Raw genomic sequence first — 71,230 nt, 5'->3', positions numbered from 1 at the left:
TGTTCGGTTCGGCTGTCCCTGTTGTCGTCCTCTGCTCTCTGTCAGTCTTCTTTCTTCACAACTCTTCTCTTTCTCCCCTTTTTCACTTCTCTCTGATTCGGTCCGGCTCTCTCCGTCCTCCTCCTCCTCCTCCTCCTCCTCCTCCTCCTTCTCTCGCTCGCTCGCTTTCTTTCACGCTCTGTCTCACTGTTTCTGCCTCTCATCCCCCTTTCCCAGAGACACCTTTCTGTTCCTCTTCCTCTTCCTCTTCCTCCACGGATCAGCGTCAGGAGGGGGAAGAGAAGGGGAGGAGGCATGAAAAGAAAGAAACAGAGAGAGCGAGAAAGACAGAGAGAGAGAGAGAGAGAGAGAGAAAAACAGAAAAGATCAACTGTTCAAAAAAGAAAAAGCTGAAGCACAAATTGTGCTGAAACAAAATGAAAGAAGGGGCCTCAAAGAGGACGCCAGCTGTCAACCCAGCCACCGATACTGGAACAGCGCGAGACACAGCAAGAGAAAAGACAGAGAGAGACGGAGAAAGAGAGACAGAGAGAGAGCGAGAGAGAGAGAGAGGGAGAGAGAGAGAGAGAGAGAGCAGCACAGAACCGGTTTCTCAGCCAGGAAAACACAAGCACACAGGAGAGAAGAAAAGTCCTGGAGCTATAGCGGTGAGAGAGGAGTGAACGAGGGAGACAGAGAGAGAGAGAGAGAGAGAGAGAGAGAGAGAGAGAGAGGAGTGAACGAGTGAGAGAGAGAGAGAGAAGGAGAGAGAGAGCGGGGGAGAGCGAGCGGTAATATGTGTTTCTAAGTGTAGGCTAGGAATGGTTGGCAGGGAGAGGAAAGAAGAGGGAGGGAGGGAGGGAGAGAGGGAGGGAGAGAGGGAGGGGTGTTGGGACTGGGACGGAATATCTTAGTGGGAGGGAAAGAGGAGGAGTGTGTGAGTGGAGCGAGGCAAAAGGGGGTGGGGGTGACGTCTGCTGTTACCGGTCATTTTTTAAATTTTCCCTGCGAGTGCAGCCCTTTATCAAACACAGCTCTTTTGTAGCGGCCGCCGCGGCGGTGGCGGTAGCCGTGGTGGTGGTGTTGGCCGTGGTGGTGGTGTGAGGGGTGTTTCTGTGGCGATAAAAAAACCCGAGCGGTTATTTCTCCCTGCCCGCCTGGCCGTCTCCTCTCGTTTACAGGCACATTTGCACCCGGCTGCTTGAGAGGGAGGATTACTGCCACCCTCCACGGCCCCCTTCCCCACTTCAGCACATATGAGCAGGAGACACTATTTGTTGGGGAGTGAGTGAGCGAGACAGAGAGAGAGAGAGAGAGAGAGAGAGAGAGAGAGACAGAGAGAGAGAGAGAGAGAAAGAGAGAGAGAGAAAGAGAGAGGGAGACAGAGAGCGAAGCAGGACTGGGGGGGGGACAAAAAGGGGGTGAGAAAATGCAGAGAGAGGGGGAGGGGACGGGAAGAGATTGCCAGGGCTGCTTCGAGGCTGAGAGCTCGAGCACGGATATGTTCACCTGTCGCTAGCAACACCAAGATTTCCTCACAAATCACTGCACTACCTCCACAAAAAGACAGAGTTCACCGTTTTAAAGTATATGTTATTTTCAACATTTCTTCCTAGATCTATTTCAATATTATACATAAGAGTATATTCTATTTTCACGACAGAAAACTACAACACATGGTAATTACATTTCTACAGTACCATAATACCTCAAATATCTCTCAAAATCTAAAAACGTCTTATCAGTGCAATAGTCTTTGTGTACGACGAGAACACAACACTGTCCACATGTGCTGAACACAAACTTTCAGACAAATGTTTGAAACAATGCTTTGACTGCAATGAGCGAGCTCACAAGTCCAAGTGTATCCAGCAAGCTGTCTCCCTCCCTTTCTCCCTCTCTCTCTCTCTCTCCCTCTCTCGTTCTCTCTCTCTCTCTCCCTCTCTCTCTCTCCCTCTCTCTCTCTCTCTCTGTCTCTCTCTCAGACAGAGCTCATTAGCACAGGCTTCACGTCGCTCCTGGCTACAAAACTTAGGGTTGTGCAAGGTCAGACAAAACGAGAAGAATGGGGGGGGGGGGGGGGGGGGGGTTGAATGTGTGTATGTGTGTGTGTGTGTGTGTGTGTGTGTGTCTGTCCTTCTGTCTGTGTGTGTGTATGTGTGTGTGTGTGTGTGTCTCTCCCTCTCTCTCTTTCTCTGTGTGTCTGTGTATGTGCAAAGAGCGAGCGAGAGAGAGAGAATGAGTGTGTGAGAGACTGAAAGAATGGTTCTATCGAATAAGGAATGTGGTGCGTCCATGTTGTTTATTCGCACAAACCATAATAGTCGTGTTGTCATTCGAATGCAGTCCCACATATATTACAAACCACATGCTCCACTCAAAAGGAAACTTTTACAGGCTATGATTTGATACCAACTTGAAACATATTTGCAGCACTTCATGTTAAGAAAGTTAATGTCTTCATGTTAATGAAGTTAATGTCTTCAGCCAGAAGGTGTGATGAGCCACAAACAAATGCTGGACAACATATCCAATCACCATGGTAACCGGTGCTTTTGTGGAGAAGCCCAAAGAACTCTTGTGGCCCTCTTGAATCATCTCGTGTGCTCATTTGAAAAAAGAAAACTAAAGACAAAGAGGCTTTCCATGTTGAGAAACATGAACACCAGTTTCACCTTGCCCTACCAGAACACCGGTTCACCGTTTTTTCCTTGTTTCATGCACTTTGTGTGGTGGCAAAAATAAAACAGTGCTGCTGTTATTTAGACTGGAGCCTTTAGTCGGGCCCAGAACAAATTCCAGCCCATAATGCACTAACAAGAAGAAGAGGCGCTCGTGCTGCCAACTTCATTGAGGTCAAGGACAACATCCTAATCAGGTCTGGCAAAAGAAACAACAACCTGCGTCCCTTTGGAATCTACCGCAGGCGAGAGTCGAGCAAACATGGTCCCTTTTCTCTCTTTCTCTTTACCTCCCTCCCTCTCTCCCTCTCTCTCTCTCGCTCTCTCTCCCTCTCTCTCTCTCTATCTCTCTCTCTCTCTCTCTCTCTCTCTCTCTCTCCCTCATTTGCTCTCCTGCTTCAGAATAAACAGGGATGCTGCACCCCCGGTGCATTGCAAATACAAACAGGCATCGATCTGCCATGGGTGTGGGAGGGGAGGCAGAGGGGGTGTTGTGGAGAACGCAGCTGGATAATAAAGGTCAGAGAAAAGGTGTGCTGCAATCTCGCTCACCTTCGTTAAGGCCTCCTGGCCACATAACCACATTACCAGAACAATCCCATTAGAAACACTTCACTCCTAATGCAGACAAACTATTCTCCTATCCAAGGACAATCATTACCTGAGGGAGGAGGAGGCTGCAGGAGCGCGGGTGTATGTGTGTGTGTGTGTGTGTGTGTGTGTGTGTGTGTGTGTGTGTGTGTGTGTGTGTGTGTGTGTGTATGTGTGTGTATGACAGAGAAGGAGTAAGTGTGTGTGTGTGTGTGTGTGTGTATGAGAGAGAAGGAGTAAGTGTGTCTGTGTGTGAGGCTTATGCGGGTGCTGATCTTGAAAGGCCATGGGTATTGATTGCATTAAAGCTTGCTGCGAAAGTGAGAAATCAATATGTTTTTAAAGGCAAAGAGGGTTGCATGTGGTGTGTGAGCTTCATTGATACCTGGTGGCTGATTCTATGAGAGAAAGGGCTAACAAATGGTCAAGATTTTGTGCTATGGGTTTAACTGTAGGTTTACAATATTCATATACTGAATATTCAGTTCATATTACTGTTAATGTGTTGTTAAGGCACGAGATCCATTCTTACCGCCATATGCTGTGCAGTGGAAACCTGGAGAACCGGCCATGACACTTGGGTATACTTGACATAATTAACTGTTCAAAGGATTGTAGAAAAAAATCATCAGGCTTGCATATCATCATGACAGACAAAACGCATGAGGTACAAATTAAACAAGGCACAAAAATGCATAAACAGAGAGAGAAAGAGAGAGAGAGAGAGAGAGAGAGAGAAAGTTGGCAAGAGCTTAATTCATTCTCATGCAATTTTCACTTGTTTTTTCTCAATCTTCCACCTTTCTAACAATCTCTCCTTGCACAGCCACCCCAGCACATCACACACACACACACACACACACACACACACACACACACACACACACACACACACACACACACACACACACACACACACACACACACACACACACACACACACACACACACACACACACAAACTCCTGACGCCTTTGCTGGACAAGAAAGGCCAGTGAAGAGGCATTTGGTTTTGTTTAGGTACAAAAATCATGAATAGTATCAAAAGGGTCTACAAGAACGAGAGAGGGGGGAGAGACAGAAGAGAAGAATAGAGAGATATTGGGAAAGGCGCCAAAAATGTGGACAAGGACAAATATGCTGTGTGTGTGTATGTGTATGTATGAGAGAGAGAGATGCAATTCAAATTTAGCGTGGATGGAGGAGAAGAACAGATGAAAAAGATGAATGAGGGGACTAATCTGCCCTCTGCTGGTGACTGGGCTATTTGCACCCTCCTGCAAAAATGAGTTTCCACTTTGGGTCCACGATAACCATCAGTTCCCAGACAGTGGAAACCGTTTGTACAAATCTATTCCCAAAATAAACATTCATGTATGAATGTATGTATGAGTTTTCAGAGTTATTTGCAAAAAAAATCCTTAGCATAGTGTAGCCCGTAAATAGTGAGGAAAACCAGAAGAAATAGTTGTTGTTGTTGACATGTGTAGACATGACGCAATTTTAATTTGTCCCTAATTCCAGAATAAAAACACGAAGAATTCGTTAATTAACGACAACAGATATCAAACGTACTTTTTCTAGCAAATATATAAGAAATGTAGGCTATTGCCTGATTAGTGCCATACAACAACTTAATCCTTTGAACTCTTGACATAAGGTGCTCTCAAGTCAGGTCAGTGTTATGCATAGGTTTGATGATCTTACATATAATTGACATAATTAACTGGTTCTGAATTTTCTGGAAAGCTAAATCAACAGATCTAGCAATGCAGACAGTGATCTGTTGCAGTGTAAACAGCAGAACTTTGTGTGGATAAAGTGACCTATTCATTTTGTCCATACATCAGTGTACGATTTTAAACATATATGTGTATTTTAGGACACCAAACGGCGAAATTAACATGCAAGAGTCAAAACATAAATTGTTCTGACGTGCTGTCATTCTGTAAATGAATAGTTGCGTGTCGACTGAATCTTGCGTGATGGCGTATGGCGGTACTGCCCATTTAAGGACTTTAGTAATGTGTCGTCATCACAGTAGTAGGATGGGCTGCGGGTCACTGTCTGAATAAGGAAGTGAGTCATATGTTAGTCATTGACGGTAATGCAACGACTCGCCAATACCAACGCAAAAAAGCAGAACGTGGATCACTTTGACTGAACAAGGAAGCAACATGCTCATATAGACACAAAATAATTTGATCAGCAATATTTAAGGGAAATAGCCAGAAACAAGTGTGTTGACGCTATTTGTGGATTCTGTTTATATCACCTGGGATAGTATTGGTAAGTCCCCTAATCTTAACTGTCATAATTATAACCACTTTAATTTGTTAGCTTATATTTCACTAACGTTAATTAGTTTAAATATAACTTGTTTAAATAGTTGGAAGCTAACGTTATCAACAACTACTGAAGCGTTTGGTTGTCTATCGTTGCCTATTAAGGCATTGACTTAACTTGTAAGTAAGTTTTTGCCCTAACTTGTAAGTAAGTTTTTGCCCTTATGTGGATCTTAATGCGACGTAACATGTGTTGATGGCTATTTACAATTAATTTACGAAAAAAATAAGAAATACAATTTATTGAATAGTGCCTTCTGATATGGACACAATATGAACTTTGTTTAGGGACCAAAGACCAACGTATGTTGTTAAATCTTCGGGGCTACTTAAAACAAAAAAAAGTCTGTCTGGTAATATAAAAGTTACGCCAAATTCTCTACTTTCGGGTAGACAATTGTGTGCCTTTTTTAGCATGGGGATTTCCGCTACCCAAATTTCTCTCAAAACAGCAGTAGGTTAGCCAACAAGAACAAGCAACTGCCGTCACCACGCGGAAATAGCCACGCTGCTGAGAACCCAGTGGAAAATCTCTAATCTTTTATCTTGAACAAGTAGGTTAACTTTTGCTTCCGTGCGTCCGAAATGTCATTGCGGCCCAACTGTATTTTCCTTTTGCTAAGTGAAAACTAAATTATGAACTGAAAACATAGTTTCGAACTTCACTGAGCACGTGACCATGTGGTGTTGGCTACTTTGTTATCGCCTCGTGCGTGCTCCTCTTTGTTTGTCTGTCAGGCCTCTGCAGCCGAACCAGCGTGGCCCAACTTGTCTAACTGGTCTGTAACTTTGGTGGGGGGTAGTGGAAGTCGCCTTGCCTATTCAAGTCGTAAAGTGAGCTTATTGACACACCTGGTTTGGCACAAACAAAGTTACAGGTGACCGCAACTCTAATTTAGAAATGTCAGGTTGTTGTGTCAGGTCACTTAACTTTGGCTGAAGAACAAATGTTGACCATGCCAGGGCTGAGACTTTTGGCATTGTCTTTATAATCAGAGATATCCCACAAGGTTTATTAGTATTAAAAGTCTGATGCACTCAAATTGAAACAGCATTGTTCTTGATAAAGCCATGATTTATTTAAGATAAGTACGTGGTGAAGTTCTCCCTCAATTGGAAGTAATCATCTTTTGCTTTTGTGCTTAAAAAGTTCACCCCACATCCACCCCATCTGTGCACATTTTAATGTGCCTATTTAAGAGTGGCATTCATAGTCCATATAAGCCTTTCGTCATCTGAACAGTACACACCTCCTAAAGCGGTTCCTAAGTTTGTCACCAACAAAACATTCATGAGTTTATGCTGGTTATATATTATATAGGCGATAACTATGGTAACTAGCACCATAAAACACTCAAGTTGACATTAGGCCACCCTACATTATATATGTATCAATGCCATTGACCTGAATTGTTGAACAGCTGGTTTGACAAAGACTCTTCAGATTATCCAGCCTAGACCACATCCTTAGTGGTTGTAAATTAGAGGGTCTGGCCTCAGTCTGCTGAAGCGGTCTGATATTTTGGATTCATCAAAGGTGTGTCACCCAGAACAAAGTGATGACTCAGCCTTGAGTAGCAGTTTTGCCGTTACTGCAAGTGTTTCATCACTTCAAGGCTCCTTGTTGAATTAGTGTCAGAACTCTGTCAGTCCAAGTGAATTTGTTATATTATTTATGAAAAGTTCCAATATTTCAGTAACTGTATTGTAATATTGTGCTTCTCTGAACTGGAAAGTTTTCGTAGACTGATACAAAGTAAGCTCATGGTGGCTACACTCCACCATGTTTTGAAGATAGCGGCACTATCTTGAAATTGTTTCTCTATTATGTCAAAAACAAGATAGTGCTGCTACCTTCAAAACAAGAAAAACATGGCCAGAGATGAAGGCCTTGTCTCAAGGCTGATGTTTTTCAACTGTCTCGTGGACAGATGGACTCCCGAAAACAAAGCAAAGCACAGATCGTTCTCGGGGGAGAAAGGACCTTGTAGGCCTGTTCTGGGTATGGTTTGTGGTCTGTGTCTAAGTTGGAAGTGATGGGGAAACGTTTCACTTAGTCTGCACAAAGAACAGTGATTGTCAAGTTCCACTCAAATACAGAGATAGGAGCAGAAAAAAAGTCATAGCAGTCATACTAAAAGAAGAAAAGAAACTGCAAATGAGCATATGGCCAAGAATGTGACAATATAATCATAACATGTATTGATATTAATGTGCTTAAATAGAACTAGTTACAGTAATCTCACTTTTATTTACTCACTCTGCAGGTTCTTTCCAAGTTGTTCTGAGTGGAGCCAGTATTTGTCATTTACTAAAAAAAAATAACTCACAAGATCAGGAACAGGTCATGCCTTGTGGCTTTTGTCTGGCATCTTGCAGTCTTGCCAAATATCGGCAGTCACTGCAGTTGTGATATTTTTCACAGTAAGCAAACAGAATCCCACGTATAGAGTAGGGTATTCTACCAGCTCCCATGACTTGAGACCCAACTCCCAGTTTTATACAAACGTCACACATGTGTTCTGCAACATCAGCACGAAAAGAGCTCACAATGTAAGAACAAATGTAAATCAATAAAGAGATTTTTACTTCAAATGTGGCCGGGCGGCGTTCAATCTTTTTGATAATAAGTATGTTTATACTTGTTTCAATCTTCTTGATAATTAGTATGTTTATACTTGTTTCAATCTTTTTGATAATTTCTATGATTTATACTTGTTTCGGATAGGCACCTTTTATTAGCCACCTGGTATTCACAGAACCTGTTAAAAAAAAAAAAAAAAAAAACCTTTAATTCAAAATCAAAGAAAGCCCCTTCCTCTTCCTCACTAAAACCATGGGAGGAAATAGCTTCTCGATATGCAAACGACTTTCCTTTTATGTAAATATGTCCCCAGGCTCAACCTTTGGTCCCTACAACACTGCATACATCTCTGAGCTTACAAAGGATCAAATCTGATGCCAACTCCTAGCAGTGGACATTTGCAACCTGCAAGTGTGTTCGCCACCCAGCAGAAGGTGTTATCTGTGCTCATCACAGCTCTTTTGCCAGTGTTTTTGCATACAGGCGAAACCACCCCGCACTAGGCCTCCAGGCAGAAAACAGCAGGGCCCCAGATGTGGAGCCTCACGGGAGGGATACTGATTTAGGAGAGCATCCAGTGACCACATTCAAATTGCCCATACACACAGGGTGCGATGGGATGGGGGGATTTACCCCCCCCCCCCCCTCTGGTTTTTACAACAAAAAAAAAAAATGTATTTTATATATTTTAGTTTGCATTAAATGTTCAACTGTTCAAAATGTAATCTAATAGGGCCTATCGTTAACTTGAAAATAATTAGGCCTATTTATTGATTGTTTTTTCATAATAATAAAAAAAAAAAGAACATCCCCCCCTCTTTTTTTGACATCGCACCCTGCATACACATACATACATGCCTGTCTTTCTTAAAAAGGCAAAACCATAATTTATTGGACAAAATATTGATTTAGGAATGTCCTTCAGTGTTGTATGAATAGTCTTGGACAAAAGTGCGCGATTAAAATAACTGAACTAAAGTCCATTCCCCAGCATTTAGGCCTTTGGTGGGACCTTACATTTTAAAACCCATTATGTATATGAAACGCATCCTTTTACGTATCCATTCCATAACATATCCATTTCCTTTTGCCGTTTAGGAAATGAAGAGAGAGGTGAATGCTGCGGTGAACTTCCTGAAGCGGCTCGCTTTAGAGCGAGGCCGTGTGGACAAGGTGAAAGCCGAGCTCTTCGGAGATAAACTCCAAAAGATGCTGTGTGAGAAATACACAGACCACTGGTACCCCGACAACCCCAGCAAAGGCCAAGCATTCAGGTAATGTCTGAGATCAGGCCGGTAAGGACGCTTGTGACTGGCATGGCTCTTAATATCTGAAGTGCACTTCACTGTAGAAGCTTTAGACGAGTGGTGGAAGAATGTGGAATTGCTGTGAAGAGTGAGGTCACATAAAGCTTCATTTTTTGTATCTGACTCCTGCGGGTTGCTTTTAAATCTTAAGTACCAAATGGCAGAAACATTAGTCCTGGCTTGGTTGGAATTTTAGCATTTTGACATCCTTTCATATGTCACTCGCTGTTAAATATATAATCCACACCGATAAATTAAGACACAGCTCCACCACTTGAGGTATCATTCTCACGGCGTCGATTGGTTGGACTAACTGTCTGTCTGTGTCTACTCCTGTCAGGTGCATCAGGATGAATGTGGGATCGCCCTGCGATGACTGCGTTCAGCGGGCCTGCGAGGAGAGCCAGATCCGTCCATCCGAGCTGGGCTTACCCCGTGAGATCACACTCTGGATCGACCCCCTGGAGGTGTGCGTACGGTGAGTCTCCCTCTCCACTGGGACACACACACACACACACACACTCGGGGCGTGTGCTTACAGTAAATGTATGCTCAGACACGTGCATACATGTCCACACCACACACACACACACACACATGTAGGTGTTTTCGTCACACCTGACTCACAGCTTGACTCACTGTAAGACAAAATAACACCAGTGTTGTGTCTTGCATGTCCACAGGGTAATGACTCGCTCTTTGAGTGAGTAATACGACAGTCACCCAACCAGAAATCACTGGTGGGTAGTAACAGAGTGTGTGATTGGTTCAGAGGGAGGAAGCTGTGCCCTTCTCCGTTGGTGAACACCCCCTCTTCAGTTTCATCGGCTTGTGTTTTGTACTATTGGCAACTTGGGTTACAGTCAAAAACAATTATTTATTTCTGAATCTCTTGGGCCTAAAACTTCTAATGAAATTTGCACTCTGAAACTCAGATTGGTGCAGAGAGAGTTTGGCTGCCATATGCTCATGAAATCTCAGACTACAGTATGCTACAGGAGCTATTTGATTGCTCAGCATTTTGCCACAGCAAGTTTAAGCTTGTCTTGTCACGTGGGAAACTGCCTACAGTGCACAAGCCAACAGCTACATGACATTTTACTTGTAGGTGATGGATGCTGTGATTATGGTTATGACAGTCCACTTGTTTTTGGTTAATTACGGCTTGTGGCTGTATATATAAATATTTTATAAATAAAACGTTATTCTGTCCTTGCTGAAGTGCATACTGGCAGGTCCACCCACAAAAAAATGATTGTTATAGGTAGTGTATGTAGATGGCCCGATAAAGTTTTCTATCCATTTCCATTGTGCGTGTCTACGCTGTTTGAATCCCAGTGAGGCCAACTATGATTTTTCTATGTGGAATTATAAAAAGGAGAACCTGAGAACGGTGAAATGCAGTTGAACCTGCTCCAGTTACGTCAATAACTCGGATGAACCTTTGTGTGTTGTTGCTGCCGTTGATGGTTGTTCAACACCATTTATTTTCTTCTAGGACCCTAATAGTCTTTCAGTGGGGGACCGGTGTCGTTTGTCAGTGTGGTTTCCTCTATTTTTAATCTCTCTTTCTTTACCCTTTAGGTCGGGAGAGAACTGCCGATATTTCACCGTGGGCAGTTTCAGCAAGGGCGAGGAGAACGAGGAAGAACAAAGGGTCAAAGGTGACAAAGATGGCGGCATGGCCCCCTCAGATCTCGGAAACCTAGACACCTCAGATTACCACTCGGCCAGCTCGTCCGACTGCGGGTCCGAGGCCTCCAGCGACGCAGAGGAGGAAGGGAAGGAGAGAGAGAGGAAGCAGGCGGAAAAGAAGGTGAAGGCTGAAGAGAAGGTTGCCGTCACTATGAGGCCCAGGCTACGTGTGCCACGCAGGATGCCAAAATCTCAGGTATATAAAAGGCACACTATACAGCAGTTGACATGTCACCCTTTGAATGGAACAGAACTGAGCTAAACTGGTCTGCATTTCCTGAAAGTGTTGTTAAGCCACCATCTTGGGAGACTGTGTTCAAAATAATGGTCTCTATATCATTAAACGGTGGCAGTCTCTCTAACATTTAACACTGGTTGAATGACACTTTTGGGAAATGCACCCCTGAACAGCAACATGGAGGTGAATCATGTTCACATCTGAACCTCATATTTAAATGACTGATGTCCAAGACCTTCACTTCCGTTAAAGCTTTCCCGTTTGTTGACTGTACCCTGGCTCTCATCTCTTCCAGCCGGAGGTTCCTGCACTGCAGTACTTCTACCACCCGGCTCCCATGTGGCCTCAGTACAAAAAGAAGGGTCCCGTGTTCCTGACGACGGTGTGTGGGCCCCCGCCAACCCCCATGCTGGGCTACTATATGCTGCCCAAGCACCCACCCCAGTTCATCGTGCCTCACGCCGCCCTTCAGCCTTGGGGTGCAGTGAAGGGATAAGCACCCGACCCAGCCCCCCCCCCCCCCCCAGTCCTCCCACTCGTAACCCAGGACCTGGTATTTTTTTTTATACGAATACCACTGTACAGTTGTTTTGAAATGAAATAAGTCACAATCGTATATCTGTTTTTTGGGGGGCAGGGGGTTCTAACACGATGCCTGTTTTAAAAAGGGAAGAAGAGAAAAAAATGTCTAACAAAACGCAATAGTTTTTAATATGAAAATATTTATTTTTACACTTTTTTTCTTCCTTTGCTTACACCTTCGGAATTGCGTCTATGGAGGGATTACCAGTTGGCAAGTTGCACACATTTCAGAATACATTCACGTTACACAATGTTTGTAGTAAACTCATCAATATGTCAGTCAGAAGAGCTATTAAAACCAGCTGGTTGACCTTCCAGTCTTGTTACCACAGACTTTAATGTCTAACAGCCACTTAAAGGTCACACAGTGGACAACTGTATCGTGGTTTTCTTTTTAATGAATGTTAAATGTTAAGGTCTTATGTACCCTATCCCACAATGGTAGGAACTTTTAGGGATAAAATTACAAGCATCCAGTATATCAGCGTTGTAAAACAAAGACTGGGTCTATTCTATGCAACCAAACAAGGAATGCAGCTTGTTCTGTAGGACTAACCTTGCACCTAAAAGCCACTCTTGAAGAATGTGATATTAAGGCCTAGAGACGAAGTTGTTGACAGACCAAAGCGAAATGGATGACTTGCATGTCAGAGCGCCCTCCAGTGTCCTGCATAAGTAGTACAAGAGACTGATTGACTGGTGGAACGGTAGAATATCTTTCCTTTTGAGACTTTTTTTTTTTTAGTTTTCCAAAGAAAAGTCTTTGCAGTGCCTATCCTAGTTCTGGCAGCGGTCTCAGGGACACTCAGCCGTAGCCCCTAGGTGTTTCTCCCTCTGTACAAATGAGCTCTGTGCTTCGAGTATTTTTCTTCTATTTCTGAGACTGTTTCAATGTTTAATGCAAAGGATAAAATGGATATAATGTAACACACACACACACACGCACACTTGGATGTACCACACACACACACACACACACACACTTGGCACAATATTTGTTTATACTGTATAAATGCAATTCCTGTCAATGTGATTAACTGCTGTCAGGAGAATAATCACTGTGATTTACATTCAGAATCCGTACATGTTTCCTGGGCATAACTAACCAATATGAATAACCGAAGAACAGTTGTGCTGAAATGCGCTGTGTTGATGAGCTTGGGTGTTTCTGTTTCTATGTAATCTAATGTTGGTGGTGCTATACACACCTCAAAGCCATCCCACTGTATCTATGTATGGCTCTTTTTTTTTTTTTTGGTATTTTTAATGTTCCTCATGGGTTTTTTAATGCAGTTGGTGCTCATGTTTGGAGCTGTGACTTTCTTGGTGTTTTCATAACGGATCATTTCAAGCGGGTGATAAGGGTGCACTTTAATGTAAATAGCTTTTGACTCTGGCCCTGAGATCCAGCCAATGTATTGTCCTGGATTATTAATTTATTGTTAATGTTTCACTGCCACCCTTAAACGTGCTTGGTTTGCTGGATCTTTGATATGTGTGCTTATTTATTTGCAGCTCTCAAAGAAAAAAAAAGTCTGTGACTTCAGTGATCTTAAATGGTTTTTGTAATTTGTTTTTGGAGGGCATTATGCTATCATTCATTCATTCATGTTCTCGATCACTATTAATAATTTTTTTTAAATATAAAAGTAATATGAGATGTTTTATGACTCTTTCATTGGTGCTTCACATACTCATCACAAACTGTCCTACAACCTCAGAAATACACACACAAACTAAAGGAACCTGCTACCTGAGCATGTGAAACGTTGAAGTCGTTGAAATCAGCCAGTCTGTTAAATAATCGATATGCTAAGTTTAATAATAGATAAACATGACAACGCGAACGTGGCCGATAACACATGCATGCCGATATTTAACCCCGTTACGATAGGTCCATAAGTGGACTCCATGGCCTTGTTTGTGTGAGCACTGCGTGAGAGCAGGGTCACTGCCGTCAGTATCAGTCAGACAGGATGCCCTGACGGAAGGATCCGCGGGGGGGCGGGCTGCGTCACATGGCCCAAGGTCATTACGTAGTTCCTCCAGAGTCAACCTGAGACAGCTGGGGGGGGGGGGAGGACGGTTGGTGAATTGGGTAGTCAGGAAGTTAGATACATTGACTAATCTCAAAGATCCCTTTTCAAGAAGTTACACTTTCTTGATTAAATTAAATGCATTTGTTCTGTTACTATTACTTGTCTTCCTCTTTCTTTGAGAAGGAGTTGTGAGGCAGGTGCTACCAAGTGCAAGGCCCCAATCTCTATGATGTTCAATAACTAGGGACTTTGTGGCTTGACTTTGGGCTCTGCATATTCCAGGTATCTAAAGCGGCTTCTTATAGGATACCACTTCTTTCTCTTGTTGACACGCATGATCAATGATTTTGATTATCAGTCAGTGCCATGCTGCTGTCATTATAGACAAAAGTGATGTGTCTTGTTGGTTTTGACTGGCAGATTTAATAGTGTAGTCTTTTTTTCTATTTTATTATAGTAAAACTAGACATGCACACTGCACTGCCACTTTCATCCATAAGAGGTCCTTCTTGAGATGGCTAATGGTTGTACATGGTCCACACAAGTTGAGTTAGCATAGTTAATCTCATCATGACCTTACAGTCAAAAATACATTTATGGGAGTATACTCAGTGACAAATAGGTTATCATTATCATCAGGCAGACGATGTATTGGTTAAATCTAAGCTAACAGTAATTCCTAATGACTTGGTCTATAATGATCAGGTCTCATCCTCTGATCTTTGATTTTGAGATTTGTGACTAGTGGTGTCTCATAGAAAATGTTTCGACTTCTGGTGGAAACAAGCACACTGACATGTTACCTTGAGGTAGCGTTAATTTAATCAATATGAAACAGCACTCAATGTGACTGTTCAAAGGACTAAATACGGACTGATAATTGGGCCCTCAAAATTAGCCTCTATAAATTATGGAACTTCATCAATTTGATGACAATGGCAATCTCATATTTTTGTAATGTATTATCAGCAGGTTTGTGGTTCAGTGTATACATCATGTCGTATCATATTTGAAACGGCATGATGCAATTTATTATTTTTATTAAGATATTGCTCTACATTAACTTCTAACTATTAAACTGAATATCTCTACTTGTGTTTGATGACACATGGTCCGTTGTGATAACAACCCGGACAGCCCTCGACATCTGTTAAGAGGGAAATGAAAATAACCTAGTTCTGCGAGCAGTAAAAGCCAGATTGGTATCTCCATCTCTTCAGCAGAATGACGGACACACGCTGTGACTTCCTCCTCCTTGTGGTTGTCCCTCCATTTAAACGAAGGAGAAAACAGACGCACCAGGGAGAAGTGTGTGACATATCTGTCAAGCTTCTTCTGAAAGCAAACTTACATACCTAGCAAATAGGCGCAAGCGCCTGTAAAACGCACAGGCAAGTTGTACGCGTCACCGTAGAGCGAGTCACAAACGCACAACTTTGGGAAGGTGCGCACCGCTGGATCTCAGTCCCGCTTTTTTAATGTGTGAAGAACAGCCGGAGAGCTTGACGATCTGTTCGCCACACGTGCAATGCCCTCTCGTAATCGGAGGGAAAGCGCGGCCGGAGGACAAGAGGAAGACGAAGCAACCGAGGAGGACGACAGGGACAGTCTGGTTTGGGCGAGCAATGGAGATGACTGACCGCAACCTGTTCCCAGATTCAAAAGTGGACGAGAGGAATTGCGATGGTCTGATTAAACGCAACGGCGGCGACACAGAGATCACCGTTCCGCTGTCCTACGGTCTCTGTAAGAAAGTTAATCCAATCGAGGGCGAAAATCTGTACAGGTTAAGGAACAGAAAGTTTTTGCTGGAGGACAAAAAGCGCCTGTGTGCATGGGCACTTGCCACCGCGGTGTTTGGAATAACACTTATGATTCTTCACAATGAGCTGTGTCCTGTCGTTTATCAACGGGTAAGTGAGAATGTATATAGTCAACTGTCAATTTTATCTGTCATTTACCTGAGCTTGTAGAGAATATGTAGCCTATGTGTGTGGGTTTTTAAATAAATCGCTAAAACGTTGAAGAGGAAATTATTGCTATATTTTTATTTACACTAGCACTAGCTTGTCACCTCAAAGCAAATACTGTTAGCAGTTATTCCTTGCCCATTCACAATGCCACAAACTGATGCTACTTAAAACAGATAATAGGTGACAAAACACGCATAACTTTTTTAGATGGATTAATTAACTACCAATATCAATTCGTTTCTAAACCATAACAATGCTATAAAGTAGGCCTGTAATCTGCGATCCCATGCCTGGTCAACAGCGTCAACATCAAACACGCCGGCAGAGTTGTCCTTCCTTGGATTGGGGTACTAAAACATAGGAAATCCTTGTCGATGTTATGCGCTATTTTAGGCTGAGTGACCTTGTTTCCCTTAACCTGATGGTTTTTCACCAACAATCGCAGCCCTAAGCAATTAATGTAACCAGATGACCGGCCGGCTACTGTAGAAATTCACTTTATGGTGACTAAGCCAGGAAACCAGATATCTTGTGTACTGTCAAACAGTTCGCTCACACCAGGTCCATGTGGGAGATAACTTTGTTTCTGTTGTATACTCAGGGCAGGGGACTGAATGCATGATTTCTCTGCAGGTGACAAATGCCTTTTCAAACTGCGTGAGAAAAAAATAAAACAACCACTGCACAACTTGGTACACACTGTAGGCCACTAAGTCATAGTAGGCCCAAAAGAATAGCATTTGACGAATCATGCAGAATGCGTGTAACGAACTGACAGGGAAGATTCTTGGAAGCACCAGCAAGTGCATGTCAAATGTTTAGGGCAGTGATAGAAAGTAAAAAAAAAAGTCTGCATATAATGTTATAATGCAACCAACAAAGTGCATTTACTGCTTAGGCTTGTACTGCTTTAATCCTGGTCAGGTAGGCTTGTTGTGGTGTATAGCCGCTGGTTGTGGGCAGACAATCCTCTGCACACATGCACTCCAGAGATGTTTTTCCAGCATCTCAACCACTGGCACCTAATTAGCTTTGCTTGAATTTTCCTATACATTATCTTGATTTAGCAAATTAGTATAAACGTCTTCAGTTTCCATCAATTATTTTAGTAAATGCGTATGTTGTTTCAAACGTTTCTAGGGCAATTTGGAGAAAAATTAATTTGCATGCAAAGGAGTAGCCGCCTTGCGCCCTCAAGGCGTGACCGTGTATTTAAGAATAACATTTCTTGGAAACCAGGTTATGCAGGAAAACTGGCTATTTATGGAAGTTTTTCCACATTTTGCTCCCCCCTCCTGATTTTCAGAGTCCTAGTGTATCTTTCCACATCATTTGGTGCATAATTAGTGCTTGTTTGAACAATGGATTCGTGGGTTGACCTCCAAGGGCACACAAGCACCCGTGTTAATTTTCATGTGTTGTCCCACAAACATACCACAGAAATTTGTCTGGAGTTAATTGCACAACCATTTGTAATCACGGTAGGTAACACACTGTGCTAAGTTATAGCTTCTGACTCAAAAGTGTACCTGTCTAGGTCCATATTTGTCGTTAAGTCAGCAGTTATTTGGATAAAGAGCGTAGCCTTAAAATCAGTCCTGATGAATAGCATGATATACACTTATATATGAAGATATGGGAACAGAGGGGATCAAGTGTGCCTGCAATTTGCTTAGCTAGTGATAGACCTAGTATAGGGGAGAGTGGGGTAAGATGAGCCGTTTTTCACCTAAGTCAACCCATAGCCAAGGGAATATGAGACCATAATAAAACTAATGCAGATGACTCAAGTCCAGGATGAGGGCCATCAATTGAAACCTTAGCAGTCTAACGCAAATAGACAACAAAATATGGGGTCCCAAAAAAAAGTGGCTCAATTTGCCCCATGCTCGGGGTAAGCTGATCCAATTGACAGGGTGAGTTGAGCCATCTGAGAAAACTGTTACTAACCAATGTATACATCAGATTTTTTAAGTATAATTCATAATATAATTATTAATAATTAAGTTCCCCATTCTGCTGATTTAAACTAATGATTCAACTAATTGGTCTGCAGTTCTGAAACCTGAAGATTGTTTGCCAAGTCTTAAGGATTAAGAAATAATGTCTTAGTTAGCCTCACAGCCACTTTTTGGGGAAGAGTGCTTAGTCTAGCAACCCAGAGCTACACTTTTTATAATTCTCTGACATTTTTACACACTGCCAGTTCATCAACATACAGTATCTGGTATAATCGTTTTAAATGTTTGATGCGAGACTATTTATACCTGACACAAAAAAAAAAGAAAAAAAAAACTTTTGTGACAAATGACATGGTTCCTTCTTCCGCTGCAAAATGAAAGTGGAAAATAAAAACTAAACTTGGTCAAATGATAGAAACTGTGTACCCTACTGCGTCCTTATCCAGGTGATGGGTAAACTTACCCACTGGCTCATGTTTCCCCACTCTCCCCTTCATCATGGTTTTCGACTCTCAAGTACGACCCTCGACCGCAACAAGTTTAATGGTTCATCCGCAGAAGCTGCATAGTGTGAATGCTTTCGTCTCATTCAAATCTTGCCTGATCTGTTTGTTATTTAAAGATGGAAGGTCTAGGTAGTCTACAACAATTTAGTCAAGTATCCCGGAGTCTTCTAAAATTAGACACACTGAAAATATTGACAGTGAAACTGCGGAAACCAATGTATGTTGCCAACACACGTCAGAACATACCTTTATGTGTTGAAGTTTCCTGTCGTCAGACTGACGTTTTGCAATTACTAGTATCTTTTACACTGTAAACTTAGTTGTCATTAAACTATCACCCCATTAAACCTTCCATGGACGTTACATCAGGAGTGCAAGTCTACGTCATGGCAACAAACAACACACCTTTCTTCATTTAAATGGCGAGACAGCCATTAGCAAGTCGTTTTTTTTAGGTCAGCAGCTTCCCATCCTCAGCTTAGTGCAGGAGCATTGGTACTCCATTTACAGGAGACTTTAAACTGAACATTTTACCTCAGGACATATTGTTTTGCTTTGCTTACAGTACAACTTTTTGATTGTTGTTATATATTTTTGTATTTAGGGTAACAAATGCATTTAGGGTTGGACAGGTTGCCTCTATCATAAGCTATTATGTTCACAAAGAGACAGCACTTCAGGGTGGCCAGGACCTCAATCATTCTCTCACACACGATACAGCCCCATCCCAAGGCACAAAGCTGAGAGGTTCTCCTTCAATGGGAGTTAATCCATGAGATGCCTTATAACAAATCAAATCAAATCAAACTTTATTTGTACGGCGCATTTCATACAAGGAAGTAACACAATACGCCTCACAGAAGGAAAAAAATGTGTGTGTGTGTGGGGGGGGGGTTACAAACACTTGTAAAGACACACAGATTTTCCAGGGATAAATAAACAGGAAATGACGTACCAACCACACCACCACAACAAGCAAGTGTCTAACCCAATTTGAGATGTATTCCCTAATTAACACTTTCCCACAGTAGTGATTACTGACTCTGCGTGTTGGCACAAGAAGGCCTCACAGAGTAAAGACTGATTAACAATGGTTTCTCAGCAGAAATTGGGATGATTCAGTTATCATGTACTTTTGAACGTCTTTTAAGATCACTATCAGATGCTATGTACCTAATACTTCTGCACTCACTGACAAATGATTTTGTGACAAAGGAAAGACAAACTGGCTTGTTGTGAAAGTGGACACAACTTTCAACACCGCACACAAAGTCAATGACTTTGGCACTGACAACTGGCAGCAAACCCTAATCCCTGATTGTGTTGTAGTTTGAGTATGGTGTTTTTCTGCATACTGCATACTGTGTTTACTGACACGAGAAGAAACTGACACTTCTTGTGGTGTGGTGTTGAACTCCCTTATCTTTAGCCACAGCATGGGAGTGGGCGAATGATGTTCTGTTATCGGCTAGTTTAGACTTAATTACATTAAGACATGCTGTGAAGCAAAATAACTAAGTAAAAATAAGTGCTCAAAAAGCATGATTGCTCCTTTCACTTCTGTTTAAAGTGGAGATCACTTCTGTGAGTATGTTACTACACAGCTAATGATTCACACTTGTCATAATGTGTGTGTGTGTTTGTGCACATGTGTAAGGGATGTAAGGGAGTGGGTTATTTATGTATAACACACACTCATCTATCTCAAGCTGTGTGCACGCGGAATGTACAGAAGGGCCATTAGGGAGCGATGAAATGGGTTGTTACACACGCATCTCCTCAAACTCCGTCCAGATTTTTGGCAGTTTGTGAAGCCCTGGTGAAGGCACAGTCATGTGCGCAGTCAGTGCTTGGCACGGCTCTCTCTCTCTCTCTCTCTCTCTCTCTCTCTCTACCTCTCTCTCTCTCTTTCACTCTCTTTCACTCTCTCTCTCACTCTCTTTCACTCTCTCTCTCTCTCACTCTCTCACTCTCTCTCTCTCTCTCTCTCACTCTCTCTCTCTCTCTCGCTCTCTTTCACTCTCTCTCTCTCTCACTCTCTCACTCTTTCACTCTCTCTCTCTTTCTCACTCTCTCACTCTCTCTCTCTCTCTCTCTCTCTCTCACTCACTCCTCACTCTAGCGTGTGTGCGTGCCTGCGCTCCCATGTTTTCTAGGCGCTCCCATTATTCCCATGCACGGCTCCGGTGAAAGCCGTCGCCCCAAACCGGTGCTGAGGTGCAGATCTTTGCCTCGAAGGTCACAACATTCCGCTATCTGCCCAGCTACTGGAAAACACGGAGCGGAAAGTGCTTTGAAAGCCGAGCGGTGTCTTGTCGGGCCCAGCGAAGCCCTCGCCCCTGTTTTTCTTGACTGGTTTGGTTTATTTTCTCTGTTTTTCTAGTTTCTTTTATATCAGTGTTGTGTTTCTGTGTCTCCCAGGGTTCAGTGTACGCCTTGACTATCGGCAGCGCCATCAGCGTCTCAACTGGCTGTCTGCTCGTCCTCATCGTAGCCTTCCACTATAAGGATGTCAGGGTGAGTGCGGTGCTACACTAACACAAAAACAGCTGATGAATCACACAGGCCTCTCATCGATGGAAGTCAGTATAACACTTGGCATGTTTTAGTAGTAAGTTAAATAGGCTAAACTGCAAATGGCCCTTGCACAGGGTGGCATGAACCGTCTGATGCAAATCACAGAAACGCTTGCTCTTAACTGTAAGCAAGTTAGTGCAAAGCACAATCACTGAATTGGAGAAACCTCACAAAAAAAGCATAATGCCTAAGCAACATCCTATAATTGATCTTTTGTTTTGTACTTTTGTTGGCTAGTGTTTCTACTAATAGTCAAAAGTCTGGTTTGCAAGAGTATAAGTTAAGTCACATATCTCAAAGTTTTCTCAGAGTTTTCTCAGAGTTCACTCTTAACCACCGTGGAGGATTCCAACAATATAATGTTTTGGTTATTCATTTAAACTAATTTAATGTTATGGAGACTTCCTTGCGTTTGCTCAAGCCTGCTGTCAGTGAGCCGTGATGAGACGCGATGAGATGAAATGAGACAAGACGAGATGCGATGCCTAAGGGTTTTTGCAGGGGCGATCTGCTGGGCTTATTTTTGTCCCTGTGCGCGTAATATCTTGTCCATGCACCAAGAGCCAGAGATCGGGAGAAGGTGCTGTAACTCAACACTAAGGACACCCACCCACCGCTCCCATGCCAGCCACCTTCTCTTCATGCCAAACCCAAGGGTTTCAGATCTGTGAATGTCAGATGTTGCGTGTGTGTGTGTGTGCGCGTGAGAGAGTGTGTGTGAGAGAGAGAGAAAGAGAGAGAGAGAGAGAGTGTGTGTGTGTGTGAGAGAGAGAGAGATAGAGAGAGAGAGAGAGAGAAAGAGAGAGAGAGTGTGCGTGAGAGGGAGAGAGAGAGAGAGTGTGTGTGTGAGAGAGAGAGAGAGAGAGAGAGAGTGTGCGTGAGAGAGATAGAGAGAGAGGAAGAGAGAGAGAGAAAGAGAGTATGTGTGAGAGAGAGAGAGAGAGAGAGAGAGAGGGGCAGAGGTGTGTCTGTGACGATACCTTTGGTCCAGCACGGTGCTGTATAAACGCTGAGAAGCCATTCATGAAAGGGAGGACAGGGGCAGTAAAGGCCCCAGCCAGATGAGCGAGGCTCTGCCAGGAACGACCCACCTAGACGGAGAGGACTGATTGTAATGGCTGTTGGGACGGTTCCAGGAGACATACCAGAGGGAGGACGATAGCTGTTGTGAATGCTGCGCGGAGATAAGGCCAGTGCAGTTTCTGGAGGGGCTCGAGGTCATTTCACCTTCTCGTATATATAGCCGGGCTGATTTGGGCTGCTCTATGTGCTGGAGTTTGAGATTTTAATATACTTTGGGCTGGAAAACACATTAGTGCCGTGGTTAATACTGTGACTCTCTAAAACATAAATTGATCTGGAGGCGTTCCTGAGTCGATTTTATGATGTTTCTATTATATTATGGAATTGGAATTGTAGGCTTGTATTTTTTTTTGCTTCTTTGCTCAAAGCAATATGTCTTATCCTAGAGGAGAAGGAGTATGTAAGATGCACCAGAGATGTCACAAGAAAACTATATTGTCTGTGAAGAGGAAAAAAGAATACAAGATATACAAGAAAATTGCAATTTTATTTCAAGTTGTGTGAAGCTTGAGACGCCCTATCATAGTATGCAGCAGCGTGTAGAGTTGGGCCCCCAGCCTGTGGAACTCATGCTGAGTGGCTAAACACATGTTCCCAAAACTGTCTGCCAACACATCACCTGCCTCTACATGATCCCTATCTCACCCCGACCTCCCACAACCCCCCCCCCCCACCCCCCCCCCCCCACAAGCACCCCACCCCACCCCCACCCCAATCCCTTAAGCTCCTCCACCCAGTCCCTCTGCGCCACCTGTCCCATGCTGAATTCCAGCAAGGCGCTTGTGGCGCTCCATGTAGAGAGAGAGGGGCTCTGCGCTCACGCCGGCCTGGTGCAGCGAGGCGCTTGTGGCACTCCATGTAGAGAGAGAGGGGCTCTGCGCTCACGCCGGCCTGGTGCAGCGACGCCTAGAACCACCAGAAGCAGACGTCAACCGCTCCCTCATGACGAGGCAGCCCTGGCACCGCCTGCCGTTTCTGCTAGCGCCCCGTCCTCTTGCGCAGCTGTGCTTTTTCTGGAGCCCTTCATTAACTACCCTAAGGGATGGGTAGCCGCTTCGCCCGTACCCGAGTAACCACGTGCAAGTCATGCCAGAATTCAAAGCATTTGTGCAACCTTTTCTTGACCAATGTTGGGTTTGGTTGAGCATTGCTGCACTTGATTATGTTACACCACTTGAGCTGCACACACGCGTATTAGAACTTGCCCTGCAATGGAGAGTCCATAGACCACAGTGGTGTTGCACACACGCGTATTAGAACTTGCCCTGCAATGGAGAGTCCATAGACCACAGTGGTGTTGCACACACGCGCGTATTAGAACTTGCCCTGCAATGGAGAGTCCATAGACCACAGTAGTGTTACAACATTGGTTGGTCTCACGACATGATTTAAATATTTGCCCTAGATGGCCATCAAGGTTTTAGATATTAAACCATGAACTTTTGAATGCTGACTTTTATTTGGCCAATATGAGGTCAACAGAGATTTTATGTAATATATAATATTTATTTCGTGTTATCTGTGTTGCTCTGTTTGAGTCTCTATGATGCACTGTCCGAGTGTTAACCAACAGCATATATAAGATATTTCAGCGTTGTACGAAAGGAGTTAATCCTGCATACCTATTTGCATTGGGGATCGATGCTGAGTTCATATTTACGGGTTTTCTGAGATAAGGCGTGACCGCCTTTTGATGTCTGTCGGTCCTTATTTCTTTTATCAGGTTGGTTAGCTTGATCTGCATTGGGTCCCTCCCTGTCACCCAGTTATCTCCCTGTTTGAGTTAATCATCGCTACCCGTGGTCAACCAAAGCAGGCATGATGGTGGTCTATATTTCTCTCTTTCTTTGGGCTTACACTTCTCTGTCTCTCTCTCTCTTCCTGGTTTCTGTGAGCTGTTGCCACTATATATTTCCCCCCTGTGTCTCTGTTCTTGGTTCCCTCCATTTTGTTTTGTATCGGTCTCTATCTGTTTCTACCCTATGTCTTCCCTTCTGCTTGTCCTCTTTCTCGCTGTCACTGCCTCACTCATTCTTATCCCCCTCTCCCTGCTCTGTCACTGCCTCACTCGTTCTTATCCCCATCTTCCTGCTCTTTCACAGCTGTTTGTCATCGACCACAATCAGCTGGACTGGCGCATCGCCATGACCAGACCCCGTGTGCTGGGCATCTCCCTGGAGCTGCTGGTCTGCACCATCCACCCGGTGGTCACGTACTGGTGGAGCCCAGCAGAGGAGGAGGTGGTGGAGGAGGAGGTGGACGCCTCCTCGCTGTCCCAGTTGCTGCTTGACGGGGACCCCCCGAAGAACTTCTCCGCCCCGCTGTGCCTCTCGACGAGAAGCTTGGGGCCCCTGCGGGACGTGGAGATCCTGCTGACGGCCATGATGTTCCTGAGGCTGTACCTGGTCCACAGGACCATCCTGCTGCACAGTAAGGTGCTGCTGAACGCCTCGTACAGGACCATCGGCTCGCTGAACAAAATCAACTTCTCCTTCCGCTTCCTGCTCAAGGTGCTCATGAACAAGTACCCTGCACGCACCCTGCTGGCCTTCATCGTGATCTTCTGGATCTTGGCCTCCTGGACACTCACGCTGTGTGAGAGGTAGACACACACGTACACTCCCACACACACACACACACACACACAAACAAACACACTTACATACTCTCTATAACACCCACCCCCAACCCCCGACACATATACATAGACACACACACTGTCACTCATTCACACTTTTACTGACACACACATGCATTCATATATACACATTTGCATATTCCCACCCACCCACACAAACACACACACACACACACACACACACACACACACACACACACACACACACACACACACACACACACACACACACACACACACAGTCACCTTTACATCTGATGATCTGTAAAACAATGACTACAGAAAAACGTTGAGTCGAGCGTTAGGTACTCTACATCAGAACAGAGTTAAGTAAGTTGGAGTAACAGTATGTGTTTTCGCACAAATGTTTAAATCAAACCATTATTCATTATTCTTAAGTGCATGCAGCTTCTTTAATTGAATTGGTTTAGGGAAGGTTATGCATCACTGTAAAGTTATCTTTAGGGATGGTGTTGCTTGCTTGTGAGGATGTCCTAGGGGTTATATTGCGAAAGGCATGGCTTATTATTTGCTAAGTGTGTGGTGTGGTAGCTTCCAGTTTCCTCAGTGTTTCAAAAACCTCATCATGACTGCACTCTGCGGTCAGTAAGGACACAAACGTCTATGCATGCGCAAATCACATCAATTAATGTAACACTATGCAACAATTTGACACTTTTTGAGGTATGGTTTTATAGGCAACTAGTTTTGGTACCATCCTAAAATTAATTTTGATTGCATATTGTCATGTGAAGGACAGATAAACACCTGTGTGTTCCCCACTAGCCATCCAGGATATGCCCTATGTAGTTCTGTGCAAAAATGGAAGAAAAGCTTTCACACGCATGACATTGCCAGCTATACTGCCAAAAGACACCAGTTAGTGTGTTGGCAAGCTTCTATCAGTGTCAGCTGGGCTGTTGGTGGTGTTTGCAAGGTTTTTGCATGCCTTTTAAGTAGTTAGCTTACTAGTTTGTGAAAAGAACTCAGTATTGCTGCTTTAATGTAGACTACTTCGGGGTGACATTTGTTTTTTCTGCATGTTTCACCTTTCCAGGAAAATTGGGTTATGATTGTCTTGAAGCTCATGGTTTAGCTGGGCTAGTGAGGACAGAGACAGAGAGACCCCAGGCTAGCAGACCAAGTTGGTAAATGAAAGCTGCTGGCCACAGCAAGAAGGGGATGACAGCCATGACAGCTTCTTCCTCAGAGAGAACTCGACTTCAGGTTCAGGCCTCCACACCTTTGTCTACATCTAATCAAACAGAACCAAATTCGGCATCTTTCAACATCTTTCAACCTCCTGGATTTCAAACAATAGTTCAGGCATTTTGTTCATGCCATCGCAGGATATATTCACATATGTTCATGCACACACGAAACAGAAACATGTGGAAAAGACTGCACACACTGACAGACGTCGGTGCAGACGTACAGATCTGTACTAATGCATAGGCCGCTCACGGAGGTAGCCAGATCTGGGCACATAGACATTTGCATTCGCTTTCACATCAGCTGATTAGAAACAGCACCTCAGCCCCGGCCAGCTGTGCTCTGCCTCTGATGTTGATGGTCAATTTGAGGCCAGTGCCTGGAAAGGATGTCTAAGAAAAGATTTGTTGTTCATGGGGTCCAGTCAGAACCTCTGTGCCAACTGCTAATAAACTTGCACTGCCTAAAAACCCATGTGTTCAGACATTAGAGATTTAGAGATTTTCCTCATTTGGACAAAACATTTTTTTATGTAAAACTGTCCAAAAGTGTAAATCATATCTGGAATAAGACGTTGACTGTAGCTCTCCAGAGTAGAAAAGGCATTTTCAGAAACACAAGTTGATCAGTTGATCAGTTTGTTTCCAAACCACACCACCACTGAAAAACTTTTGAGGGTGGTACTTCTTCACAGAATAGACATGTGATTTCTTGCTAAAAAGGATTATATAGGTTAATGCTGTAAACCTGATGCTACAAAGCTGATGAAAACATGAACTTGAACCAAATCAAACAATCTGACAAATGAAAAAGCAAGAAAGACATAGCATAATGCATATAAGCATAATGCAAATAAAAGCATAAATAAATAGTCAATAAATCAAATAAAACTAAATAATCAGATAATCAAATAATCAAAATAGGTTAAATACAATGTAGGAAAAGACACAGATATTCAAAGTCAATAACGGATACCCAAGTGAAATGATGAGGGGTAAAAGGGCATAAAAGTTTGAAAATGATCTTTTCATCTTTAAAATAGAGGAAGTGGATTTAATCTCTGAAGGAAGACTGCTCAAGACTGCGGATTTAATCTCTGAAGGAAGACTGCTCACGAATGCGGATTTAATCTCTGAAGGAAGACTGCTCACGAATGCGGATTTAATCTCTGAAGGAAGACTGCTCACGAATGCGGAAGCCACCTGCACAAAAGTTGCCCCTTATTTTCAGAGAATTTAGAACTGCCAAAAAAAATCTTTAATGATAACCCAAGGAAAACCTTGTTTGTTTGTTTGTTCGTTACAATATTTTGACTTCGGTTGAAAAACTAACTTTTGAGGTAATCTTTTGGGAACAAGAAAAAAGCATTCTTTTATGCCCTTTTACCCCTCATCATTTCACTTGGGTATACGTTATTAGCTTTGAATATCCGTGTCTTTTCCTACATTACATTTAGCCTATTTTGATTATTTGGTTATCTGATTATTTAGTTTTATTTGATTTATTGACTATTTATTTATGCTTTTATTTGCATTATGCTTTGCTGTCTTTCTTGCTTTTTCATTTGTCAGATTGGTTTTCGAATGTGTATTCGAATGTGTTTGAATTTGTATTTCCTGTTTTATTACATACATTACAGCATGTGTCTTTGTCTTTGCGTACTCCTTTACCCACATTCAAGCCCCTCTACCTGTTCCCCTCCAGGCAGGTCCAGGAAAGGACAGGCAACATGGACATGGCCCTCTGGCTGACAGCCATCACCTTCCTGACGGTGGGCTACGGCGATGTGTCCCCCGAGACCAGGTGTGGCCGGGTGGTTTGCCTCTTCACAGGCCTCATGGTAAGGGATCTCAGGAGGGACACACAGCACCACTCAGGTCAAGAGTTATGGGTCAGGGTAATGGTTCACCAACCAAGTGCATGCCAGAAATGGGTTGGACAAGGTTGTTCTAGACAGACTGTTACAAGGTCAAAGTTCATGGAGTTTTACCGCTCCGTTCAACCGTATTCCAGGAAGAATGAAGGATTTCCTGGTACAATGTCATTGCAATTCTGCCACCCTTGATTCAAACAAAACGATTAATCTGAATTGGTACAGTGGAGAGAGGAGGAGAGAGCTTTTAGGCTATATGGCAGTGGAGAGAGCAGGAGAGAGAGCTTTTAGGCTATATGGGCAGAATCCGAATGGTTACTTATTCTGTGTAGTCCAATGCATCACTGTTGTTAAGGCGTGTTACCACGACAGCTCAGAGTCCCTTATCTTATACTTAATGCAAATTAGGATGTGCTACAGTAAATGTGGATTTATCAAGTAGTATGACGTTAGATTCAAGTGTGTGTGTGTGTGTGTGTGTGTGTGTGTGTGTGTGTGTGTGTGTGTGTGTGTGTGTGTGTGTGTGTGTGTACATGTGTACATGTACTGAATATTCATGTCATCTTAAAAGTGTAGTTGTTGTGTTTGGTACATATTAAGGTTCAACAGTGGTGCTGGACAACGGTCTGATCTTTTAATAATTTAACCGTGAAATCACGGCAGGTAAACAGCCTGGTGACTAATGGCAGACTGTGCACACAGTGACCAAGCTCTGCGTCACCTTCCTCAGTAATGCATCTGGTCTTAATTGGGTACTTTGAAAAACAAAAGTTCCTCTGTAGCATTACTCATTCTTCCACTGTATCATTTATGTCTTTGTAATTGCAGTGAGCTTGCAAATTCTGTAGTTTTCATCTGATTAGTCAGACAGACTCTCCCCATCTTATCAATATTAGCAGTTAACCTACAGGGTTTAGTTCGTTCTTTCTTTCTTTCTTTCTTTCTTTCTTTCTTTCTCTCTTTCTTTAAGATTAACGTAGAGTGATTGTCGGAGGGTGTCTTCGTCTTCCTTGGGGCCCCTCTTCCTCACATACTAGAGGTTTTACATTCCTGTGATGCTGTGCCTGTGTGTGTGTGTGTGTGTATGTGTGTGTGTGTGATGCTGTGGCTGACAAGTATGATGAGGGATGTTAACCGTGTTACTCAGGGATCTTACTAAAGTCTGTCTGAGTCTGCACTGGAAAATGATGTGATGTGTGTGTGTGTGTGTGTGTGTGTGTGTTTGTGTGTGCTTGTGTGTGTGTGTGTAATGTGTGTGTGTCTGTGTGTGTGATGTGTGTGTGTGTGTGTGTGTGTGTGTGTGTGTGTGTGTGTGTGCGTGCGGAGGGTTGCGTCCCAGTGTCCTCTACTTGCCTGTGAGCTCCACTCTCCTGTGTACATGCTGTAATGGAAGGGTGCGCTGAGTTTAGGTTTGGGTGAGGGGAGAAGTGTGTGTGTGTGTGTGTGTGTGTGTGTGTGTGTGTGTGTGTGTGTGTGTGTGTGTGTGTGTGTGTGTGATGTATGTGTGTGTGTGTGTGATGTATGTGTGTGTGTGTGTGTGTGGCGTGCGTTGAGTTAAGGTTTGGGTGAGGGGAGAAGTGTGTGTGTGTGTGTGTGTGTGTGTGTGTGTGTGTGTGTGTGTGTGATGTATGTGTGTATGTGTGTGTGTGTGTGTGTGTGTGTGACGTGCGCTGAGTTTAGGTTTGGGTGAGGGGAGAAGTATGTCACGCGTACGTACGGTCCTGTTGTTGTGTCTGAATTTGGACTGTTTTGGTTACACCCTTTGGAAGAAAAGGATGACAGTGAGGTAGAGTGGAGCAGGACAGATGTGATAGCTCTGCCTGTGGCCAGGCCAGGCCAGCCCTCCCAACAATACGCTCCTCAACAAAGCACAAAGAGTTGGGTGTCAAATATGGAAATGTGCGGGCTGGCCTAAACAATGAACACCGTGGCCTGTAGCTGAAGCAATATGCAGGAAAGCAAATCATAATAGAGACAAATATTTTCATTTATGTTCACACTGTTTGTGTTCACGCATGGTTTGGCACTGTGGCACTTTAAAATATTCTGCGGTGATTCTTGGGAAGTGGTTGTTTCTTTGCGTTTGTCTCAATTACAGTTACACACTATCGTGTAAGAAGTATATGAAATATAGAATAGACAGTAAACGTTTTGCTCATATTCTTCTCTAATCTATACATTCTGAGCCTGAGTAGTTAAAACTGCATGGAATTTGATATATGCAAAAGGGCTCTACAATGCCACCTTCATGAGAGGTTTCATAGTAGAATCAAAAAACGTATACTGTAGCTTGGACATCTCTTGTTGTCTTTTCAAACCGAACCTGATGGCCAAAATGGAGAATTATTCTTTTTCTTATTTTAACCACAGCTGGTCAGCTAGTTCTCTGCGTTTGTTGCATGACAACTGTGTTTTTGGATATAAAACAACTTAATACAGTGTCATGTAAAGATTACACTGAAACAGATGTACGTCTATTTGTATTCGGTTTTATTCTGTGGAAACTGCAGAACAGTGATACAAAGTTGTATTCTTGTGTCAGACAAATAAATAAAAACAAATAAAATAAAGGCAGCAGCAGCTCCGTGGTATCTTGCTTGATACTCAGTAGCTTAACTGACACAGTGTGACCTACTGTATGCATGGCAAACTCACAGTCAGTTCTGAGAAGTGCAAGCAGTTATCAGGAAGTGCATACAGCCCTGTGCAGCAGAGGACAGACTTTACTAAACTTACAGATGTACTAAATTTGATATCCACTTTGAATATGGAAAACATGTACACACATCGTGCTGGGTGGCTTGATTCTCTTTCTTTGAAGAGAAGAGAAGAGAAGAGAAGAGAAGAGAAGAGAGGAACAGGAGGGTCAGTGATGCATTTCATGGGAACTGAGGGAAGAAAGTGATGATGAAAATGAGTAGGCATTTCTTATTCACCTGTGTATCTATGCACGTGTGCAAGCATGTGTGTGTGTGTGTGTGTGTGTGTGTGTGTGTGTGTGTCTGTGTATGTGTGTGTGCTTGTGCATTGGTTACACTTGTATTTTTTCAGTTGTCTAACTCATTGCGAGTGCAGGTGAGTATATGTGTATGCTGTAAATGTGAAGTCAATGTGAATTCAGGGGTATGTATGTGTGTGCATGTGTGTGTGTGAGTGTGAGTGTGTGCATGCATGTATAAGCGTGTGTACGTGAGTGTGTGCCTGCATGCATAAGCTTGTGTGTGTGAGTGTGTGCATGCATGTATAAGCGTGTGTACGTGACGTGTGTGTGTGTGTGTGAGTGTGTGCCTGCCAGCACGTGGGATGTGGCCGTCCGTCCCCACAGCTGATCGGTGCTGATAAGCCGCCCAAGTCACCGCGCACAGAAACCTCGGCGTGAGCCAGACTGAGACACCTCCCTGACAGAGTGGAAAATAATCCATCACTCCCTCCTCCCTCCCTCTCTCTCTCTCGCTCTCTCTCTCTCTCTCTTTCTCTCTCTCTCTCTCTCTCTCTCTCTCTCTCTCTCTCCTGCTTTCTCTCTTCTCTCGCACTCTCCTTGTTTTTATAAGTTTTCCCCGTTTTTTAAGGGAAAACTTTCCACCATTGCCATTTTTAGGCGGTTTATAGCCTTTGGCAGCACTCGATCAAGAGGGCGGGCCAACCTGTACCCAGGACTTGGAAAAGGAAAGAAAAAGTTTCCTACTGGCTGCGGAGAGACTCCCCATGGGCCAGAGAGGGTGGCACGCGGCTGCTCTCACACCTGTGCTCTTAAAGCCCACTCACACACTCACACATTCACACACTCACACACTCACACACTCACACACACACACTCACACACTCACACACTCACACTCACTCACTCATACACTCACACACTCACACACTCACACACTCACACACTCACTCACACACTCACAGACTCACACACTCACTCACACACTCACACACTCACACACTCACTCACACACTCACACTCACACACTTACACACTCACACAGACAGTGGCAGCCTATGGAAAGAAAACAAATGCTCTAAATCTGTGTTAGAGCAGGGGTTTTACAAATAATGTTTCTCACTGGAATTTCATGCTGTGTAGGTTTGTTGAGTACCGGAGCGCACGGTTGGAGTGAGGTGGTGCAGTAGTTTTATGTGTCATTGTGATGTCATCATGGGACGTGTCTTGCTGCAGTTACTCAGGCAGAAAACAATTCTTAAAGTTCTTCAGCAGGATAGTTTTTGCAGAAGACACATCATGTGATGCTCACTGTTGCTCAATATTTTCCACAGTCAAGAAAACCATACTTGTCACTCAGCTCACACACCACACAAACACTTTGCCCATACATCTTCACCATCTTATCACACCATAGTCTTGATCTGATTATGATGATACGTCTGCCTGTGTACCATCTGGTAAAGGGAGGTAAACACACCCCAGTTAACATCCTCTTCACTGGGGTGTGGACTGATCCAAGGAAGGATGTGCTTCCTGGTTTTCCAAGAACAAGAACATGGCAAGGGGGGATTTGCATGAGATTCCAGCTGGGAATGTGACCTGTCAGAGCCAGGCGGACTAACTGCCATACAGGGATTTGTGTTATGGTGCTGCTGGACAATTGCTTTTGCGTTTTGCAGCTTTGTCATTATTTACTACTGTCTTTTCTATTCTTATCTTTGTCATCTTTTACTACTGTCTTTTCTATTCTTATCTCTGTCAATATTATCCCTCACTTGCATTTAAAAGCAAGGGCTGTGGCTTTTATCTTCTGCCTCATTATACCTGCTATGCTGACTAATCTCCCTCTCTCTCTCTCTCCCTCTCGCTCTCTCTCTCTGCCTCTCTCTCTCTCTCCCTCTCTCTATCTCTCCCTCTCTCTCTCCCTTTCTCTCTCTCTCTCCCCCTCTCTCTCTGTTTCTCTCGCTCACTCTCTCTGCCTCTCGCTCTCTCTCGCTCTCTCTCCCCTCTCTCTCTGTTTCTCTCTCCCTCTGCCTCTCTCTCTCTCTCCCTCTCTCTATCTCTCTCCCTCTGCCTCTCTCTCTCCCCTCTCTCTCTGTTTCTCTCTCCCTCTGCCTCTCTCTCTCTCTCCCTCTCTCTATCTCTCTCCCTCTCCCTCTCTATCTCTCTCTGCCTCTCTATTATTCTACCTCTCTACCTTTATCTCTTCTTGTTTTTGCTTTTCTTTGCAAACGCAAGCGATAGAAGTGGCTGAAACCAAGGTAAAAACCAAACTGCTTGTTATCGAGACAGAACCACTGTTTTTGTAGTGTACACACAGAAAAGTATGGTGCATGCTGCATATTTATGTTAACATCGTCTTTCTAGCCCTTGTGTTGAATTGTTGAATAGTTTGTAATGTGCTTGGAAAGCCTGTTTGAGAGCACAAATGGAAATATGACTGTGCCCTCTTAGTCTGGTTTTCGTTTTACGATATCCCCTGTTGACTTTCTATGTGTGTCTCACTTCCCTATATCGCCTCTATTATTAGGACATGAAAATACGCAGGTTGGGCAATGAAACAGGTTTTTAGATCACAATCATTTATAAGTATGGTGTGGGGCCTCCTACAAATCCTGCACAGTGGGACAGAGGGATTTTGAGCCATTCCTCTCGCAGGACAGCGGCCAGAGCACTACATGACGCTGGCGGAGAGTGGCTCAATAATATTCAGATCTGGTGTCTGCTGACTGTGCAGGCCGTGGGCGATGTTCAACTTCACTTTCATGTTCGTCAAACCACTCTGTCACCAGTCTTGCTGTGTGTATTGGTGCATTGTCTTCCTGATACACCGCACCACCTTCAGGGTACAATGCTTGAACCATTGGGTGGCACATGGCCCTCCAGAATGGGTCAGTAGTCCTTGGCAGTAACACGCCCATCTAGAACAAGTAGTGGGCCTTGGGAATGCCATGATATTGCAGCCCAAACCATCCCTGATCCACCACCGTGCTCCACTCTGGGCACGCAACAGCCCTGATCCACCCCCCGTGCTCCACTCTGGGCACGCAACAGCCCTGATCCACCCCCCGTGCTCCACTCTGGGCACGCAACAGCCCTGATCCACCCCCCGTGCTCCACTCTGGGCACGCAACAGTCTGGGTGGTGACCCTCTTTGGGGCTTCTCCCCCGAGACGTGCGCCAACATTTTTTCCCTTTTTTGAACTCTGATATGTCCCTCATGATGTTGGTTGTGTGGACTGCAGGGTTCTGTGTACAGCTGTGCTATTGCTCTGCTAACGCAGCCTTCACACTCTGCTCTTACTGATGGAGAGTGAACTCAGTGAAGGTTGGCCACCAGGCCACGCAAATTAAGGTGTGAAACCTCAAACACTATATTGGGCAGTGTTTCAGTTTCATTGTCCAACCCCTGTAATAAGTATACAGTCTGCTACATAGGGTTTTATCTCTGGTTCACAACATAATACTCCTCTTCATCTTGAAAAAGGGTGCATTGTTTTTTTAACAATCTATGTGTTACTGTCCTTAGAGAACATCATTGTATTTGGCCATTGTACACCCCATTACTAGCTCAGTATAATCATTCTATCTAAAGCTGGCACTTAAAGTGTATGTTAACCCAATCATTCTATCTAAAGCTGGCACTTAAAGTGTATGTTAACCCAATCATTCTATCTAAAGCTGGCACTTAAAGTGTATGTTAACCCCCAGCGCTGAGTCCAACCACACACTGCAAATGCTAAAAAAGTGGGCAAGGGGCTGACGAGAGTTCCGTAAACTCCAGTGAATGATGAGTCTCGATCAGCAAATGAGAATGAGACTCACACTCACGGGCGAGGGCTGGGGAAAGTGTGCTGCCCATCTCAGGACGTGGACACATCAGCATCGGCTCAGCATTGATGTGATTCAGCACAGTTCAGTCATATCATTGAGTTTACAGCTCATTTTAGGGCACTGTTACACTTTAATCATATAAAATGACCTGTTACAGTTGCTAAAGTTGATGATAAGTTGAACCACAGCAGATGCTATGCAAAGACAGATGGTAACTGTGCCCATGCTTGTGTGTGTGTGTGTGTGTGTGTGTGTGTGTGTGTGTGTGTGTGTGTGTTGCCAGGGCGTGGCCAGTACTGCCATGATGGTAGCTGTCATGACGAGGAAGCTGGCTCTAAATAAAGGAGAGAAGCATGTCCACTTCTTCATGACGGACATCCAGATCACCAAACGGGTAAGGAGACGTAGCTGTCCCTTATGGTGTAGTAGTCCTTGTGTCCCTACAGCATTTCCTGCATACAGAAGAGGTAACATGCATACAACCCTTTTATGATGATATAAGGTTATTATTATATTATATAAGATATTATATCAGTCTGTTATATGAACCTCTTGGATGTGATCTTTACATCATCTTTTAGCTTCAAAGATGCGAAATCTGGAAAAGAGTGAAATTAATCCGATCTACACGGTACTTTCAGCAATGATGGACACTGGACAAATCAATCACTGGACAAATCAATCACTGGACAAATATAATGAATAATTATAACGCAGATTTTGAGGAGTTTAGCCAGACTAACTAAATGATCTGCTTGAAATTCCCGAGAAAGATAGCCGCGATGACAGCAGAGGAGGCACAGTGGGTGGAGGCTGCGATGTTTTCCATGCAGCACGCGTATTATCCTTTCTGAGTCCCTCTATAATATTATTTTTCCTTAAATAGGGCAAAGCAGAGGGCAGGGTAGTGTGGGAAAAGGCATGGGAGCGGGGGGTGGAGGCAGGGCAGAGGGGAGGGGCCCATCTCTTTATAGCCTCCAAAAGGCGTCAAAGGGAGGAAACAATCAGGTCCCAGGCAGGAAACGGACTTGTGTCAGTCCAGGACCGCGAGCAGCACCGACAGGAAACTTGATGCGCTGGTGTGTGTTTCTCTCTTTCTGTGTGTGTGTGTGTTTGCATGTGTGTATCTCTCTGTCTCTCTCTCTCTCTCTCTCTCTCTCTCTCCCTCTCTCTGTCTCTCTCTCTCTCTCTCTCTCTGTGTTTGCATATCTCTCTCTCTCTCTGTGTGTGTGTGGGTGTGTGTGAATATGATTGTAAGGTATTACAATTGTGAGTATTGTAAGGGTACATTATTATGTTTGTAAATTTGTGTGTGTGTGCTTATGTTTGTTAGTTTGTTGCTGCAGTGGTTGACATGGAAAATGTTAGATCTGTGTGAGTGTGTGTGAGTGTGTGTGTGTGTGGGGGGGGGGGGGGTCTTAAAGAGTGCGAATGCATAGGTGTGTGTGTGTATGTGTGTGTGTTCAGGTTGGTAGTGTGTTGCCATTTCTAACAGGATCCATCTGTTTTCTTATCAGAGGGAGGGGGCGCAGGCGACCCGAGGGCCCAAAATAAACATGCGTGGCGGAAGATGCTTTTAAGAGCTTCCATCGGTGAAAAATAGAAATTAGGAAAAAGAAAAAAGAAAAGCCGCATTTCAGGTCCTTCTTAAGCAGCGATCTTACTGTCAAGGTGCCACAGCAGGTCTTTAACTCCCACTGATTGCGTAAGTCCATTTCCCACCATCTTGCCGTAGTGTGAATGGAGGCTTCTGAGTGAGAGCTTGCCATTTCCCTTATGGCAGTGGCAACATCCTGTTGGAGGGTGCATCACTATGTTTGTCAGGGTTTGTGTGTGTGTGTGTGTGTGTGTGTGTGTGTGTGTGTGTGTGTGTGTCTTCCATGGAACTGCCCACCGTTGTCACTGGCTTGCGCTGATGAAAATAAAGGAAAACATCTGGACACAGGCCTCTCATGGATGCCCTAAAAATAGCCAAAAACCTGCACACGCATATAGACACACACACACACACACACACACACACACACACACACACACACACACACACACACACACACACACACACACACAGAAAATAGCGCCTGTGTGTATTTGGGTAGCTCAGTGACATCATTACGAGCAACAAGGGCAATACTGGTGTCTTCAGCAGGAAGAACGGCAGACAATAATAGAATCAAAGAAAGAAGAGGAATGAAATTATTGAGGGAGGAAAAAAAACACTAACCCGCATATGGCTCACTTACAGCTATTCCCAACCGCAGACCTTATCCCCAGGGCAGCGATTACATATTCATCCACTTCTGTCTGAAATGAACCAGCACTGCCCTGTATGGGGCTGAAGTGAAGCTCTTTGCAATGTGTATTTGACAAACCGCTGGGCACATTACTGTGCATCCGACAGAGTGAAAGTCAATGGAGTATGACTTTTTTGACGTATAAACTCACTTCACATATTGATTATGATGCTGATAGGGTGGCTGCTGCTTTCTTCCTGTTTTTTGATAGTGATTTGTTTTTTAACGGGATTTAACCCTCTGTCTCCTATGTCCTCCATTTAACCCTCTGTGTCCTTCAGGTGTTTTAACCCTCTGTGTCCTATGTCCTCCATTTAACCCTCTGTGTCCTGCAGGTGTGGCACCTGATTTAACCCTCTGTGTCCTCCAGGTGATTTAACCCTCTGTGTCCTGCAGGTGATTTAACCCTCTGTGTCCTGCAGTTGTGGCACCTGATTTAACCCTCTGTGTCCTCCAGGTGATTTAACCCTCTGTGTCCTGCAGGTGTTTTAACCCTCTGTGTCCTACAGGTGATTTAACCCTCTGTGTCCTCCAGGTGTCTTAACCCTCTGTGTCCTACAGGTGTTTTAACCCTCTGTGTCCTCCAGGTGATTTAACCCTCTGTGTCCTCCAGGTGATTTAACCCTCTGTGTCCTGCAGGTGATTTAACCCTCTGTGTCCTGCAGGTGATTTAACCCTCTGTGTTCTACAGGTGCGGCATCTGATTTAACCCTCTGTGTCCTACAGGTGTTTTAACCCTCTGTGTCCTCCAGGTGTGGCATCTGATTTAACCCTCTGTGTCCTGCAGGTGTTTTAACCCTCTGTGTCCTCCAGGTGTTTTAACCCTCTGTGTCCTGTGTCCTCCAGGTGCGGCACGCGGCGGCCAACGTGCTGAGGGAGTGCTGGCTGCTGCACCGCACCGACGTGTCCAAGTACAGCAGCGGGCAGCACCGGCACCGCCAGAGATGCCTGCTGGAGGCCATCAGAGTGTGAGTGCACCGCAGATCACAGTCCACCCCAGCATGTGTGTGTTTGTGTGTGTGTGGGTGTACTGTGTGTGTGTGTGTGTGTGTGTGTGTGTGGGTGTAGTGTGTGTGTGTGTGTGTGTGTGTGTGTGTGTGTGTGTGTGTGTGTGTGTGTGTGTGGGTGTAGTGTGTGTGTGTGTGTGTGTGTGTGTGTGTGTGTGTGTGTGTGTGTTTGGGTGTAGTGTGTGTGTGTGCGTGCGTGGGTGTGTGTGGTTGTACTGTGTGGGTGTAGTGTGTGTTTGTGTGTGTGTGCGTGTGTGTATGCGTGGGTGTGTGTGTGCGTGCGCGTGTGGGTGTGGGGGTGTGTGTGTGGGTGTACTGTGTGTGTGTGTGTGCAGGGTGCGAGTTGTGGTTTTTACATCCCTACCTCAGATGGATGAATTTCATCCACGGGGGGGAAAACCCTCAATTATTAAAAAAAACAATGAAAAAACAGGCAGGTTGTGACAGAGTTTTCTTACACTTATAGCCTACATCGCTGGCACTAACGTTCACCTGACCCGAACTGTCGGCAGTCTCGGAATTTGCAAACGTCCCCCATGCACATAAATACATTGTATACATAACAATATTACATACACGGAAATTAGCATAGCCAGCTAAATAGGCTACTGTAAACCGAGGGCAAAATTAAACGAGTCCAGAGCAGCATAGCGTCCTTCTTAACAGGACCCGCACAAAACAAATGTAATCCAATCTCTACACAACATAACTCAGTCTGCACAGTGGAAGAAGTTGAAGTGAATGCCCCACCCCCGGAGAACTCCGGTGACGAAGAGAACTCCGACGTTGATCGCGATGCTGGTAGCGTCTCGCAGCATGTGGTTGGTGGCTGCATCGAGCCGGCGCGATTTGCCCAGAATTAGGCCTATTTATTGCTTGTTTATTCAAAAAAAAAAAAAAAACATCCCCCCCCTCTGTTTTTTTTGACAAATCGCATCCTGTGTGAATGTGGGTGTAGTGTGCGTGTGCGTGTGCGTGTGCGTGTGCGTGTGGGTGTGGGTTTGGGTGTGGGTGTACTGTACATGTGTGTGCATTTGTGTTAATGACCAATTGTCCTCCATGGTCTCTGCATTTGTGTGTGGCTCTTGTATGTGCGGGTGCATGTGTGTGAATATTTTGTCCAGCGACCCTCTTGTAACCACAGTCCCCAGGCCTAAGCAGAGTATACGTTTCCCTCTCTCTCTGTCTGTATACCAATGGCTTTGGGTTCGGCCTTGTCATTACTTACTAATGTCGTGTCTATTCTTATCTTTGTCGATATTATCCCTCACTTGCATTTTCACTTTGCAAAAGGCTGTAGCTTCATCATACCAGCTTTGCTAACTAACCTATGTCACTAGTCAATGATTTATTCTCGGTGAACGTTACTTTGCCTATGTAAATGATCGCATGGTCTCGCATGGTGTTAACATATTATCCGTCACGTTACCCTCACCTTTTGGTAAGCAAAGTAGGATTATAAAGCACAAGGTAGGCTAGAGTTTCCCTAAACCGAGATTATGGGGATTTACACAACATAGTTTGAAAGATTTCCCTAAGCCTGAAAAACAGAGAGAGCGGGAGAGAGGGGGGGCGGGGGGGGGGAGAGAGCACCCATCAGTAGAGAGAACTACATACAAAATACTATATAGCAACATAATGGTAAGAAACTTGTCCTTACTTATTGTTGCTGTTCTTATTGATCATTCAATTAATTTCGCTAATTCATTTTGTCTTTAAATCCTTACGTAACATAAATGTTAATGGTCTAGTTTCATGTATTGAAGCAGTCAAATAACTCAAGCTCTCGCTACTTGGGGCAGTACACACATTCTGCTTGGACTCCATGGCTTCAGCTATATTTAACTTATTATTATAATAGTGCATTCCCCTGTCATGTTATAAATGTCAATACTTGCAGGCCTATATGTAGCATTTACTCTACATTTAGTATTGTTTTCAAACATATTCTTGCCTTCAACTTTTTTTCTAGACAAATAAATAAATGGCAAGTAAAGTTAAACAATGAAGCTCCTATTGTTGCTTATGTACAGCACAAGAATATATCTGTTCGCAAAAGGTTGCAGGTCGCATGTTGCAAAATCGCAGAACAGAACTCACAGGTACTGCTTCCCACCCTGCTTTCGTATACAGCCGTATACATCCACAAGCTGTAGTTCCTAAACTTTTCACTCAGAATAATATAAATAATACGATTATAAAACAAACTTGCCAGGTACATAATCAGTCAAGATAACACTGTTCTTGGAATGGAAAATATTGACTTTTCTATTTTTCTTTTACTTACTTTTTAGGCCTTTTTCATTCACTGTTATCTCTGTTATCGTGGTATATCTGAGGGCACTCAACATGCCGTGGTGCTTTGCATTTCTCACATGCACAGGTAGTGCGTTTGTCACACAATGACGACATCTATGGAGCCAGTTCATTGTGTAGATTGGCCAGAGATCATCTTCCTTGGCTCAGTGGTTTCATACCAAACTTTTGCATAAGAGACTAAGCCACTTATTATCCGTGAAAAGGTGAGCCGCTCAACATACCCATTCCCATAACATCCCTGTAACGTAAACGACCCAGGCTCAGGGAGGACAGTATGGGGTCCATCACAGGCTCCATGTGATACATGTAGCCACTAGATGAGCCGAGGCTCCAAAGCTGGTTTACCACTTATGAATTGCTCACATCCATGCCGGCCATAGTATGGGATCATGCTCTAATCCAACGACAGCCATTCCTGAATTGTGGCGTTATTATTGTGCCCAAAATTATATTTTGTAGAGAATTTATTTCTCCCGCAAAGAGAAAAACTTGGTTTGAGTGAACAAATATGTCTTCCATGTGCGCTCCCTCGCACAGCGTCTTTCTCACTCACTCGCTCGCTGTCTCCTCTCTGTGCTCACGCAAGGCGTTACATTGTGCCCCAACGCATCATGGGAAATGTAGTTGTATCAATCAACCAATCACAGAATAGAGAGAAGACTTAGCCTACAGAAGGCCTACATGCAAAGATGACCATTTTCGTCAGTGTTTTTTATTGTGTTCTCATCATGCCTGTTGCTCAATTTCAATAAAAAAAATAAACATTAAAATCTGTCATCTATATATTTAAAATACTGGTGATATAAAGTGTTTTGCTAACCTAAAGTAGAGTAGTAGTACAACAAAACAACAACCAGCAATTATTACTATAGCGTTATGAAACAAGACAAAATACAAATGTATATATATTCTCATTGCTTTCTATTTTCTATCACTTCTCATTGTCCCTTTGGATAAAAGTTCAGTGTAAAAGTTCACACAATTCTTCCTGGGGAGGAGGACAACTTTAAATCATCACATGACTTTTTGAGGTGCTGTCTGTGTGGCCAGCTGACATCCCTCACGTGTGGATTTGTAGGTCTCCACCAGCTTGGCTTCATGATGACTACCTTTTCATCTGTTTCACTCTCATCACTGGACATAAGGCTTGGAGCTGTTTCCTGTAAAGCTGCAAGATAAGGAAGCATTGTTTAGGAATCAGGCCTTACATGTGAAAATTAACTCATAAGCATGTAAAAACTAGTTTGAGGGGCGCAATCACTGATCTTGCCACTAAAACTGCATCGGAATCTTTCATGTAATTTAAAATATATTTAGAAACCCTGGTTGGAAGGTCATGGCTCCATGATATGAATATTGTTTTTATACCTCTGATGCTATAGTAGACCAGGCATGTGTGGCAAATGGGAACAGCGGAGATGAATATTTAATGATGTTCAATAAAACTAAGTGTTTTATTAAGTCTAGTTAAAATTACGGTTTCTATAAGTAACCACAGGTAAGACCTTAGAAGTGCCAGAAACAAAATAATTGAGAGGCTGTGATTGTGGAATAATGGAGTTTATAAAGTTAGCAAGATTAGTCAACTTAACTGACTAAAAAGGCAAACTGAAACTCCCACAAAACCGCCTTTAACCAACGAATATATGTAGAGGCTGTATTCTACAGTCATTGCCTTGAATGAATATATGTAGAGGCAGTATTCTACAGTCATTGCCTTGAATGTTAACATGCGCTAGGAAGGCGGAGAGCCTCCAACTTAACCGGTAAAAACAAACCTTTAAGTTTCTTCGATTACTCAAAGTGAAAATGCCCTCACAATAGAATTAGGAAGTACGAACTTCTGCACAGAAAACAGAAAATGACTGACCAACAGGCCTTGCTGCTTGAGGATCTGGAGGGGCCACTTCTCTTTCTGTAGCCTCACTGATCGTTGTTTACGCCACGCACCACCACCTTCCTGCCGGATAAGCGGCTGATTGCCAGAGGTGTCGAGCTGGCCGGGGACCAGCAGTCAGCCCTGTAGATGGAAGGGTGGATGTACGAAAGTGTAAAGTAGTTCCTAACATGATTTTGCCACTGCAAGCCACAGGCCTTCCAAACGATACTGTGCGTGTGTGTGTGTGTGTATGTGTGTGTGTGTGTGTGTGTGGAGAAGGATGAGAGGGAGGGAATGAGAAAGCTAGAGAGATAGAGAGAGCAAGAGGCCGTGTGTGAGAGAGTGAAAGAGTCATGAAGATGGATGGAGAAAGAGAAAGCGAGTCATGTAAGGGTGGAGTCTTTTTTTGACTTCCTGTTGTACAGTTAGCCCTAAAAATAAAATGGAAAGGGAGCCCTGGGTAAGCCACCAGCAGCACCTCCGCACTGGCGGCTGCCAAATGGCACCGAAACATTCAGAGGACTTTGTTTTTTCAATCTTATTTAGACTGTTTATGCAATGTCTCGTTTTGCACATGGCCCCATGATGATCTGACGTTTCTGTATGCCTCAGCAGATACAGAAGGTTCCCCTGCAATATTGGTTTCCGCTGTTGCTTTTTTTGGGGACTTTCGGTTCTGTCGAATTTCACTTCTAAGTATAGGATTGGTGCAGCACAGACGGGTTGAAGAAAGTTCTAGTAACAGGCGGCTTTCGCCCCAGCGGATCCCTTTACTCTCTCTATTCTCTGATGGCTAGTTACTTATTTCGTACAACCAAAAGCAAAAGGTCGACTCTTTCTCTGCTCTTTCTCCGAACAGTTTTCGATACCTGCGAATCAAACAGAGGAGGTTGCGGGATCATGCCAGCGAGATGGTGGATCTCCACAAGGTAAATGCCACCATGTATCCACGGTGCATCCCACTCTTCGAGCACTAGCACGGTCTCTCTCACGGTCTCTCTCTCCGGTCTCTCTCCAGCTTGAGGGAGAGACCCCTGTCCAAGTGGAGCGTGTCAGCTTCCTTTATTACATAATCACGTCATTATCCAATCCACTACAGTTATCCTTGTTTTTTTTAGTTTGTTTGTTTGTTTGTTTTTTTACTGTGAGGTGCTGAGACACATAAAACGTCTGTAAATACACACATAAAATGTTTGTCATCGGGCCAAGCATGAGGTGCGTGTCAGGGTTCAGAGGGTTCAATTACCAACACAAACAAGCGCACGTAAACCCCCAGACATGCTAATAAAATCAAATAAATAAATAAAGTAAATGCAGGCTGGCTGGAAAGTAACTGCAACAGTAGATGGCCAAACAGACACACCCGATAGCTACCGATACACATACATTGCGCCTGGATTAATTAATTGGTTGGACAAACTTGAAAAAGGAATTGATAGGCTGGTTAAACAAACTCTTTTGTCCCTCATGCCCCCTCCAGATGCAGATGATCATGCACGATATGAGTGCCAACTGGAACAACTCAAACCGTCAGCTGGAGCAGCGCATCTTATCCATGGAGCAGAAGCTGGAGGACCTGAATCACAGTCTACAGCAGACGTCTCAGCTGCTGACCCAGGTGGTGGGACGACAGAGCCTGGAGCACAGACACCCCCGCCTCTCCGCTCCCCACAGGTGAGCCCCTCACTCAACTAACTAACTAGATTAGATTAGATTAGATTAGATTCAACTTTATTGTCATTGCACAGAGTACAAGTACTGAGGCAACGAAATGCAGTTAGCATCTAACCAGAAGTGCAAAGTAGAAGAGTGCAGAGTATGTGCATATGTATAGTGGTAATATAAAAATAGATAAATAGGGTATACAGTATGATATAAGATATAGGTGGTATGAACAGTAAGAACATGAGCAGCAATAATGGAGATTAGTGCAGATGTGATATAGACATATGTAACTAGCGCACGGGATCTAATTACATGGAAAGAAATTAGGTCTCCCTGAGAGGGGAAACATGGTGATAATATATCAGAGGCATCCCAGTTGGCACAGCATAGTAGTTCAATCACATGAAGACCTTTAGAAAAAGTGCAGTGTGAATGGCCATCGTGGCCTTGCATATTTACTGCCCGACACTCAAAGCTATAATTATAGGTTAGAGGCTTAAGGTTGAACCAACCATTTAACTCAAATCAGCAAAGTGTGGGTGTTGATTCCAACGGATATTGCTGTCTTTGCAGTGTACCGTCAAATCACAAATCTAGATCAGATAACTGGGTATGACTGACTACAAAACTACAAGTAAAGTACCAGAGTGTGTATAGGCCACTGTTAGGTCATTAATAGGAAAAATGTTGAATTTTTTAATTCCTCTAAACATTTTCAAAAGTCTTTAGTTTTTAGCCAGAATACATTTTTATTTGCGGTCATCACAAAAGCACACACACTGTTACTTAACTGTTTGTATGTTTTGTGTATTTAAAGGTCACTGTTCATAATTCATGACGATAATTTTTGCTTCTTGTACTTCTCTCTGTGCTCTCCAGGTGACTTTTTCTGCCTCCATCCCAGTAATGGCTGCTCTTGTTTGTCCAATTCCCTGATGTCTTCCGCAAGCCGCACCATGGACTTCATTTCCCTATAACGGTTTTTTTTCTAAGACCTTAATTGCTCGAGACTTTTTTTATTTTTTGGGGAAATTCCTTTCATTTATATAACAAAGTGTCTTGTGTAGAGAGGATATTGAGTGTATTTATGTCTTTGTTATTTATGCATTGCGGAGAAATGTTCACGTTCACAAACTACGCCAGGCCCTTTATTTGTCCAGGCAGCACCACTAACGAACAACAAAAGTCAAATCTGTGATTGGCTTAAAGGGCTCGTACTCTTTCGAGCGACGCACGGTTGCCTGGGGAACGGGGGCATTCCACGATGCGTTCCCATGTTTCCTGGAGCAATACACAGCAGAGGTTTCACACAGTTACCAGCCGAGGAGAAGCCCCATCTCGGACAAACACACTTTTAAGCCATCTGGTTCTTCCTTCTTTTTCCCCAACCAAATGGTTTGCTTTAAGCTCCATGCGAGAGCTTCTTGTCCATTGTGTGTTGGCTAGAACAAACAAGATACCCATCACATGTTATACTATCAGTTGCCGTGTATACTCAAAGAGTTGCATCTGTTTTGCAAAATATGCTTGTATAGCAGTGATGTTTCAGAGCGCAGGTTGGCACCTTACTCCTATAACCTAATCACAGGAGACTAATCAGATGAAAATAGTATGAGTAACAACTTTATTCGGGTTTAGACACCCAGATGGTCACTTGTGTACTTTGCTTAGTTTCAAAGGTTGTTGAATTTCAAGGCAACAACATAGTTTTCATTTGTCTTCAGAAGTGTCTGACAGACTCCAGTGTCCTTACTGGTAAAGTGAGGAGCCCACTGGTCAGCGACTGCCTTTCACACATGATGATAAACTAACAGGATGCTAGTGTAACTGAAAAGTACATTAACACCCAGAAGTAGTGCAGATAGAGAAGCAGGAGGCCAGTGAAAGGCAATCAGATTCCCTAAAAGGGAGTCGCCATCTAGTGGTCAAAAGTGTGCATTACAAGAAAATCGTGTACTCAATAAAAATGTAAATTATACTGATCGCTGGCACAAATGAAAGCCAGAGGAGGGGTCTCCATACCAACCATACCCACCTAGAAGTGGCTGAGCACATGTATTAAGTCTGTGTCTCATGATTCTGCACAAATGTATACATATCTTGTTGGAATGTGTGTCTACTAAGCTTCAAAAAGGTCTCCAGAGCTCACTGCACTCACTTGACCTCTTGTTGGAATCTTTAATATTCCCATTTCCAACTGGAACATAAACTGGATCTATGCAAGTATGTTGTCAGCTATTGATAATTGACAATGTGTGGCTATGTAATACTTAGATATAATTATGCATGTAGTTTTGTGAGAACAGCAGAAAAGTATGGCTGATTCTTCAAAATATAAACATTTCTAGAAAGACGTTTACAGCATTGTTTTTGCACACGGTATAGGCTATACATTGTAAATATGTCCAAATATTAAAATACATTGATAAGAAGCAGCTTGTGGGACTTTTCATAGATTCACATTTATGATATACTATCCCTTGAAATCTTCTGACAGATCTCACTTCAGATATACACAGGCTTAAGCAGCTTTGGAGGTAGATATTTGGTGTTTCAAATATAAATTTCACAATTGGCTGGTTTCGTGTACAGAAATGAAAGCTAGTTTTAAATTGAAGTGCGGTATAAATTATGAGACCTCTTGCTCAAAACGGGGTTATTATCGTTAACGTAAAATGGTTTGGAGACATTTTCATAAACTGAAATAAAATAATTTTGCTAAAGAAAATGTAAAACCACACAAAACTAATAATGACTGCTAAAACACAAATACAAATTAAATAAGACAAAAAATTGTTATGGTTTCAAGACGGCGGACGGCATATCCATCAAGGCGGCGGGTGTCACATTCTCAAAATTCTGTTTACAGTGTGTTGCTATAGCAATAGCAACCTTGACATGCTAATACAGTGCGTCAGGACCTACACTCTAACCTAACTAATGGAAGAGGTAGTAGTTCATATCTAGTGAAGAGGTCAGATATATCAGAGTGGAAATGTTTGAGTCCTGTATGGGACTATTTCAAATTTACCTTAGTTACTATCGACAGGAACACAAATTATGGAATACAAACCCATGTCCTGATGTGTACCTGAAGTAAATGGGTGAAATATTCAATTGTGTTATTTCTTTTTATGTGTATTAAAGGTTCAGTCGGCAATTATAATCCCATACATTTTTGTCTAATTCAACCAATTGTTCCTCAGGGTCCTCTAGCTGTCCGTTGAGTGTTTGCGCTCAAAAATCAGACACAAACATAGTGGCTGGGACCAAGCTATAAACAATGCCAGCCAATCAATATGGTGCTTCAGGAGCACAGGCGGGAGGGGTGTAATTTGATGGCCACAAATATCAACAACCTTTCGCAAAACTGACACTGAATCACAGGCTGCATCTTTAACAGGCTTTCAGTCTGAAACATATTTAGCCTAATCTTAGTTAAAGGTCCAATGTGTAATTTTTAGTGGCTTCTAGTGGTGAGTTTGCTGAATTGCAACCAGCTGAATACACTTCCCTTGACAAGCATATGCAAATACCTACGGGTGGCCATCAAATGCCACAAAAATGCAAAAATCCCCATCTCAAGCCAGTGTTTTCATTTGTCTGTTCTGAGCTACTGTAGAAACATGGTGCAGCATATCAGACTCTGTGGAAGAGGACCCACTCTCTGTAATACATTTCAATTATACACTAATGAAAACATAATTATGAATACGATATTCCATTTCTACTACTAGATGCTACTAAAAACTACACCTGGTACCTTAACGTTTAGTCTTTAACTGTCGATATCTTTTGTCCTTAACTAAAATGTCTAAATCTAAAATAAAAATGAGTTCATGGATATAATAACCTTGGCTCAAAAGCGAAATTAGTTAAAGTATCTTTAACACTTTAAAAAAAGAGCTTTATGTGTGGAACAACAAATATTGAAACATGAACATTTCTGGTTATGGACATATTGGTGGTCAAAAAGATCTATTTAATAATTCACATCCCACAGTGCTCAGAGTCTTAATAGAAACAGTAAATCAAGTTGCAGGCAGTGCACGTTGCACATCATGGTGATTCTGATGTGACGGTTTAGTGTTCCTAGCCCTGTTTTTGTGCCTGGAATTGTTCAGTTTGTGCCACAGGAGGGCAGACGGCCTGACAAACCTCCGTCCGCAGGTGCAAACAAAGGGCCTCCAGCAATCGACGCGATCGCTGATTTTCCGTGTCCGGCTGCAGTTCGCCTTGTGCCTGACCAGCCGCCGGGCGCCTTCAAAGGAGTCCCCGCACGGTGTGCAGATGTAGCGCGTGGCTTCAGCGTGGAGCAGCTGGTGCCGGAGTAGGTGCAGGCGTGCCTGGAAGCGGCGACCGCACCGGCAACGGTGGAGGCGCGGCGCCTTCCGGTGACGGTAGCGGTGCAGCACGACCAGCGAGGGCTGCCTGGAGACGGCGCCGCACTGGCGGCAGGTGAACACTTCCTTGTAGTGCCACCTGGTTTTCATGCGCAGTGCCAGGGACAGCTCCCTGCTCTGGTTCAAGAACATGAACAAGATCCTCAGCGGACCGGAGGCAGACGTGAGGACCAGAGAGGAACTTGTGCTGGACCGGGAGGCAGTCGCAGGGGGATGGGTGGGAACTCTAGAAAGAATTGGTTGCTTGGTTGTGACTGAAGCAGAATTAGGGACTTGAAAGGGTACAGAGGCACCAACTGCTGCAGAGGAGGAGGAGGAGGTCTGTGAGGAGGGGAGAGGGGAAGAGACAGAAACTTGGGGGAAAACAGTGTTGGACACAGAGGCCTGGGATGGGAGCACAGAAGAGGTAGAGACCTGCGAGGGCACAGTAGTGGACACCTGACTTGCAACCTGATGACCAGAGTCTTTGGAAGAAGCCCCGCTGGAGAGAGCCACCTGTGGTGACGCACCTGGCGGGGCAGGAACTCTCACAGAGAGAACTGGCATTCCTACTGGGGCACCTGGCGCACCACCGGAGGCTGCCACAGGAAAGAAATGGCTCATAGAAGGACTTGCAGCGCCCATGGGATGATTGAGCGTCGGGACGAAAAACATGTTGGAGCCTTGGCCGGGGATGCGAAACAGTATGGGAAGAGAGGGCAGAGTCCCCCTCACTTCAGCAGTGGGCGTGGACGTGCCGGAAGGGGCTTCGGTGCGAACAGAGGTGGGCACACCTGGCGGAGCGTAATTGCGAATAGCTGAGGGTGCTGGCAGACCAGGAGGTGTCTGGCTGCGAATAACCATTGATGTGGGCATCCGGGTCCGATTGCAAACAACTGTAACTAACTTGTCAGAAGGTGACTGGCTGTGAGCGATTGTGGAGACAGGCATGCGGGCGGGAACCTGACTGTGAGCAACCATAGGTGCAGGCATGCCTGGTGGCGTTTGACTGTAAACTATCGACGATGCAGGGGTGCCAGGTGGGGTTTGACTGCTTACAAACACCTGGGTATTAGGAGAGTTCTGGGTATAGATGTGTACTACACCAGGTGGGGATTTGGCAACGGAACGACTAAGTCCGGCAAGTCCAGGTGGCTTCAAAAGCATGTGAGACCGCACTGTCTGGTTGGCTGTCTGGGTGCTGGCTGTGGTCTCAATGCCAGTTACTATTGTAGTCTGTGTCGAAGCAGACGTCCCAGGGTTATACAGAGTTACGTTATTGTTTCCCGGGACAACCAAATTCCCAGCCGATTCCTTGCTCTCCGCCACAAAGCTTCCCACCATACCCAACATGGGCAACGATCCTGATGGGGTTGGCGGACATGATGGCAAAACCAGTTGTGACATCTGTCCAGTATCCTGAACAACCAAGGGATTAGCCTGACTGATTGCTTTCACAACCGCGTTGTTGGGTAATACAGCAGTACTGGCTGAGGACGGAACTGAAGTCTGAGTAATGCTGGTAGACTGAGCTTGGGTGGCAATCACACCAGAGGGCAACAGAGTGATAATCTGGTAAAGCTGAGGAGGCTGGGTAATGACAGGGACTGGCGCCGGCTCGGATTTCACCGTTGTAGGAGCCGCAGGGTGGTCTTTGGGATGGGATTTTGGCCCGGCAGACATCTTGGCCCATGACATTGCCCGAACAGGCTGACATTGCCTGACAGGACAGACATGGACGCTGCAGGAGCCTGAGCCTGGGAACGTCTTCTTGCAGTCCACACAGATAAACTCCATATTACGACCATATGCCCTCCAGCATTTAATGCAGTTGTCTGGACCTTTACTACAGCACTTGACCATGTGGTGCCTCAGGTCAAGGTAAGGGCCCAGCCCGCAGTGAGGACATTTCTGCCAGATTTCGGAAGTGTAGATGGTTGACACCTGTTTCACCACAGAGCCCGTGTTGGCTTTCTTTCTGCCCTTAGAGGGCATCTTCTTGCCACCCCTGGTGTACGAGTTACTGTCACTGGAGTCTGAAGAGGATGATTCTGAATCCAAATAGTCTATTTCCGAATCTGAATGGGAACCAACATACTCCTCTGGGACATATATTGAGTCCCCAGGGGGCAGGGAGTCACTCTCACCATCATCCTCAGACTCATTGTCTTCCTCTCCTGTGTCACTTGATTCATCTCCTTCGCCAACCTCCTCCTCAGCAAACTCCTCGTCTTCGTGCCACTGGATGGGAGCGCTCTCCTCCATGCTGTCGTCCTGACTCACACTCCTGTTCTCACACCCCTGTGCTGTGTTTGAGGGCACAACAATAGAGTGGAGTCTCCTTTGACTCATGCGTTTGACGTTGGGCTTGACGTCGGTGCGCTCTAGCAGTCTAAAACGGCCTCTCTTACCAGACAATGGGCTGGTCCCAAACGGGACTGACCTCCTTCCCACCCTGGCCCTGGGGGCCCTTGTGCGTCGCGCATTCAGGGGCGCAGAGCTGAGCGCATACTGCGGGCACGTCTTCCCACTCCTGCAGTTATAGGTGTGGTCTACATGAACCTTACCGATGTTTACAGAGCTGTGATATGAATGGTCGCTCTCGTGGAGATGCTCTCCTGGGAGCCTCATTTGTCCTTCTCTCAGCAGCTGTTGTTCTTCCATCACCTCCTCCTCCTCCTCCTCCTCCTCCTCCTCGTCCTCCTTCACCCCCAGACCTTTAACTGTGTGGCACAGCTCAACGTGCTTGTTTAGGTGCCACGTGTTGTGGAGCTGGGCACTGCAGCGTTTGACGGGGCACACGAGGGGGTCATTTTGGTGGGCATTGTCCAGATGTATGGCCAGCGATGCCCCGCGACAGAACGTGATCTGGCACAGGTGGCAGCGCCCTGAAGCCTTGTGCTGCTGGAAGTGTTCCATCAGGTCGTGCAGCGTCTCGAAGCGTTCGCTGCACTCCCAGCACACGTGGTCCCTCTTGCTGGGCATGAGTTGCGGCGCCGGGCTCTGGGCAGACAAGCCAGCTCGTAAAGCCTCAAGTTCAGCATCACTCGATTCTTCCGAGCGGCGCCACTGGTCAGGGTGTGGCGTTGAGAGATTGCTCTGGAGCTGAAAAAGAGGAGAGAGTGTGTGAACATATAACTTGTGATATACATGATAGAAAAATGTCAACTGTTTCCCCTATTTCAATTAAGAAATATATATAGTGTAATATATATAGTTTTTTTTGTTGGTTTGGACTGGGTTTAGGATGTTAGAATAAATAATTACTGCAGGGCTCACAAAATCGCAAGTGCAACATCCTAGAAACAATCAAGTTTTTTACGTTGAGCTGCCAAAATGTAACAACACTCTGTCAACATCAGAAATTATAACCTCCAACTAAAATAATATTCCTTCTTTATTTGGCTTTTCTGCTCTTTTAACTCTTTCGAGTAAAAGCTTTTACCACTGAACAAACAAGTGATGGTTTGTCTGCTACGAAGTCGTGGAGGTGCCAATCTGGTAGTGTTTGATACAATAAAAAAAAAATAATAATAATCTACCATTGCCCTTTCAGACTACTACATCATTAAACCAATACAGGCTATACAGTCTCCCTCCCTGTTTGTTTGGACTGCGCCGGACAAGACCTCATGGTGATGATATGAAGGCTATGGGCAACAGTTTATAGAAGACATGGTGGAGAGGCAATCAGAGTCAGGGACAGAAAAGAGAAGAAAAAAAAACTGTGATGACATGCTTACATTTCGTATGTGTGAATGTGTTAACCCTTTAAATACTGGAACATTAGCCTACACACTGCATGCATACCAGACAAAAAACGTCCAAGTTTAAATATCTGATGTTAGAAAGCTAAAGATCCGATCTTTGAAGAGGCTAGATTTAAATGTTAAAAAGAGAAGACTGACGGTGTAGTTCAATACACTCGACCAGTTGGCTGGATTTGGACCAGGACAGCGGACCGGGGCCTCAAGCTGCCAGGGGTCTCAGAAAGACTCAGGCCATGCTTATAAAAGCAACATTATGTAACAATTTAACTTTAAAATAACAGCTCCAAAATCATGTTGGTAGTACACTGACTTGTAATATGGATAACGGCCTCTATCCCACTGCCACAGCATGCCTGGTATTGCACTATGTGGCTTTGGTGGACAGAGCGTGACACCTGTTGTGAGAACTACGTAATACGTTATGGCACCACCTCACACAACAACATCTAGACCCCTCTGCTAGCTATAAGAAGAAGCTAGCACAGCATTGTCTTTTGGCAGAGGCACCGAAGAAACGGAGGAAGACGTTGGAGGAAGTGAGGAAAAGGAGAGAGAGTAACCAAGCAAGAGACCGAACAAGAGTCAGTCTCAGACTGGCTTTTACTCATTGGGGAGAGCTAAAAGAGACAAAATGGTGCAAGTCAGATGCCGAGCTGGCCTTCTTTCTGTTGGACCAGTCAGTAATAACTTATCCTAGACATGTCTTGCTAAGTCTTGTGTTGCACTTGCTGGATGTTTGGCTGTATTAGGAAAGTTGTTGACTCGCTTGTTTTACCTGCTAATGTTATTTATGAAAGAATGCAATGTTTGCATCCGTGTCTCACTGAGATATGTAGTTTTTCCAGATGCCCAAAGTCATCGACTTGAGTCCAGTTACAGGCTTGCATCCAAATAAATTCATCTCAAGCCAAAAGTTTGATCAGTTTTTGTCAATCTCACGCCAAATAAGCCTTGGAAGTTTGCAACCTTGAAAACCTAACTCAGCTAGCTTGTAATATATTACACTGTCCAATGTATATTGGACAATGTATATAATATGCATTATATGTGCCTTTATCATGTCGCCAACGTCTTATTAGATTACACATACTCCACATTCAAACGCTTATATAACAATCCATACGCTGAAAACACGACCTGTATTTCAGCAAAACTATTCATATTTGTGTCAAATCTTTCAATATTACTCTACCTTCTCAGTCAACATGCTTATATCCTTCAGCTTGTCAACAAATACATGTGTACCACTGTCCATTGGGGGGCCTCAAAGTGTGATTTGTATTTACGACAGTGGCCTACGGTGACCTACACTCTGCAACTTTAGGGGGAGCTTAGTAGCAAACCAATTCTCCAATTCTCACGTAATGGGGCTTTAGGTAAGATGCATCATGCTATCTGTGGTGACTGTAAATGTTTTTATTATTATTATTGCTTTCTCGAATATATCTAACTGATATTTAAATGTCTTTTTATATTTGGTCTAGTCTAATTCATGTTGGGCCACTAAAATCTGAAGAATGCATGGCCAAACGGCTAGCAGCAATTTACGGATTGTACTGGATTCAATCCAGTTTCATGCAGTTTGGTATAGATTCATACTCCAAAAGTTTAGTACCAGTAGATAAACCGCATTAGACCAACCCAACATAAATTCCTTGTTTCATGACACTCTAAATTTATGTATTTTTTACGGGGAGCGAGATACTAAGACTATAAATTCTAAGACTTATTTTATGCATAAAAAAAACTCTAATTCCAGTTTAAAGTCAGGACTGTGCCTGCGGTTGTACCCATACAACTGTTTATCTAACCTATCAAATCAACCAACCACCAGGAAACTCAGTCTAACCTTATAATAGGAAATGAGACATGGCTCACCACTGAGCGAAGGGCTTCCAAACCATTTTTATCATCCAATTCCACCTCTGAGCCGACAGCATCACGATCAAATCCTTCCAAGCTGAAGCAGTCGATAGCTGTTTGCATCTTTTCAATGACGGTCCAGCCAGCGACATGTAGTTTGACACCTATAGAAATAACGTCAAAGGACACTTAATGCGGCATAAAAACAGCATATTATCTTTTGCTTTGAGACACAGCCTACTTTATTTATTTTAACGTCATCCATATTAGTGTAACGTGGAGAGTAGGACTGATGTCAAGTAAAAGTAGTCGATCATCATTCTGTACTATAGCTCAACCCAGAGCGGTATAAACAACCAGGTTACGGGTGATTCATTACACACGTAGAATGAATGTGCCCACACGAAATGAGAACTCAGCAAATGTTTCCGTAAAGAAAGTAATGACAGTAACGTGTACGCAAAAATAAAAAGATAATACGATTCTGCTAATTGTAAGTGCTATGACCTTATTTAAACACCACTCGAAGTGTCAACTAAAACTCAAAACTAAGTTTAAGGGAAACATATAGCCTGTTACAACCCGGAGTTGTCACATGGCCACCGACTTTTGCAGATGGTCACTTGCAATTCTCTTGTTACGAGAGATAAAGTATAACAGCTAAAGCTATTCCAAAAACCATTAGTTGAAATTATGCAATTTTATTGTACACCTTAACTGTATCCACACGAAAAACTACAGCGGTCTTTGGGTGTCATGCAATTTGCATAATCATACCACTTCACATTGCAATCCATATCAATAGTAGAAGCTAAATGTAGTCAGAGCGACAAACAAGAAAACATGTTAGCCATTTTCACTCGTCTATCATGCATAACAGTAGGCTACTCAACACGATGACGATTTGAAGAACGTGTGCTGATACGTCAATTGCACTAGTCAAATGAGGAGTACGGATTGTTGAATGAATTACCAGGAAAACGTCAAAGATCGGATGACATGTGCTTACAGCACGACCAGTCCTTTTCACAAATGTACCCTTGAATACCAAAGTTTAGCAGAATATTTGTATTAGTTCCCATTTCCTAGTTTCCCCTCCTCTTCCTGAAGTAAGAGGAAAAGGCGGAGCCTAATTGAAGCATTCATTTCCCAGCGTGCACTAGGAACACCTTCCTCCATCCCACACATTACTACTACAATACCCAGCATTCATTCTCTACATAGGGAACAAGAGATATTTTTTGTTAGACTTTTTCTTCAAAATAACAATTCATGATTTCATGATTAATGAATAGATGATCAGCAACATTCAAAATTACAATCTGACATCTTACATATAGGCTGCGTTCCATTTTCACATGGAATTAATTAAAATGTAAAATGTAAAATTGGTCCCACCTACATGACCTTATGACTCGGGTCATGAATGAAAACACACATTTATAAATGTTTCATATTGAAATTACACACATTATAATATTTACATTGTCATTAGAAAAAAAAATAATTAACAGCTAGGCTACAAATCTGCATGCTGTCACGCGATTTAAATCCAGGATGTGGCTTAAATTAGGCAATCATTAGCCTATCTGTAGACTAACTTAAATTGTATGCAATCTATACTTGGTGGTCAGGGTGTAGTATAAGTGAAACATTACCATTGGTTTTAAAATCAGAATCTCATTATCTCGGTCCACCCAGTAGTACCACAATTATATTAGGCTATGTTTCCCATCAAGACTTTTCAAGAGTCAAGAGTTTTCTTGCAGAAGTCAGTGTCGGCGACGGCACGTCTATTTGCGTCATTTACATATGGCGATTTATAGAACCTTCCCTTTAGCCTCATAGTGCATTTTGAACTCTGAACTTTGTTTCATGAAATATATTAAATATATTTAGCAGTATGTAAAAGAGAAGTTCAGTCTTTCTATAGGCTACTGGTGAAGATCTATTTCAAATTCCCTATTCTTGTAATTATTCTGGGAACAAACTGTTGGCTGTTTGGTGCAGTCGATACGAGCAGAACCGAACAGGTGAATGAAGGCCTGTCAAGCTGAGCATTGGATCAACCGGAAACAGTGGATAACAGGTATTCATTAGTGTAATACGAGGCTACGAGTGACTGTGTGTGTGTGTTCAACTGACTATATGGGATATCCCTAGACAGGGAACAACCTGATGCGTAAAACACAAGAGCAGCAGTGATCAATAGCGTGCATGAATGGGGAATGCATAATGAAACCAGTGAGTTCTGGCACTCCCTGGACAGGTGCATCTAATTTTAGCCACCGTAGCTCACCGTGAGAGCAAATCTCACACCTGTGTCTGTTTCTGCAATCAACTCAGGTGTTTGCGACGTTAAACCCCGGTAGATGGTCTTATTTGATTGTTTTAGTTAAGTTTAACATTTCTTTAAAGTAGTACGATGTATCCCTAAAGTCACGGATTCCCCGGATTAGAGGTGAGCTTAGACATAGGCACTGTGAAGGCTTGCTGGTGCTGTGACCGGATCACTGCAAAACAAAATTAAAATCAGGAAATTAAACAAACACTCAAAATAATGTAGACAACTTATTTAATGTAGGCTACTATGCTATTGTAGGCTATGTGTGACCAAGATATTTCAAACAGCAGGGACGCGGATGATATTAAAAAATCTGCTAGTGGCAATAGGTTTGGCTCATTTCGCTCTCCGTATATGCAGTTGCGCTTCTTGCTACAATCTAGAGCAGTGTTTCTCAAACTTTTTTAGACCAAGGACCACTTGGCCAATAAAAAAAAAACTCGCGGACCATCTAACTAAATAGTATATCCCCGGAACAACAGGCCTCCTACCCAGACCTGGCACCAGACAATTGTTAGCGGCACGTGATTTTCGCGGGTGGGCACTCCTTTTTTTATCGGTAGGCTAGTTATAGATATGACAATGCGCTAGGCAAAGCATCTGGAACCCTGCTCCATGCGTGACTTGGTTAAGTTACAAACTATAGTTCGCTCATAGCGTCATACTCCCATCACCTTCTCAGACACGCCAATGTATCACTAAACACCAATAAACACAACGATGCACATACCGACCACGCGACCGCAGTAATTCACTACCAACAGTAGGCTAGCCGACTGGCATTAATATAGCCATCCTAGTAGTCAACTTTTCATAATTATGAGTTGTCATTATCCAACGTCACACAACACAGAATAAAGTTATCATCTTGCTGTCTCCGCAGCGGGAGAAAAAAATGCTGTTTGAATGCAGCTCCGCGGCGGGAGTGACCCTTCTCCTTGTCTGTGTCAGAGGCATTCTCATTTAATTTTCTTTTCATTGTCCCTGTCTTAAGCCACCGATCCATGACCTTCTTAATAGATTAGGCTACTCTTTAATATATTAGGCTTCTACTGACTGTGTTCTCTTCGTTCTGAGTTGTATGTTAGAAATGTCGCAATAATTTACTTGTGGTCGTCGCGGACCACTACGGGGCACTTGCGGACCACCAGTGGTCCGCGGACCACACTTTGAGAACGACTGATCTAGAGGTTCTGTGAAAATACAAGGGGGTGGGGCATGATTTCCTAAAGGGAACGAAATAATCTGCTTCACTGGTCATTAACGTCTGATATCAAGGATACTGCAAACTTCAGCGTGTAACATGGCCATAGTTAAAGTGCTATCTGTATGCATGTATTTTCATGCTTTGTCAGTAGCGACGCTGCCCTCCAAATGTTCTCTTCCTACTGGCTATACGGGCGCTTGGCCTAGATTTCCTATCCAAAGGGTTTCCAGTCGCTGGAGCGTTTGTCGGCGATTCAGCCTCTACCCTCTTTGAGATGGACTCCACCAGCTTTCCAATGCCACTATATCTACAAATATTAAGGCTACATTCGAAATTTGCCTGGATAGGATGCAAATTAAATATTTTAGGCTAGCAGAAACACTCTTCTAAACATACCAGAATATGTTTGGCGCCCCCACTTTAGTCACTGTGGCGATGTAATTATTTCACCATCCACTGACATTAAAAGAAAAGCCCAGTTAACGACTGATCAAATAGTGATAAATGTTAAAACCATGTAATACATTTTAAAAGTAAAACAGTCTTTGCAAAGTTGGTCGAATCCTACAATTCCACAAGCAACAAATACATAGGTTGCCTTTTTAACAAAACGAAAACATGAGACAAAAACTAAATAAAATATTTTCCAGCATAAACTAAAAATATAATGTTAAATGAGAAAAATAACACTACTTACTCAAAGTAAAGGATTCCATCGTGGCTAACAGGTCTTGATTAATAAACAAATCAGCAAACCCCAGTGTCACAGCCAGGCAGATGCCCCTAGGCCAGGGGTCGGCAAGTAACTTGGGCCGCGGGCCAATATTTTTCCTCGCCACTAGGTGATGGGCCAGAGTCTGGGTTGCTGCCTATTTAGACGCTGCGATAGGTTCCCCTTACGTGACCTCGCCCTGGTGTTCTCTCTCATTTCTGCTTAGCATCAGCTTGCCTAACGTGATCTCGCAACAACTACGCCTACATGGAGAATGGATAGGTCTACTAAAAATAACTAATGATAATAAACCATGTGAATGAGCCCATTGGTGGTCTGTTTAAATAATTTAATTATTTTAATGAAGTCTATCTTAGCCCCCTCTGTCAATAAAGCCTCGCCTATTGTGAATAATATCAATGATGGACTTCTTTCAACATTGAGCCTCCTAATTAGACCTATGCTACTACTTGGAGTCTATTTTAGGCTACTTTTATTTCGAAATAGTTGGTTGACGCACCTCCTTACAATGTAACAATGTTTATTGTTTAGGGAAAATAGCGTGCAGAGAGAAGTTAGCAAATAATTAGCTGGGAACGATGTCTTTGTCAAAAGGTCTGAAGAGGAAAGTTGACAACCAAAACAGAGTCTATAAAGGGGAATGGAAAGACAATTTTGCGTTCATCTTACCCGGTTTCACTAATGGAAAGCCCATGTGTCTCATATGCAACGAAGTTGTCGTGGTTTGCAAAACATAAACCTATGTTTTTTTTATTTCGCTCTGACGCAATAATCTTGTTGCAACCCTTCTGTCGGACGAGTGACGAAATTTAAGAATGCAAATCATGCATCAGCTTGCCTAATTCGTGAGCCTGTCGACCGAAAAAATAAATAAATAAATAAAAAACTCGGCTACGATCGGAATAATCTGACGGGCCAAAATAATTGGCCCGGGGGCCGCATGTTTCCGACCCATGCCCTAGGCTATACCTTTATACCCATAGGCATGCACTGAGCGTGCACTCAAAATTATTGACACCTCAAATTGATTGACAGGTACTGAGAAGAGGGCCATAAATCAATGCATTTGATTGACAGTTTGTCAGTGTAAACAACCACCACCCAAATCGAGATTCCTTCTGTCGTGTGTGTTAGTGTCTTTTGGATGGGCCCTGGTGTGTGTGTGTGTGTGTGTGTGTGTGTGGCCTTTAACCAGTCTCTACCATGACAAGGAGTGCTGAATCATCAGAAACCATTTCCAGGGTGGTCTTCCAAGCACGCGGATGGCAGGTTGAAGTGTACAGGTGTCCAAGGGCCATGTATCCATTATGGCCATAGGACTGTCAATAGTCCTTCACTTTAGTGTGAGTATGTGTGTCCCTGGGGGAGAGTGGACAGTCCATCCCCTTGACATGAGCCCACAGCTCCAGGAGGCCCAGAAAGCCCCAGGACACACAGAAACAGGGAGGCGCTAGTTGCGTTGTGCCAGCTGATGTGTTTTCCCCCGCAGGGGGAGACTCTCCTCTTCTGAATTGACATGAGGTGTTGGGTGACCTTGGGATTCTTGACCATGTTTACTTATCAAATGAACCTCTCACATGAGAAACCAACAACAATATGGGGGTTTAACAGAGCATTAAAACACTTGACTTGACTATGAGAAGGAATATGAATATGAGAAAAGAAAACATCCACTAAAGCACAGCTTGTATTTGCATATAGTATCTAAACATAACAGGAGTACTTTTTTTTTTTAGTCAAGGCACAAGACTTGGAGAAAATAAATTAAATAAGGGTGACTAACAAAGACAAAATAGACAGAAAATCTGTAGGGGGTGGACAGAAACTTGGGTGTGATAGTTGTAAAGGCATATTTGTACAAGCAGTGCAGACAGCAAGGCCTGGGCCCACAACAACCATTTGTATGCTAATAAATGTGGCATCATTGGCTATGGCATTGGCATTAGGCATTCATTTGGCATTAGGTTACAGACAAAAGCAGATCCTAAAAGATCCTACAATCCCCCATATGATGGCTTTGAAGCACACCAGCACAATAGACATCGCACCATAGTGCCATCTGCAAGATCTGGGCATTGAAGCAGAGGCTGCAGCATTTGCATTTACAAGATAAGGAAAAGGCCACAGACCTAGAAACAAACAACCAAACCATGCACAATCAAAGAACTGAGAGTAAAAATTATCCTTTGAAAGAAACTGAAAGCATTTTAGTTGTAGCATGGCTAATTTCTCGCGCTTCACGCTTCACGAGTCCGTGGTCAGATGTATTGTCTTGATGTTTCTCACTTAGTTAGTGAAACCTGCTGACCAGCTCACACACACACACACACACACACGCACGCACACGCACTCGCTTGCTCAGGACACGTGCCGACTGACACAAGGAGAAACACAGACAAGACAAATACATTTTCCTCACTATCCATCACAATACGGACTCAACTCATAACATATAGTTTTAGGAGAGGTCTGCCTCCTCACTATCTATCACTAGTTCCCTAGTTCCATATCAGTTTTACCAGAAGCCGTGTTACGTAGAGAAGTTCACTTTCATTTTGACTGATGGACACTCCCACCAAAGCAGAGACCAATATATAGACCAACACATGTACGTTGAACTATTTACCGTCAAGATGGTGATTGAAGTCATTTTTGTTGTGATGTGCCTGCTTGTGCCTCAAGGTAAGAAAATTATTTCATCTGAAAATGAAGTCATCTGTTGAAATGCGTCACATAAATTCCTTGTTCATTTAGCACATTCAGTACATTTTCCATTATAAAATTTAAAGTGGCAAAATCAGCAGCAGGAGTACAATCTTTCAACAAACTTCTTGTCAAAATACAATAGCATTCTGGTCATATATTTTAGGACTAAAATGTAAGTAGGACTGAATAGTATTATTCAATCTTTAATAATTATGTAATCTTCTAAAACCTTTGACCTTGACTATACAATGAGACAGTAACTCTTCAATATCTTTAATAACTGTCAATGCAGATTCTTTGAATATTCTAAATGTGTGATAGTGACCCAGATATGTCTAAACACGTTTTAAATCATCATTCCAGTTTCAGATGTTCCCCTCACTAATCTCTATTACAGTCAATTTATAAATTGCTTTGAACAAAATACCTTCAATTTCAACTGAAACTGTAACCAACCCTAGCAAAAGCACTGGAGTGCCACATGTGCAAAGGTGCGCTTGGATCTTGCGATCCTTCCCCACAGGAGTGTCCCATATATCTTACTGACTCCTGTGCCAGCATCACAGCAAGTACAACTATTTTAGGTGAGAAAATGTACCCTTCACTTGGACAAACACTGACATTTGATTGAATACATTTTTTTTAGAACAGAGCTTCTACTGTAAATAAAGAGAGAAGCTTCACTTCCTTACTCTGAAGTCTAGATTTGTTTCCTTTTTTGTGGTTTCTATCGGTCCATCAATTGGATTATGGGTTTGTGTTTTCCTCATGACTACATGCCTTTTTTTTGCAGGGAGGTCAAAGGTTGGAGAACTCAAAACCTGCTTCCCATCTGCACAATGTCTCAATGGTTCCCTTAACCTAGGAGTCTCTAGGGTCACACTGAGCACCTTGTGCTGTAACACAGACAACTGCAACACTGAACAACCTCCAGGTAATTATTTTGTTCTGATGGAATCTAATGTTCAGGAAGAAGGCTATGGGATCAGTTTAGTGAGAAAAAAAGATTTACAAATACCCCACGATTTGCAAACAAGCAGAATGTGATTCATATATGTCCAAACATGCTTTACAACTACAAAACACACCTCTCAAACGAACACAAAATGCTTTGGAAATGCAAGACATGTCTAAACCATAAACCTTGTTTTGTATAATCGGTTTTACAAGTGCAACGCATCTTTTCTACAAGTACATAGCAACCACAACATTTGTGGATCATGTCTGGCGGTTTCTCCACTTAACTGAGTTGCAAGCCACCCAAACAGCAGGTGGCGCTGCAGGGTCATCTGCTTTCCATTCCGCTGATGAAATGGCTGGTGGGTCATGTGACTAGAGAACAAGAAAGTTGATTTGTCTTATTTTTATATTTGTCAGAAAACAATTTTGATTTTCCAACGCACTCTGATTTTGCACTCTGAACGGTCTCCATCCCTCTTTGGTTTGTGCTTTCTGTGTGTGTCCTCTCCCAATTTGATTACATAACCTGCTGTGTCAACATCCATGTGACCAACTTCAGTTTAAAAGGCCTTCCAGACATCCATTACTAATCCCCAAATGTATGGACTTCCCACATCGCCCAAACCGTCATATGCAAGTAAATATAATAGCATCATCATTATCATCTTATTAGGAACTGAACTACTTGTTAAATGCAAAGACTATTTTTTTTCTTCAATTTATCAAGTGGAAGACTCAATGAAACATAATCACAAAGTTCAGTTTCAGATATTGATACAAGTGATTTTGACAGAGGCATTCTTTTTCTTGCTAGAAGGTTGGTTTGACCATCACAAACAGCTGACAGGGTTTCGGACTATAACCTACTTTTTCAAGGGTGAAAGAGTTTGTTAATGAGAGAGATGTCATTAGGACAAATACAACCATTTATATAACCATTTACATTTGTGGAATCGGTCCTTTATTTGTTCGCAAGTAGCACTTTTATTTGCAAAGCACATTGTTTGAGAGGAGTGTATTATGTTTGTAAAAACATGGTGTGCGTATTTGCAAATTATTGGACATTTATAAATCACATTCTGTTTGTTTGCAAATGGTGTATTTCTCTATATTTTCTAAATCTTTGTATCATTAAATGAATGCCATACGAGGCTATCTGGAGGAAAGGAGTTAAAATGCATGCAGGAGAGTCTGAATCCTCAAATAAGCCATTTGAGTGCTTATGGTCTCCACTATCTGCTCTTACTGAGACAAGGACCCCGTTCAGACCTGGTATTAAGATGTGTCTTTGGTAATCCAACGAATCAGTGTTACATTCACAGAAACATTTACATTTATAAACGTGACAAAATATCCCCAAATTCAAAGTCGTAATATCCAACAAGTAATATAAATAGGCTGGTTCAAATATGATTAGCCCTGAAGTTAAAGGACCACTATGTAATACATTTACTGTACTAAATCATAAAATGAACACGATATGTCATCAGAGATTAAGAAAACGTGCAAAACTGAAATACTGCCTTCTCTGACAACTGCTACAGCCAGTATATTATCCTTTTCAAAGTTGGGTTCCAGAGTGGAACTTCTGTTTGTGTTCTGGCCTGTGTGATTTCGCCCTTTGCCCATTTCTACATGTAACAGGGTTAAAAATACATATGTTTATTGTCATAAGATATTTATTTTGCTACCTGTTGTGTGTTTTATTGTTTCTATTGCTGCTGTTGATATGTTTCGCTTAATGTATGGAACTGCAAATACCACACTGCTTATTAATCTTTTCTGTGCTAGTCTGGCGAGTAACCAGTTATGTCAGTAAGGCTGATTGGTGGAGGATCTAATTAATGCTGATTGGGTGAGAACGGGAGAGAGGAGAAAGCGTCTGTAATCCTGAGAGAGGAAACCCCAGGTATGACGTGGAGGACAAGGAAGGCAACACGGTTTTTTCCATAGGACTTTGCGTTCGTTGTGTGGACTATTGGGCTTGTTGGCAAAACAATCCCTGACGGGACACTGACGATAACCAGAGAGAATCCATACTGACCGGAGAAATCACATACTGGTCGGCGAATTATTGGGCTTGTTGGCAAAACAATCCCTGACGGGACACTGACGATAACCAGAGAGAATCCATACTGACCGGAGAAATCACATACTGGTCGGCGAATATTCATCCACCCCAAGGTAGAGTGACGTCTTTTTCTTTTTGCTGCTGACTATAGTGAAGCGGCCAGTAAGTTTTCGGCCACAACGCACGCTAGCGACGACCCAGGCCTGCTACGTTTGGGGGTTAGGAGAGTGTTTACCTGCTACGGTAACGTTGGGGACATTGGGTGTGTTTTGGGGTAGCTTTAACATTGTAGCTAGCTAACAGGTAAGCTAACCGCCTACCAGGTTAGTTGTAGCTTTGTTGGAGTGGGTATATGTTTTGTTTATCAACGTGTATATTAATTTTGAAAGCGACCTTTTGTCGGCAACTATGAGTTTATGAATCAGTTTTCTAAATGTTTGTTTGTATTATATATGATATTTGATAATAATAATAATAATAATAATTCGCTAGATAAAGCCATTGTGTTGGGTTTTATTTATATTCACAAGGGAACAGGGACCCATAATATTAACTAGATATATATGAACTTTAAGCTATTCTCCCTTAGCTAATCACTTAGAGTAGCGAAGGGAGCGCTACATAAATGGAGGCTCCAGTGAGAACTTATTTTGGGTTTCTAGTAGTTTTTTTCCCCTCTAATTTTTTGTGAAATAAATGAGTAAAATGACTGACCGGGCCAAGTTAAGGATAGAACTGAAGGGATGGTGCCGTGGCATGGGCATTAGTGAAGCACAGGCTTTACTTGTGGTAGTTCCTGAAGGCATTGAGACTGAGAAGATAGAAGAAACTTTGGAGTCAGTTAAATGCTTGGGACGGGTGCGTGTCAGAGGGAGAACATTCAATGCTGAACTTAAAAGCTTGATTGTATTATGTGAATGCAAAGAGCCTATACCTCAAGAACGTGTTCCCACAGAGGTGATCCCTAGTGATGAGACTGAGCCATGGCCAATCATACTGAGTGAGCCTGCTTTGCTTGAGGAAGCACCACCTCCACTGTCAGACTTAAAGGGCAAATTAGAACATTTGCTTGAAGCTGAAGGCAAGACTGTAGAAGACTTGCCGTCTTTGTTTTCTCTTGCAAGTCCTGCTTCAGGCTCAACCGAGTCTGTCTTGAGAGCAGTTGGAGAGTTGTTTGAGAAGGCCAGAAAGCCCTCCGGGGAGGGTGGTAGCTATAGGCGTCTTCGTCTCTTTTCTGGCCTACTGCCCACACCAGCTGGTGAAGAATCATTTGAGCAATGGAAGGATCAAGCCCACCTCATGATTGAGGAGTCTGACTGTTCCCGTAAAGAAAAACGAAAACGACTCATGGAGAGCCTTAAAGGGCCAGCCCTTGAAATAGTTAAAGCAGCGCGAGTAGCAAATGTAGATGTCACTCCTGAACAGTGTCTAGAGTCTCTTGAGGATGCCTTTGGGTCAGCTGAATCAGGTGATGATTTGTACTTTGCTTTTAGATTAATGAAGCAGCGAGAAGGTGAGAAGTTGTCAGAGTTCCTGAGGCGTCTTGAGCATTCTTTGCTGAAAGTAGTTGAGAGAGATGGGCTGCCTAACGCTTGTGTTGACAAAGCACGAGTGGAACAGCTATTAAGGGGAGCAGTATCTTCTGACATAATGCTAGTGAATCTCAGAGTAAGAGAAAGGAAAAGCAACCCGCCAACCTTTCTGCAGCTCCTGAAAGAAATACGCGTGGAGGAGGAATATGAAGCTTCAAGAGCAAAATTAGTGTCGTCTGTAAACTGGGTGCAAGCACAGTCGGGCATGGATTGGAAGTTGTCTGAAATGCAGAGCTTGAAGTCAGAGATGAAAGAATTGAAATCCCTAGTAGCAGCGGTGGCAGTGAAGCCCCTTCCATTTGGACAAGAGAGTGCAAAAGTATCAGTGGCCTCTGCCATGGCAACAGGAGTCCAACGGGAAGCGGAAGTCACAGCTCTAAAGAAACAGGTCCAGCGACTGCAGCAGCAGTTAGATAACAAAATTACTGAACAAGAGCCATCAGTTTCAGTTTCTGCTGTAGAACCTAGGCGAACAGATAACCCTCCCAGAAGGTCTCCAGTGGAAGAGCAGTTTTGTTATAGATGCGGAGAGGATGGACACTTTGCAGCGAAATGCCCAAACTCTGCAAATCAGGGTAAAGTTATTAGGAAGTTAATTCAGGCCCTGAGAATTGCCAGAGACAATCAAGCAGATAAAAGCTCAAGAGTGAATTGTGAGGTCAAAAAGAGTGCTGTGACCACCCTGAAGGCTTCACACATTCCCGATGGTTTAGTTGGTCCACCTAGTATTGTACCCTTGAGGGTGAATGGTAACTCATGCAAAGCATTACTAGACAGTGGCTCCCAAGTCACTATCATCTTTGAATGCTGGTACCAGCAACATCTGTCGGATGTTCCTATTTTCCCAGTTTCAGGATTGAATTTATGGGGCTTAAGTGACTCCAAGTCTAGTTATCCATATCGGGGTTATGTGGTAGTAGATGTGGAGTACCCCAGCCGAACTTGTTGGTTCTTGCAAGACTGTTTCTGTTCTTGCTCTCATCTGCCCAACTCCTCACACCTCTGACCAAATTTCTATCATAATTGGAACAAACGCCAACCATGTTAAACGATTGGTGCAGCAGTGTAGAGAGGATGGAGTGGATGTCACGCAAGCCTTTGGTCAAAGTGCTTTTGTAAGCCAGAAGCCGTTTTCATCCACCAGCTGTCAGCTCAGTGTAACAAACTGAGGATGAAGTTGGTTGTGTGAAATGGCAGGGCCCTGGCTCTTTGATGCTGGCTCCTGGTCAGGAAGCAGATGTAGCTTGTGAAGTGGAATTAAAGTCCAAAGTGGATGGAGAAATACTTATGGTTGATGCATCTACTGTTGCTCCACTTCCAGCCGGGGTCCTGCTTAAGCCGATGGTGGTGCCAGGCCGGGCATTATACACCCACAGCTGCCGGGTCCTGGTGAAGAACGAATCCTTAAGAGAAACAGCCATACCAGTGGGTACTGTAGTGGGTAACCTACATCTCATAGATTCGGTAACTACTATCTCCTCTGAGATGCCTGCTACTTCAGATGTATTCGATGCTGGTTTGATTAGCTTTGGAGACTCGCCAGTCACTGAGGAATGGAAAGAACGATTGCGAGCAAAGCTGTCACAAAGATCCCATGTTTTTTCCCTTCATGACTGGGATGTTGGCTTAGCCAAAGGAGTTGAGCATCGAATCAGGCTGATGGATGCCCGGCCATTTCGTCAGCGGTCGCGACGTCTCACACCTGCTGACATAGAGGATGTAAGAAAACACTTGCAGGACTTGCTTCAAGCAGGCATAATCAAGGAATCCCGCAGTCCTTATGCCTCACCAATAGTTATAGTAAGAAAGAAGAATGGTGCGGTAAGGATGTGCATAGACTACCGCCTACTTAATAGTAGGACTGTTCCAGATCAATATACAACTCCATGTATTGATGAGGTGTTGAATGTATTGTCTGGGAGTAAGTGGTTCTCGGTCCTTGACCTTCGGAGCGGCTATTACCAGATAGCCATGAATAAGGAAGACCAAGAAAAGACAGCCTTTATATGCCCCTTAGGTTTCTTTGAATTTGAGAGGATGCTGCAAGGGATTACTGGGGCCCCAGCGACCTTTCAAAGACTGATGGAGAAAGCTGTGGGGGATATGAATCTGCTCCAGGTGATTGTGTACCTGGATGACCTGATTGTGTTTGGCAGGTCGCTTGAAGAGCATGAGGAGAGATTGTTGAAGGTGTTAGATAGGCTAGGAGAAGTGGGGTTAAAGCTGTCCCCTGACAAGTGCCAGATTTGTTTGCAGGAGGTTAAATATCTAGGGCACATTGTTTCAGTGGAAGGGGTGTCGCCGGACCCTTCAAAGATTGAGGCTGTTACACATTGGCCCAAGCCTACAAACTTAAAAACCTTACAGTCTTTCCTGGGCTTCTGCGGTTACTACCGTAGGTTTATTGCCAAATATGCAGCTATTGTCAGACCTTTGACTGAAATCACCAAAGGTTATGGTCCAAGACAGAAAAGCATAAAACCTGCCCCCGATTCAAATAAAACTTATATGAAGGAGTCTGAACCGTTTGGTTCACGATGGGACCAAGAGTGTGATGAAGCGTTTCATCAAATCATTCATTGTTTGACACATGCGCCAGTATTGGCTTTTGCGGACCCCCAAAAACCGTACATCTTGCATGTGGACGCCAGCCTTAAGGGGTTGGGTGCAGTTCTTTATCAGGAGTATCCTGAGGGCCTTAAACCAGTGGCCTTTGCCAGCCGAAAGCTCAAGCCATCCGAAAGGAACTATCATATCCATCAGTTGGAGTTCCTTTCTTTGAAGTGGGCTGTGGTGGATAAACTGCATGATTATTTGTATGGAGCTAGGTTTACCGTCCGTACAGATAACAATCCGCTCACTTATGTTCTTACAACAGCTAAGCTGAATGCTGTTGGACACAGGTGGTTGGCTGCACTGTCCACTTATGAGTTCGACCTCCAGTACCGTCCAGGCCGTCAGAACACAGATGCAGACTTGTTATCAAGGAACATGTTTGATGAGGAAAAGCTTGATGAATGGGTGACCATACCCGAAGATTGTATTAAGTCCATCTGCCACTGTGTTGGTGTACAGCTGAGTGGTCATGTCAGATATGTTGATCAGTTGGGTGCCGCTCCAGGCTGTGTGCCAGATATCTACAGTTTTCCAACACAGTTGAGGGCGATCTCTTTAGACCAGGTGTCCAGGCAAGAGCTGAAGGAAGCTCAAGAACAGGATGACTTGATAGGACCCACAATACAGGCCGTTAAGAGTGGGAAATGGTTTGGGAGTACAGAGCCCAGTCAGGGCCTGACCTGTATGAAGAGAGAACTAGGGAAATTGACCATGAAGGATGGACTACTGTGTCGTCTGGCCAAAAGAGCTGGTGGGGAGGAAGTGGTTCAGCTTGCCTTGCCTAAACAATATCAGGAAGTTGTGCTAAGGTCTCTCCACGATGACCTTGGACATTTAGGGGTTGAGCGGACGATTAACTTGATTCGGAGCCGGTTCTTCTGGCCAAAGATGTCCGTAGATGTAGAGACATACATAAAGAATTGTGGACAGTGTGTCACCTATAAGTCACCATGCCAGAGAGCTGCTGCGCTACAACAAATTAGTAGTAGTGGGCCTATGGATTTGGTGTGTATAGACTTTCTCTCGATGGAGCCGGACTCAAAGGGCATAAGTAATGTCTTAGTAGTGACCGATCATTTCACAAGATATGCTCAGGCGTTTCCCACAAGGAGCCAGAAGGCTCATGTGGTCGCCAAAGTATTGTTGGAGAAATTCTTTGTACACTATGGACTCCCGGCAAGGATCCATTCAGATCAAGGGAGGGACTTTGAGAGTCGCTTAATAAGAGAGATGTTGGGAATATTGGGGATCCGTAAGTCGCGAACCACCCCATATCACCCGCAAGGTGATCCACAACCTGAAAGGTTCAATAGAACTCTGCTGTCTATGCTTGGCACATTAAACCAAGGGAAAAAACGCAGCTGGAGTCAGCATGTGAGTTATTTAGTCCATGCCTACAACAGTACCAAGTGTGACAGCACCGGATACTCGCCATACTACTTAATGTTTGGGCGTGAGGCTAGGCTCCCTGTGGATCTGTGTTTTGGAACTTCGCCAGAGGGAGTGGAAGATGCTTGTCAGGAACGGTATGTTATGCAATTGAAAAAAGATTTACAAGAGGCCTACAAACTTGCAACTGAAGTGTCTGACAAAAGACACTTGAGGAATAAGCGACTGTATGACAAGACAGTGAGAGTTCAGTCTCTTGAGGTTGGGGACCGAGTGCTGTTACGGAATCTTGGACTGCGAGGGAAACACAAGCTGGAGAGCAGGTGGAACCCATGCCCATATGTCATAGTGGGGAAGATGCCTAATCTCCCTGTTTTCCAGATACAGCGAGAGGATGGAATAGGGGTGGTCAAGACCATCCACAGGGACCATCTACTCCCCATAAATACCCTTGTGAGGATGCCTGGACTAGACCTCGAAGAGGAATTGACTCATAAACCAAGGACGAGAGCAGACACCCGCCTTAGGCAAATGGCGAAGACCCATGAGACTCCGAATGCTGGGAAAGAGGGACAGGAGTTATCTGATTCTTCTGATTCAGATTACTTTATAGCACAGAGATCTCAAGACGGTCGGGAAGAGTTGCCGAGATGGTATAGGGATCCTCCAAATCCTGGAGTCTTTCTACCAAGTGATGATGATACTACACAGATTGAGGCACCGGCATCATCAGAGTGTGAGCCGGAACCAGTTGAAGTAATTCCCAGCCAAACCGATCAGGAAAGGGTGTCTGAAGAATCAGGTAGTGCTGAAGGGGAGCCTAAGTTAGTCAGCACACCGATACCTAGAGTGGTTAGACAGTCCCAAAGATCCCCCAGGTCAAAGGACCGAGTTACTAGTCCCATGAAATCGCGTCCCAGGAGAACTGTCAAACCAGTGGTTAGGTTAACCTATGATAAACCAGGAAGTTCCAGGGATCAGGCTATTACCATAATTCATGGAGGAATAACAATTCAAATAGGCCATACTTAAAGGTGTACTATTGGAGTATGATTTTCTTTAAAATGGGCTGATGAGGACACAGACATTATACCAGGGGGAGGGTGTAACAGGGTTAAAAATACATATGTTTATTGTCATAAGATATTTATTTTGCTACCTGTTGTGTGTTTTATTGTTTCTATTGCTGCTGTTGATATGTTTCGCTTAATGTATGGAACTGCAAATACCACACTGCTTATTAATCTTTTCTGTGCTAGTCTGGCGAGTAACCAGTTATGTCAGTAAGGCTGATTGGTGGAGGATCTAATTAATGCTGATTGGGTGAGAACGGGAGAGAGGAGAAAGCGTCTGTAATCCTGAGAGAGGAAACCCCAGGTATGACGTGGAGGACAAGGAAGGCAACACGGTTTTTTCCATAGGACTTTGCGTTCGTTGTGTGGACTATTGGGCTTGTTGGCAAAACAATCCCTGACGGGACACTGACGATAACCAGAGAGAATCCATACTGACCGGAGAAATCACATACTGGTCGGCGAATTATTGGGCTTGTTGGCAAAACAATCCCTGACGGGACACTGACGATAACCAGAGAGAATCCATACTGACCGGAGAAATCACATACTGGTCGGCGAATATTCATCCACCCCAAGGTAGAGTGACGTCTTTTTCTTTTTGCTGCTGACTATAGTGAAGCGGCCAGTAAGTTTTCGGCCACAACGCACGCTAGCGACGACCCAGGCCTGCTACGTTTGGGGGTTAGGAGAGTGTTTACCTGCTACGGTAACGTTGGGG

At 43.7% G+C, this 71,230-nt stretch overlaps 3 protein-coding genes and 1 long non-coding RNA gene across 8 annotated transcripts in view; 2 read left to right on the top strand and 2 right to left on the bottom strand.

Annotated features, from left to right (window-relative positions):
- Positions 1-284, bottom strand: part of LOC105891840 — a 28,644-nt gene extending 28,360 nt beyond the window's left edge. For both annotated transcript variants that reach the window (XR_001162030.3, XR_004164635.2), the window contains exon 1: positions 1-284. This exon is cut by the window's left edge and continues 59 nt beyond it. This is a non-coding gene — a long non-coding RNA (uncharacterized LOC105891840).
- Positions 285-5,338: 5,054 nt separating this feature from the next.
- Positions 5,339-13,665, top strand: si:dkey-79d12.5 (maternal B9.15 protein). Of its 2 annotated transcripts, none has more exons than XM_031576474.2 (5): positions 5,339-5,540; positions 9,279-9,454; positions 9,828-9,965; positions 11,072-11,378; positions 11,716-13,665. In XM_031576474.2, the coding sequence occupies exons 2-5, from the start codon at positions 9,282-9,284 to the stop codon at positions 11,914-11,916; spliced, it is 819 nt and encodes a 272-aa protein (XP_031432334.1). In that variant the 5' UTR covers positions 5,339-5,540; positions 9,279-9,281; the 3' UTR covers positions 11,917-13,665. The 2 variants fall into 2 exon arrangements, with proteins under 2 accessions (XP_031432334.1, XP_031432335.1); XM_031576475.2 differs by lacking the exon at positions 5,339-5,540 and adding an exon at positions 5,571-6,150.
- A 1,279-nt stretch (positions 13,666-14,944) lies between these two features.
- Positions 14,945-46,235, top strand: kcnn4 (potassium intermediate/small conductance calcium-activated channel, subfamily N, member 4). The gene is made up of 9 exons (XM_012818136.3): positions 14,945-15,954; positions 20,903-20,998; positions 24,244-24,743; positions 27,696-27,831; positions 34,923-35,033; positions 37,780-37,901; positions 42,998-43,067; positions 43,619-43,812; positions 44,683-46,235. The coding sequence occupies exons 1-9, from the start codon at positions 15,520-15,522 to the stop codon at positions 44,684-44,686; spliced, it is 1,668 nt and encodes a 555-aa protein (XP_012673590.1). The 5' UTR covers positions 14,945-15,519; the 3' UTR covers positions 44,687-46,235.
- A 1,458-nt stretch (positions 46,236-47,693) lies between these two features.
- On the bottom strand, positions 47,694-55,590 carry si:dkey-79d12.4. 3 transcript variants are annotated; one of them, XM_031575723.2, is made up of 3 exons: positions 55,477-55,590; positions 53,834-53,982; positions 47,694-51,290 (listed from the first exon to the last, which is right to left on the bottom strand). In XM_031575723.2, exons 2-3 carry the CDS (start codon positions 53,939-53,941, stop codon positions 47,835-47,837), a joined length of 3,564 nt encoding a protein of 1,187 aa, XP_031431583.1. In that variant the 5' UTR covers positions 53,942-53,982; positions 55,477-55,590; the 3' UTR covers positions 47,694-47,834. The 3 variants fall into 3 exon arrangements, with proteins under 3 accessions (XP_031431583.1, XP_031431581.1, XP_031431584.1); XM_031575721.2 differs by lacking the exon at positions 55,477-55,590 and adding an exon at positions 54,792-54,955; XM_031575724.2 differs by lacking the exon at positions 55,477-55,590 and adding an exon at positions 54,596-54,723.
- Between the last annotated feature and the right edge of the window lie 15,640 nt (positions 55,591-71,230).

This window comes from Clupea harengus, chromosome 11 (assembly GCF_900700415.2).
Source record: "Clupea harengus chromosome 11, Ch_v2.0.2, whole genome shotgun sequence".
NCBI lineage: Eukaryota > Metazoa > Chordata > Actinopteri > Clupeiformes > Clupeidae > Clupea > Clupea harengus.
This window is presented reverse-complemented; position numbering and strand designations above follow the sequence as displayed.

What these genes read in the sequence shown, in the direction of transcription:
- si:dkey-79d12.5 (XM_031576474.2), top strand. Translation starts at nt 9,282, where the DNA reads ATGAAGAGAGAGGTGAATGCTGCGGTGAACTTCCTGAAGCGGCTCGCT. An exon ending in AGCAAAGGCCAAGCATTCAG is followed by an intron (nt 9,455 to 9,827) that starts GTAATGTCTGAG and finishes TACTCCTGTCAG; the next exon opens with GTGCATCAGGATGAATGTGG. An exon ending in CCCCTGGAGGTGTGCGTACG is followed by an intron (nt 9,966 to 11,071) that starts GTGAGTCTCCCT and finishes TTTACCCTTTAG; the next exon opens with GTCGGGAGAGAACTGCCGAT.
- kcnn4 (XM_012818136.3), top strand. Translation starts at nt 15,520, where the DNA reads ATGTGTGAAGAACAGCCGGAGAGCTTGACGATCTGTTCGCCACACGTG. An exon ending in TCCACTATAAGGATGTCAGG is followed by an intron (nt 20,999 to 24,243) that starts GTGAGTGCGGTG and finishes GCTCTTTCACAG; the next exon opens with CTGTTTGTCATCGACCACAA. An exon ending in ACATCCAGATCACCAAACGG is followed by an intron (nt 35,034 to 37,779) that starts GTAAGGAGACGT and finishes TGTGTCCTCCAG; the next exon opens with GTGCGGCACGCGGCGGCCAA.
- si:dkey-79d12.4 (XM_031575723.2), bottom strand. Translation starts at nt 53,941, where the DNA reads ATGCAAACAGCTATCGACTGCTTCAGCTTGGAAGGATTTGATCGTGAT. An exon ending in TGGAAGCCCTTCGCTCAGTG is followed by an intron (nt 51,291 to 53,833) that starts GTGAGCCATGTC and finishes CCTCTTTTTCAG; the next exon opens with CTCCAGAGCAATCTCTCAAC.